Raw genomic sequence first — 72,089 nt, 5'->3', positions numbered from 1 at the left:
GGTCACACGCATTTATATCACTGATACCCAAAGAAGGAAGAGATCCAGAAAAAACATCTAATTACAGACCTATATCGCTCTTAAATGTGGATTACAAAATTTTTGCTTCGGTTTTGGCATGTAGGATAAAGCAATTTATTAAGGATCTTATACATGAGGACCAAGCAGGTTTTATACCAGGAAGGCAAATAAAAGACAATGTAAGAATTTTACTAGATTCACTGGAATATTATGAACATAATATTCAACAAACTGCGGCTTTTGTATTTTTGGATGCAGAAAAAGCCTTTGATATGGTCTCTTGGAACTTTTTGAAACGGATTTTGGATAAATTGAATTTTGGAGATCGTTTTCAGAAAGGTATATCGGCTATTTATACCTCCCAACAAGCTAAAATTTTGGTTAATGAATCAATGTCAGATAACTGCCAAATCACGAAAGGGACTAGACAGGGATGTCCCTTGTCTCCACTTTTATTCTTGTTGGTGTTGGAACCGCTATGTGTGAAACTAAGAAGTATGGAGGACATCCGCGGGCTAAGAATTAAAAAACATGAATTTAAGTTGAGAGCATTCGCGGATGACCTACTGGAACCTTCGCTTCCATTCCTACAAACACAGGAGGGAATCTGGGCTAGGATATTGTGATTCCCATCATTTCTAGCATCACAACTCCCTCAAATGTCCTGAATCTCATGCCAATTTTGAGGCTCCTAGGTTTTATTTTATTATAATTGATACGAATGTTCCCCCCAACACACACATTACTCATTTTTCTTCAAGATGTTTATCTTTGCCGCACACCATTGCTTTTATGTGAAATCCAAAATCTGTTAGTTGATGCAGCAGGTTGCTTGCAGTTGAAGGGTGTGTGTTGTACCAGCTGCATCCATTCCACAATCCACAGGTGTCTGGAAAGATCTCTGAGGCTGCAGGTTGGTGCTGGGTGTTTTGTGTCCTGCATCTCTCAGCCACTGAGCCACAAGGATCACACGGCCTAGGGTGAACAGGTCTTGGGTCCATTAGGAAAAAATAGAACAAAAGCCACATTGGCCTGAATTAGGCCAGTTTATGTTTAGAGAGTTGGAGGCAAGCTTTAGAGTAACACAGAATGCTTCTGCAGACAAAAATGTTCAAAGCAGAAACCTTCTCTGGAAACATACTTTCTGTGTAGTCCTGGGGTTAAATGTGCAAAATGGTATAGTAGACAATGGTTGACCGACAATAGGGGAACCTTTTTAAACATTTGATGGGACTCAACCAAGAGAAGAATAGTTCTCTGCAATTTTCTGAATATGTATTTCTTAGAGACATTTAGTATATTATACATGTCAGAGACTCAAAAAAGAATGCAATTTTCCTTGCTGTTGGTTTAATGTATTGGATTATTTTAATCAGCTGACTGTCCGATGGGATCCTCCTTTCTTTCTCGAATGCTCGGGGACAGGAATCGCTGGTCAGCTAGGCCATATTTTCCTCTTTCAGAGATCCCCAGTGTCCTTCGAGGAGGTAGCTGTGCTTTTCACAGGGGAGGAATGGGTTCTGCTGGATCCGGGCCAACGGAAACTCTTCTGGGAAGTTATGAAAGAAAATTACGAGACGGTGGCCTCTCTGGGTAAGGATCTTTTCCTTTTTATTATAAATCAGGAAGAGAAGGGAGGAGGTGGCATTTTCCTTTGACCCTCTTGAATTTCAGAACACACTTTAATTCACCACAGGCGAAAGAACGGAACTCCCACAGATACAGATCTTACAGTGCCTGAAAATGAAAACATTAATTATTCCCATGCTGTTTAGAGAAATGTGTTGATGAAGAAGACTCTGATTGCGAGAGAGGGACAATATCTAGGGGGGTTAGAATGAAAAAATTAGAAAGGGCAATACAGGCTCAATGCAGGACCAGCCTAAAGCATCCCTGGCAAGTGTTTGTCCGGCTGCTGCTTGAAGACTGCCAGTGAGTTGGAGCTCAGCCGATTCTACTGCTGAACTACTCTGACTGTAAAAAAAAAATCCTACTATCCAGCCGGTACCTTTTCGTCCTTAGCTGTTATTGCAAGTCTTATCCTCTGCTCCCAACATTAAAAGCTCCCTGTCTTCTTCTAAGCTACAGGTTTTCACATAGAGAGCAATCGTGTCCCCCCTCAGACTGAGGATTCAAAAGTCCCTCCTCGTAGGGCTTGGTCTCCAGGTCTTTGATCACTGTAATTGCTTTCTTCTGCACCCACTCCATTCTGTCCACATCCCTATTGAAGCAAAGCCTCCAGAACTGCACTGGCCAATGCAGTGTACAGCAGGACTATTACAACTTGTGATTCGGATGTTGTACCTCTGTTGATAGACCCAAGACCGCATTAGCCTTTTTTGCCTCAGCATCACGCTGATTGCTCATATTTGGCTTACAGGCCACCCCGCCCCAAGATCTTGCTCAAACACACTGCTACCCAGAAGTGTGCTGCCCATCCAGTATGCGTGCTTCTTATTTTTGTTATCCAGATGTAGAACTCTGCCTATATGTTTGTTGAATTTCATCTTGTTCACATCTGCCCTCTTTTTTCAGCGTGTTCAGATATCATTGAATTCTGGCTCTATCTCCCCAAGTGTTTCCTACTCCTCCCAATTTGGTGTCATGTGCAAATTTCTGAAAATATTGGAAAGTACCAGGCCCAAAACTGAGCCCTGAGGCAACCACCTGGAACCCTCCCTCCAATCAAAATGCCACTGACAACTACTCTTTACGTGCAGTTCTCCAACCAGTTCTCTACCCACCTAACTATCCTAAGTCCAGTCCACAGTCCTCCAATTTACCCCTCAGAACATCATGCAGACCCCTGTCAAAATCTTTACTGAAACAACATCAACAGCATTCCCATGACCCATTAAGCTAGTCACTTGATCTAAAAAGCGTCGAGGTTGACCTGGCTGGACCTGTCGGGTACAAATCCATGCTGACTTCCCCAGATCACCAAGTTCTCTTTCAGATAACTGACAAGTGCCCGTAGCTCCTGTTTTCTACTTCAGCCTTTTCATTTTGAGGCAGAGTGGTTCTCCCACAGTCGGTTGTTTGAGTGATGGTGGCTGATGGGAGGAGAGGAGGAACGACATTGTTGATTTTACAAGGCCAGATGGTGAATTTCCCACCCTGGTGCTTACAACCCTGTCTTTGCCTCCTGATAATGGAGTTGCGGCAATTCAACAAGTAGCAACAGCCTCAGCAATCATCCTTTACTGAGAGACTGCAGGCCAAATTAGATTTATGTCAAATCACTCTACCCACTAAAACTAACGGCCTGGAAAAATTCAGGGTCATTCTTCAAACTCCTTTGTTTTGTACAGGAGGGAATATTTTCTGCCCTCCACCTCCCCGCCGTCTGTGCAGCTTCTCCCCATCTTCAAGAAGGGGAAAACGGAGGACCAGGGTAACTACCGACCCATCAGCTTGATGTCTATACCGGGAAAAGTTTTCGAACAAATCATCAAACAATCAGTCCTTGAGCATTTAGAAAGGATGGATCTGATCACTAAGAGCTCGAGAACAAGTCATGTCAGACTAATCTTATCACCTTTTTTGACAAAGTTACTACCTTGCTGGATCTGGGGAATGCAGCAGACATTGTTTATCTTGATTTCAGCAAGGCTTTTGATAAGGTTCTACATGAAATTCTTGTTGACAAATTGGGAAAATGTGGTTTAGATCCTATTACTGTTAGGTGAATCTGTAACTGGTTGACAGATCGTACCCAAAGAGTGCTTGTTAATGGTTCTTCATCCACTTGTAGAGGAGTGACTAGTGGAGTGCCTCGGGGATCTGTCCTGGGCCCTGTGTTGTTCAACAGCCAGTGTGGTGTAGTGGTTAAGAGTGGTTGTTTGGAGCGGTGGACTCTGATCTGGAGAACTGGGTTTGATTCCCCACTCCTCCACTTGAGTGGTGGAGGCTAATCTGGTGAACTGGATTTGTTTCCCCACTCCTACACGATGTCAGATAGGCTCTCCGCCGGCCCCGGAGAGAAACAAGATGGTTTCCCCCACGGACAAAATGGGGTCCTTTTGCACTCTGTCCCTCTCCGTTTGCACCTGGTCTCCTGCCCAAGATCTGCAGCTCAATGGAGACCCGCCCCGGTAATGGCTGTTCTGATACCAGGTTCCACTAAACAATACTGGGAGCCCGGGAAGATCAGCCACTTAACGCACACATTTTACTCTGAATACTTTTTGCTCAAGTCGTTACCGGTAGTTTGCTTCGGTATTGTGCCTTTGTTTCAGATAATCCAATCAACCCCATTGTATCCACCCTATATATGTCTCTGTATTCCCCATACCTGTATGCTAGCCTTAAGTCTTTGACCTGCTGAAATCGCTGTTATTCTGAAATAAACTTTTAACTCGCTGCTCCGGCTGGAGGAAAGTTATTGCCTGAAACGCATCGACTTGCTGAGGCCTGACACACATGAAGCCAGCTGGGTGACCTTGGGCTAGTCACCCTCTCTCAGCCCCACCTACCTCACAGGGTGTCTGTTGTGGGGAGGGAACTGGAAGGTGATTGTAAGGCAGTTTGGTTCTTCCTTAAGTGGTAGAGAAAGTTGGTATACAAAAATCAACTGTTCTTCTTTTAAATGATTTGGATGAAGGAATATAGGGGATGCTTATTAAATTTGCAGATGATATTAAATTGGGAGGGGTAGCAAATACGGTAGAAGACAGAGCCAGGATACAGGATATTCTTGAGAGGCTGAAGATTGGGCTAAAACTAATAAAATGCATTTCAACAGAGATAAATGTAAAGTTGTGCATTTAGGTAGGAACAATCAAATGCATATTACAGGATGGGGGAGAGTTGTCTTAGCAGTAGTTTGTGTGAAAAGGATCTTGGGGTTTTAGTAGACCCAACATTGACCATGAGTCAGCAGTGTGATGCGGTAGCTAAAAAGGCAAATGCGATCTTGGGCTGCATCAACAGAAGTATAGCGTCCAGATCACGTGAAGTGATGGTATCGCTTTACTCTGCTCTGGTTAGACCTCACCTAGAGTATTGTGTTTAGTTTTGGGCACCGCAATTTAAGAAGGATGTAAACAAGCTGGAACGTGTCAAGAGGAGGGCAACAAAGATGGTAAGGGGTCTGGAGACAAAGTCCTATGAGGAAAGGTTGAAGGAGCTGGGTATGTTTAGCCTGAAGGGGAGAAGACTGAGAGGTGATATAATAACCACCTTCAAGTACTTGCTGTCTTATAGAGGATGGTGCCGAATAGTTTTCTGTTGCCCCAGAAGGTCGGACCAGAACCAACGGGTTGAACTTAAATCAAAAGAGTTTCCATCTAGACATTAGGAAGAATTTTGTAACAGTTGGATTGGTTCCTCAGTGGAACAGGCTTTCTTGGGAGGTGGTATGCTCTCTTTCCCTGGAGATTTTTAAGCAGAGGCTAGATGACCATCTGTCAGCAATGCTGATTCTATGACCTTAGGCAGAACATGAGAGGGAGGACATCTTGGCCATCTTCTGCACATGGAGTAGGGGTCACTGGGGGTGTGTGGGGAGGTAGTTGTGAATTTCTTGCATTGTGCAGGGGTTGGACTAGATGATCCTGGTGGTCTCTTCCAACTCTCTGATTCTATGGGACACAAGGCAGTGTACGTTGTTCTCCTCTCTCCATTTAAACCTCACAACAATCCTGCCATGTAGGTCTGGCTGAGAGGGTGTGACTCTACAGAACACAACAGCACACTGGCTAATCTCTAATAGTTATAATGGTAGCAGATTCAAATAGGTTACAGAATAGAGAACTAATATTACATTAACATAAACAATAGCAAACCAGCTCAGTTGCCCTTTCATGGTAAGAGTGATTTCAAACTACTCTTACCATGAGTCAGCAAACACTCACAGTTATTACTTACCCCTGGCTGTGTTCTATTAAGATCAGTCCCCAAGACTCTTACCTCCAGAATATTCCTTACGCTAAGGCGATGTGTTAAACTTGCATTGCCCAGATGTAAGACTATTGGACACCATTGGTATGGACAAAATTTGTTGCTGTTGTTGTTGCATGTTAAGTCATTTAACTGCATGTGTATGTCGAATTGTTTATATTGTTGTTTACAATGTGGTTGACTCTTCCTGTAGACTGACAAAGCTTTATGCGCAAACGGAGGAAGTAATATCCAGAAATTCCGTCTCCTGATTCTTGATGTTTATACTTACCGGTGATCCAAAGCTGATCTCCCAGGATCATGTACTGTGGATGAAAAGAAGATGTTTTTCATCTGAAGAAGAGAGCATCTTCTCAGTGATTGACTTTATTCCCTGTCACTTATTTGGATTTTGGACTTGTGATATATTTTGCCCACTGAGGGCAACTGAGCTGGGGTACTGGCCAGGCAGGCGGGTGGGGCTGCTACTGCAGCACGGTGCAGAGGGAGCTGAGAGCGGCCGTGGAAGGAAGTGGTGGAGGGTACAGAAGCTGAGGCTTCTTCAGCCTGGGTGGCTGTACAGGAAACAGTGGGGGCAGCAGTGGTAAGGCAAAGTCTAGGAAACAGTCCAAGAAGTCAGGCCAGGATCTCTTACATATCACAGGGCTTGGCAGCAAGGGTTGTCGTTGAGCAGTCCAAGGTCTGGGTCACAGGCAAGGCAGCAGGCGTCATCTACCTAACTGTCCAAGGTCATTCTTAGGCAAGACAGCAAACAGAGTGGCGCTCAGCTGAAACCGCAATTCGGTACGTTGCTTCCACGCTTAGGCTGACTTTCGCCGTTCCTTAAATCTGGTCAGCTATCAGAGTGAGGTTGGTCCTGTCGTCACTCCCTGACATGCTCTACAGCTGGAATTCCTCTCCGGCTTTGCAGCCGGGCTGATTGTCTTCTTTCATGCGGCAGGGTCCGGAGTTTCTGTCTTCGGTCAACCGTGGGGGAGGACTGTTCTGAGTCTCTTGGGGACTGGAATTCCTCAGCTTGGCTAGATGTAGAAGCGTCTGATGGCCCCATTAATTCAGCATCGTGGGGGGGGGATGACAGCTGGTTTGTTATTGTTTATGTTAATGTTATATTGTGATTAGTTATCTATTCTGTGACCTATTTTAACTATTAGCGATTAGCCAGCATGCTGTTGTGTTCTGTAGAGGCTCTCACGTGGCAGCATAGGTTTTTCTTTCTGAGGGGGTGTGACTGTCACCAGGTCCCCGTGTCTTTTAGATCCTAGTCGGACGCTCCAACCCCCACACTGTGCTGGATCTGATAGGACAGGGAGTTGCTGGGTCCCATTTGTTTTGTAAAGGGGAGATATTTCCCACCCTCCGTGTCTGTTCTGTGTCAGTTTCCAGTCTTCTCACGAGCAAACCATTGCTCCCATTGCACGTAAGAGAGGGATGTCGAAGAGCTAATCTGTGCCCAGGATAGTCTGATCCCCTTCATTTTTGGCCCTGCAAGTCTTACTCGTTAACCTGAAGCCAGGGGCCAATATTGAAACACGTAGCTTTTATTACTGTTGTTGTTATTAACAACAACAATAATAATTCCACCATCAACCAGAGGTTTGAATGCAAAAATCACATGGCATGGGGGGATCTGGGGGTTTCTTGGTCCAGGCTTTTCCAATTCCTGGAAAGGTTGGCAAAGCTTCTGGGAGCGACTCATTTCCCACTACCATTTTCTCACCATTCATTTTGTTCATCTCCCCTTCCCACCCACCAAACTAACTCCTCTCCCATCTTCAGCTTTCCCTCCTTCCCTCCCCCTGGCAGCCTCTAGCTGGGAGAAATGTGACCCAGTTATGATGTGCCAGCCCAGTCACTAGGGTGTGCCCAGGTGTGTGGTGCTGGCTGGTCTAGGCCCCATTTGAAAGTGGGGAAATTGTAGGGACCTCTAAGGAGTTGCTTATTTTCCCCTTTATCTCCCACCCTGCACTGTCTCCTGCTGGCAGCCCTCAAATGCTCTTTTTCCCATGTTTCTTCTCTGCTCCCTTCCACCCACCAACCTGCCCCCCTTGCATCTATACTGAGAATATATTTGCTTTACACACCATCTTTCTTCTCAATAGTGATTCAAAGCAATTCTCTGCTCCTGCATTTCATCCTCACAACAACCCTGTGGAGTAGGTTAGGCTGTGTGTGTGTGTATGTGTGTGATTGGTTCAAAGTCTCCCAGTGAGCTTCTAGGGAAGAAGGGGGATTGCATCTGAGTCTCCCAGATGCTAATCTGAAACTGGCTTTGGCAGTGTGGCAGTGTCATGTTGCCTGGCTGCGATTGGTGCTGGCCCTGGCCCAGGGGAATCCTCCCTCAAAGGCCAAAGCAGCCCTCAACTGGGCACTGTTGCCTGACCTTTCCTCAAACATACAGAAACCAAGGCTTGAAGGCTGACAATACTGTGTTGTGGCCCAGCAATGGCCACTGAAGGCATTTGTTTCTTATGTTACAGGCACTACTTCTGTTATTGCGGGGTGTGATAACTGCCCAGTGTCCTTCCCCCCCAGATATTCTGCAAGCCTGGGCCAATTTCCAGGTTTTTAGACAACTCTGTCTTGCCTGTCCAAGTCTCCAATCTCTAGATTTGTTTCCATATTTTATTAATTTTATTTAAATAATTATTTCGATAACATTCAAGATTTAAAACACACACATAAAAAACAAGATTTAAAAAAACACATTTCTTTTCCTATTCTGTTTCTGTGTATTCTCTGAATAAACACCAAAAAACATATTAACTTTAATGTGGTCTCGGGCACCTATCTGCAACAGAAACAAGAACCCTCCTGTTGCTTTGGTTACCCATTTCTCCATTTCCAAGACATCCTGGTGTGTGGGTAAATATTGTTGAGTTTTTTCTAGGCCCCACACTTTCATTGTAGAAAAACCCATTAACCACTGACCATACCTGCTAACTGGTATTAGCATCTTTTCATTCTTATTTGATATCTGTCTCTCTTTTGCAGTTGCAGATGTGAGGAAGATGGTGCACGAGAAGGAATCTGGAAGGATAGTTGTGGAAAAATACGATGATTGGCAGGTGGATGGAAAATGTAGGGATCAAGCAGTTCCAAAGCGAGGCCACAGTAGGGAAAGGGAAGCAATACAGAAGCCATATAAACGCTTGGAGTGTGGAAAGTGCTTCGTTCAGCATTCCCCCCTTACTGAACATAAAAAAATTCACACAGGGGAGAAACCGTATAAATGCTTGGAGTGTGGAAAGTGCTTCTCTCGTAATAGCACCCTAACTACACATGAAAGGGTTCATACAGGGGAGAAGCCATATAAATGCTTGGAGTGTGGAAAGTGCTTCTCTAATAATAGCAACCTTACTGAACATCGAAAGATTCACACAGGGGAGAAGCCATATAAATGCTTGGAGTGTGGAAAGTGCTTCTCTCATAATAGCAGCCTAACTGCACATGAAAGGGTTCATACAGGGGAGAAGCCATATAAATGCTTGGAGTGTGCAAAGTGCTTCTCCCACATTCGCAGCCTTGCTTCACACCATAAGATTCACACAGGGGAGAAGCCATATAAATGCCTGGACTGTGGAAAGTGCTTCTCTTGGAATGCCGGCCTAAGTAAACATCAAAGGGTTCACACAGGGGAGAAGCCATATAAATGCTTGGCATGTGGAAAGTGCTTCTCTCGGAATGACAGCCTAACTACACATGAAAGGATTCATACAGGGGAGAAGCCATATAAATGCTTGGAGTGTGGAAAGTGCTTCTCCCACAATGGTGGCCTTGCTACACATCAAAAGATTCACACAGGGAAGAAGCCATATACATGCTTGGAGTGTGGAAAGTGTTTCTCTCATAATAGCAGCCTAACTGCACATCGAAAGGTTCACACAGGGGAGAAGCCATATAAATGCTTGGAGTGTGGAAAGTGCTTCTCTAAAAATAGCAACCTAACTGCACATCGAAAGGTTCACACAGGGGAGAAGCCATATAAATGCTTGGAGTGTGGAAAATGCTTCTCTCAGAATGGCAGTCTAACTACTCATCAAAATATTCACACAGGGGAGAAGCAATATAAATGCTTGGAGTGTGGAAAGTGTTTCTCTCAAAATGGCTACCTAACTCTACATCAAACAGTTCACAAAAGGGAGAAGCCATATAAATGCTTAGAGTGTGGTAAGTGCTTCTCTCACAATAGCCACCTTACTAGACATCAAAAGATTCATGCAGGGGAGAAGCCATATAAATGCTTGGAGTGTGGAAAGTGCTTCTCCCAAAGTGGCGGCCTTGCTACACATCAAAAGATTCACACAGGGAAGAAGCCATATACATGCTGGGAGTGTGGAAAGTGCTTCTCTCAAAATAGCGACCTAAGTAAACATCAAAGGATTCACACAGGGGAGAAGCCATATAAATGCCTGGAGTGTGGAAAGTGCTTCTCTCACAATAGCCACCTTACTAGACATCAAAAGATTCACACATAGAATCATAGAATGAAAGAGTTGGAAGGGGCCATACAGGCCCTCTAGTCCAACCCCCTTCTCAATGCAGGATCAGTCTAGAGCAGGGGTGGAGAACCTTTGTCCTGCCAAGGGCCATTTGCATATTTATAACATCATTCGGGGGCCATACCAGGCCGCCCCATAATAGCGGGCAATGATTCCCTTACTGACCATATTTCACAATTCCTGGAATATCACCTTCATGTCTTTTCCACACAAACACCATCCTTTATTAAAGACACCAAGGATTTCATTAAGATCATAGAAGGAGTAGCGATTCCAGAACAAGCGATATTGACGTCTTTGGATGTCTCGGCACTTTATACGAATGTGCCCTTAGATGAAATAAGATCTACTGTAGATCGATTACTCGCGAGTCGCACTTCTCAAGTACTACCGTCCCATTATTTGTTAGATTTGCTAGACTTGGTACTGGATAACAATCTTTTTAGATTTATGGACCAACTATACTTACAACAACATGGGGTCGCCATGGGTTGCGCCTGCGCCCCCTTACTGGCAAATATATTTATGTCCGATTTTGAAAATAATTACATTTTTCACAATAATCCTTTTGCCCATAACATTATATCTTGGAAACGTTTTATCGATGATGTATTTATGATTTTTTCTCCAGCTGATTAGTTAGAAGCCTTTGTAACATGGTTGAATGCACGTCACAACAACATACAGTTTACTAGTACTGCCGATCTTCATAAGGTTAATTTCTTCGATCTCTCCGTGTATAGAACATCAAGACAATGTCTTACAGTAAAACCTTATAGAAAAAGCACGGACAAGGGTGCTTTATTGCACTTCCAATCATATCATCCAACCCATCTTATTAAAAATCTCCCATATGGGCAATTCATTCGATTAAAAAGAAACGCCACTAATGCACGGGATTACAACATTGAAGCTGATAATTTGTGTCAAACCTTGATGACACGTGGTTTCCCTTCTAATATAATTTTACAGGCTCGTAATAGAGCGGATGGGATACAGAGAGAAAATTTATTACAAGATAAAAATCAAAATACAGCCAAACAAAGACAGCAGCGTTACAATTTTCCCCTCTCGTAGGACATATACAAAAAGCAATCAAAAAACACTGGCATCTAGTCAGTGGAATCCCAGGTTGTGAGCAACCTCCTTTGTTAGGACTTAAAAGAACTTGTTCCTTTAAGGATCGGCTTATCCATTCTGATGCTTACAAACCAACTCGGACTGCACAACCAGCCGGACACGTCCGGTGTGGGGATTGTATTGCTTGCGCGCAGGTGTTACCCGTAAAAGAGTTTGTGGATACACGCACAGGATTTAAATTCACTTTAAAACATTTTTCAAACCGCAACAGTAAGAATGTTATTTATCTTATCAGGTGCCCGTGCGGATTATTGTACACGGGTAAAACCAAACGCCAAATTAAGCTCAGGATTGGTGAGCACCGGTCACGTGTACGGAACAGGAATTTAGAAGCCCCGCTAACATCACATTACATCCAAGCCAAACACTCAGATCACGAAATGCAGTTTTTCGTGGTCTGGCAATACCAGGGCAAACCTTATCACCAGCAAAATATTGATAAATTGTTATCTCAGCAAGAAAGTAGATTTGTTTATTTATTTAATACATTAACCCCTAATGGATTAAATACTAGCTTTGATTTATCCAGTTTTCTGTAATTCTCTGTAATTTTATTAGCATAGACTTCCTTATAAATATTATGGAGCTATAATGTAATTTTTCATGGAATTGCAATGTAAATAATATATTTTTTTCTCTTTGAGTATATAACAACTCTTTTTGTCATGTATATGTACACTTTAAAAATAATTCTCCTCTGCATCTATTGTTACATTAGTAGATGGATTCAGCTGTGAACAATTCTGCAGGTTCCCTTTAAAACAGGGATGGTGATTAGTATGTTTAGATGATGTAATCTCGCCATCCGTCTGCTAAGGAAGGCTTTGTGCCTACGTTTTGGGTATGTAACTTTGCCTGATGATATTGCTTTATGATACTGTTTATGTTGTGCTTTGTACCTCCGTAAATTTTCTTTAGACACTCATAAGCACTTACGTTTTTACAGAACATATGTTCTGAAGGATTATAAAGTGGAATGCCAATGATGACAAAGCGAATGCGAAATAGGGGCTTACTGGAGACCTATTTTGGCTTTCACCATCCAGCTGCAAGGACCTGCTGAGTCTTTTGGCTTTTTTCATCTTGCTTCAAGGACCTTGAGTCACATGGACTATCGTTGCAAACTAATATAGGACCGTACGAGGTTCATTACTGTATTATTGACTTAAATGCTTGTTTACTTTACTGTTTGTGCTTATGCTTGTGAATAGATTACAGTTTGGATATACGCATGATTGCGTTTGCTTTTTGCCATAAGTGCCTGAGATTTTCCAGTAACCACCTGGAGGTTGGCAACTCTAGGAGAGGAAGGAAGGGGAGGGGGGAAATGGGGAAGAAAGAAAAATGAAGAAAGAAGGGGGAGGGATGAAGAGAAGAAGGAAGAAACTGGGAAAGAAAGGAAGAAACTGGGGGGGAAATAAAGAAGGGGAGGGATGGAAAAAAAGTGGGGGAGGGACAAAGAAAGAAAGGAAGGAAAGAACAGGAAGAAAGGATAAAAGGGAGAAAGGAAGGAAGAAAGGGGGAGGGACAAAGAAAGAAAGAAAGAAACGGAGGGAGGAGAGAAAGAAAGAAAAGAATTGAGGGAGACAGCAGGCCCTTTTCTGGCAGACATGCAGCTGCTGAGGGGTTGTCTGGCCCTCCGAGAGCGCCCTGAGGAGGAGGTGGTGGCGACGGCCTGAAGCTGGGCGAGGAGGAGCTGCTGCTGATGTGTGCGCATGTGGGGGAGAAGGTGTGTTTGCACTCTTCCCTGCCGCCCCCCTCGAAGGCCTCCGCGGCAGCAGCACCTCTCCACCGCCTGTGACGGAGACAACGTTGGAAGGAACTGTGTTTGCCTTGATCTTGCTTGAATCCTGCTTCAGTCACCCCAAATCCCAGGGCTGCTCTTGGAATCAGCCGTCTCGGGCCAATAAGCTGCTGGCCCACTTAGGTCTGAGCAACCATCATAAAACCAACAGAGACCTTCTCATCCCACTGACAAAATGTGGGGGCCATTTCAGTCCCCAGCTGGAGTTGCCAAGGTCCACCTGGAGCCTGGAGATCTGCTATTACAACTCATCTCTAGGCAACAGAGAGCAGTTCCCCTGGGGAAAATGGCTCTTTGGAAGGGGACTTCATGGCCTTACACCCCATTGAAGCCCCTCCACAAACCCCACCCCAGGCTGCACCCCCACCCCCAAATCTCCAGGAGTTTCCCACCCCGGAGCTGGCATCCTCGGCTCCCCACAGCTGAGTATTTTTTCTGATCCTGCTTTTCACAGCAGCTTCCTTGTGCAGAGGGTTAGCAGGCAAGGCCTTTCCAATATGTGCTTATTTACAAATATAAAACTTAGGAGAAGGTTGTGGTTGCCAACAGGCCTGGAAGAAAGCATCCTGTCCCTTTAGCAGAGGCTTCATGTGTAGAAATGGGACGCTGAAGCTTTCCTTAGGATGGAGAGAGATCACCTTGCCAGGTAAATGACAAGTGTTAAAGGGACACGACATTTTCCCTCCAGGCAATTGACAACCGCAAGGGAAGGGGGGCAGACAGGGCTTTAAATGCTGCCCACACACTTCAGTCATCTCTGCGAGAGGAGAACGAGAGGCTGAAACCTGCCCTGTGAACTCGAGCTTTGTGAGGGGAAGAGCAACCTTGCTGGGTGAGACCAAAGGACCCTCTGATCCAGCATCCGTTTTCCGACAGGGACCCGTCAGTTAGCCCCCCAGAAGACATGCAAGCAGGGCCACACAGGTCCAATTCTTCCCCTACTATTGGCCCTGAGCAAATGGTCTTCAAAGGTATGCTGCCCCCTAAGGAGGGATGGTGGCTGAGTGTTAGAGCAGCTGTTCGGCATGCGGAAGCTCCCAGCGTCAGTCCCTGGCATCTGCAACAGGTAGACCAAGGGACTACCCCAGGAAAAGGCAGGTTCGTTTAAGGGGGCAAAAAGCTGGTCTCCCTCATCTTGCTTGCATTCACTCACCTGAATCCCTGCAAAAAGAGAGGATGACTCTGGTTTTCCGTAAGGGCCGCCCCTGCCAAGTGTTGTACAGAGGCCTGGGTCAGGGGTGACGTGGTTGGGACAATCACGTTTCTTTTTTTGTGAGTCTGCCTTGCCATAAAGGACACGGTTGTAGAAGGGGGACTCGAACCTGCCTCCACAGAGCTCCCTGGTGGGTCTTTATCCTGCCCCCTCCCACTCATGCCTGCATCACCCTCTTGCTGTGTCCTTCCTGTGGGCAACAGTGTGCCGATCTGTGGCTGCATCAGGGCACCTTGGTTGGCCGCTTCCATCTCTGCCGGTCACAGGGATGTCTGTGCCATGATGGTTATGTATGCCGGTGGTATTGCTGATGGTTATGGATGCCGGTGGTATTGCTACACTCTCCACATGTTGGCACTGGACGTTTCATATCCTCTGCTAGGTAGGCACTGAATTCCAGCTTGGGTCCCCTCCTTAGCAACTTACCCACAACACAGCAAGGTTTTAGGTTTTAGCTAGGGCTGCCAACCTCTGGGTGAGGCTACCCCAAAATGGCTACTACAGGGGGCGGAGCCAGCCTCAAAGTGGCTGCTGCTGCAACTTATCTTCAGTCACAAAGCGAAGATCCTTGTGCTGTAGTCGCAGTCGGTGCCATAGCAATGTTTTTAAAAACTTGCACAAGCAATCAGCTCTTTTAGAGGCCAACCAGAAGCCTCGCTGTACCAAAGCCTCCTGCGGCCCTGCCCATTTCTCCAAAATACTTGGTGGGTGTGAAGAAATTTGTTGGCAGGCACCATGACCCCCACGAGCCCTGCATCAGGGACCCCTGGTGTGAGGCATAAAATACACAATTTATTGTACTGCATTTGTGTTGTCTATGGAGAGAAAGAGGGCATCCTTCCTGCCCTCCCTTGGGAAAAGTGTCAAGCCCTTGAATGGCGTTGCCAGCCTCCAGGTGGGGCCTGGAGAAATAGGAAGGTGGGCTCCATCATATATGACCAGTTTAAAATGTCAGGGTGTAACGCCTCGCGAAAGTAATGGATAAGAGTAGCTTCAGGCCAGTCCACAACCTTACTCGCGAGTCGTTGAAATTCGTCTGCAAACTCCCGAACCGGAGAGGAGCCTTGCCTGAGTTGTAACAGTTCCGCTTTGGCTCTCTCTCCCATAAATGGGTCTTTGAAGCGCCGTCACAAGGCGAACATAAAGTTATCGAGGGAGCGAATGGAGCGAGATCGTGTATCAAACTGGAGAATCATCCAGTCGGCTGCCTTATCAATTAACAGGGAGGCGACGAAGCGAACCCGGCTGTCTTCAGTCGGGAAAAAGTGTCTATGTTCCCTCATATAAGTATCCACATGATGTAGAAAACGGGGTAGAGTTTCCACTGAGCCGTCGTATGTCACCTTCAGTTTCGGGGGTTTCCATGGCAGTGGAGGTACCGGCGGGTATCCAGGGGCTGGGACTCCTGGAACGGCAGGCGCGCCTCCACTGGGAATTACAGGACCCCCTCCAGGCGCACCGGGCCCCCCGCCGGGAACTACAGGGCCTCCTGCAGGAGGGACCACTGGAACAGCTGGTTGCGGAGGCTGCTGCGGTGGCTGCGGCGGCGGCTGCTGCGGTAGCACGGGAGCGGGGGTAACGGGCACGGTTGAAGCCCGTTGCAACTGGTCGTTCTCTCTGAGTACTGAGGTTAGCTGGTCTTGTAAGCGTGCAACCTGTTCCAAAAGGTCCATATTTTGGATGCGTAGAAAAAACATCTTGTTGCTCGCATCGGTAGTCCGGCGGGACTGACTAGTTCGCAAACTAGTGGCCCAATGAGATTCTGCCGAATACAGGTCTTCTTCATCCGAATCATCCATTCGTTCAGATAGGGGGCCCGCCAACCTGCGGGTCCGTTGAGCACTGTGAGACAGAACAAAGGACGGATAGAATGAGGGTAGATTGTAGTCTCCGGTCCGTCGGGGGCGCATGCCACTCCGTTCCCGGGCCGAGCGTTCCCTCTCCTCCTGTTCCTCCCGAGCTTTCGTTGCGGCTTCAGCCGCCGCCCTTGCTTGCTCCTCTACTTTTTTGCTTTCAGCTAGCTGTAGGTCGGCTTCCAGTTGGGCAGTCAGAGCCGTGGTTACGAGCGGAAAAACTTCCTGCTCCAAAGTAAAAAGGAGCTCCGCGCGGTTATCCTGCAGATCCAGCATCGGCTGGACCTGTACAGCCAGGGCCGCTGCTCCTGCACCGAAATCAGGGGTGAGAAGTTTCGTAATGTCAGCCACAGAAATAGTAGCCGCAGTGTGTCCCTGGAAGAGGGCAACCACTCGCGCGGCCACTGCTTTCGCTTCAGCTTGGCAGAGCTCGGGAGCAGGGGTGACCAGAGTCGCCATGTTAGAAGGACGGATTGGGACCGCAGTCAGGGTTGGCCGTTCCTCACGAGCGATGAGGTTATCCAACAACCCAGTCAACAATTGTAAATCTTCAGCGGCTAACCGAGCATCTTCCACCAACTGGTCAAGGATCTGGAGATCGTGGCAGGCGCTGGTATCCGCAATGTCAGACATCCAAGGGACTGCCGCGGTTAAGGAACTCCACTGAGCCTGTACAAGCCCAATCAAGCGACAAAGATCTGTATTAGTCCTCAGCAGTTCAGCTGTAACATCCCGTACGAGGTCGGGGTCGTCAGTCACTGGTCCCACGAGACGAAATCGTGAACGGAGACCTTCCAGGGCCCCCAGCAGGAACCCACTACACGGGGATCAGATCCACCGGGTCCGGGGCGAACCGCACAGGGCTCCAGCCACTGTCAGATCACTCGGAGAGCTTAGCCTTAGCTCCCATCTGAGTGGCAGGCGAACCCTCCAGGGCTCTTTGGCGAGAAAATCCAAATTTGTTGTGTATGGCCCTCTCTGCCTGCTTCACTTACCAAAGCAATGCCAGAGAGTGCAATAGGAAACAAAAACCATGTTCTTAAGACAGCCTCAGACCACACGTTCATAGTAGTAGAGCATATAGGTTTATTAAAGGTTATAAGGCATAGAGAAGAATAACAATAACCCACAGAGATACACACAAACAAATAACATGTAGCAAAGTACTTTGGGTCGTTCCAAAGGAGAGAGAAAATGCTTCTCCCTGGGAAGGACAAAGAACTGGGGTTTTGGGTTGTTCCTTTATAGAGAGGAGGGGGTCCCATATGACCCCTCCCTGTCACATTCTTAGGAAATGAGTTTTCTGCAAATCATGACTTAATTGTTTAGAAATATCTTGTTCTTTTCACTGTCTGTTTTGATATCTGATTGTGCTTGTCCATCAGTCAGTGTTCCGAAAACAATTTCTCCCTTAGTGGACAAATGATTTGTTGTCTGTTTTTATAACCTTGCATAAATTTTGGGCATCAGATGTGCTTTGGGTGATTAATTGCTGGCAATGCAATTACTTATGACCCTTTTAGGTCAGAGTCCTGCTTGGAGCTGATGTCAGCTAAAGGCTGCTTTCTGAGAGTCAGGTCTATAGGTGATAATGTATGTGGTCAATTTCAACCCAAACTCATTTAATGTAGATTACTAATATTTTTAATATAAATTAATGATCAATACTGAAAATTCTCGCGACAGGCTCCAGCCTGACAGATGAAAAAGATTGCTGTCTTAATGTAAGCTCTTGGCCCAACGAGAACCAGAACCAAGACAAGAGATGAAATTGTCCAAAGAAACTGGCTTTACTGGTCACAAGGGTTAGCAGCGCACAGGAGAACTAAGACAGCAATGGAGGGGAACTGTCTAGCACTTGATAATATAAAAGCATGGAAACAGCCAGGGAAAAGCATTTCAGAGTACAGTGCAGGGTCAGAGATTATAAAATACAAACAGTCGCGGTTCACACGGATACTGTCTGCTTCAGAGAGTCAAAATAATCTAAACAGTCCTTGAAGGCAACTTGGTGGGAAAACGAAACCGGCTGAGACTCAGTCCTGACAACGGGGTGGTTTGCCAGTGCCTTCCCCAGTCGTCTTCCCTTTACAAGCTGGGAACTCATTTTACCGACCTCGGAAAGATGGAAGGCTGAGCCGACCTTGAGCCGGCGACCTGAAACCAACTTCCGTTGGGATCGAACTCAGGTCGTGAGCAGAGCTTGGACTGCGGTACTGCAGCTTACCAGTCTGTGCCACAGGGCTCCTCGGGCTGCAAGGTACCGGCTGGATATTAGGAAAAACATTTCACAGTCAGAGTTGTTCAGCAGTGGAAACAGCTACCTAAGAAGCTGGTGAGCTTCCCCCTCTCTGACCGTCTTTGAGCTGCCGTGGGACAAACCCTTGTCAGGGATGCTCTGTCTAGGCCAAAGCTTCTTAAACTGTGGGTCGCATGTGGGGGTCGTGAAAAGGTTATATGTACACCAAAGAACTGTTTTAAAGTAAATTTCTTTATGATTTATTATCAGTACATGTTTGATTTGTATACCTATTTTATATACCTCTATACCTGGGGTCGGGTAAAAATCTCTCAGGCGAAAAGGAGTCACGAGTGGGAAATGTGTAAGGAGCCCTGCTGCTCTGGGCTGGTCCTGCCTTGAGCCCCAGGGGGCTGGACTAGATGGCACCTGTATGGCCCCTTCCCACTCTCTGATTCTTTGACATGTGGTGTCGGAGGAGAGTTTGAGGCATGCTGCGGATTGCCAGAAAGACAAATCACTGGGTTCTGGATCAAGTCAAGCCTAGAAGCTCAATGGCTGAACTGAGGCCATCGTACTTTGGTCGCATCACGAGAAGACCAGAGTCACGGGAAAAGACAATAAGGCTAAGAAAAGTTGAAAGTGGCAGGAAAAGAGGAAGACCCAGCTTGACTTCATAAGGGAAGCTCCGGCCCTCAGTTTGCGAGGCCTGAGCAGCCTGGGCCTGGTCACCCTCCCTTTTAATACGTCCATGCCTGGAAAAGCGAAGCTTCCTGCGGGAGAACAAAGTGCTGCAACCAACCCTAAAGTTTTGGGCAGGAAAGTGTTTCTTCCCCGTTGCCCCCTGTCCCTTTGCCAGCCTCTCTCTAGCTGCTCCCCCCCCCCCGCCCAGAAGCGGAGCGAGGAAACCGCCTCTTTCCAAAGGCCTCTGTTCCTCCGCCTGGGTCCGGTGGTTGCAGGGAACTACGTTTCCCAGAAGGCGCTGCGAGCACCATCGAGGCCCCCTCTGCCTCCGCCAGGCTTTTCCCAGAGCGGCAGAAGGAAACCTGGCCCACATGGAGTCCCTGGGGGCCTCTCCCCTGTCTGGTCCCCCGACCCGGGTGGAGGGAGACCCGGGCTTCTGCACGTCTGCAGGGGAGGTGAGTCCGTGGAGGGTCTCCTGCAGCAGGTCTGGGGTTGGTGTTCCCACCCACGTGGGGGTTTGTTTGTTCCCTGCAACCAGCCTCAGCTCGTCTGGCTCTTGACGGACCCTTTTGATCTGACCCAGCGGGGCTCGGGGCCAGTTTCTGCCCCCCCCCCCCCCCCGTGGCTCGTTTGGCCACAGTTGGCTATTTGTATTTGCAGTGCCTGCTGTTGCTTCCTCTGCTGTAGGATCCCCAGGAGCCTCAGAAGGGCTCTGAACTGGTCCCTGGTCTGCAGGTTTGTCAGTGGAGGGGACCTAATTCACCCCCCCCCGCCTGTCCTGCCTCTTCCTTTTGGGCTCGTCTGCAGAGAACCGTCACTTCCATTGCCAAATATTGTGTGTGTGTTTTCTGTGCATGTGTGTTTGTGTGTTAAGTGCCCTCAAGTCGCTTCCGACTCATGGCGACCCTATGAATGAAAGTCCTCCAAAACGTCCAATCTTTCACAGCCTTGCTCAGGTCTTGGGAACTGAGTCAACCTTTGTTGAATCAACCCATCTCTTGTTGGATCTGCCTCTTTTCCTGCTGCCCTCGCTTTTTCCTAGCAAAATATTAGAGGGATTTTATGTTGTTCATCTGGGAAGAAAAGAAGGGGGCTGCAGCGAGGCAAAACAAAGGCAGTGAAACAAATCCTGCAGTCATTCTTGCAACCCCAATGCATTTCGTGTGCAGCATCAACAGGGGGAATCTAATAAAATGGAAAAGTAACATGAAATAATAATACAAGCGTCTTAGGTACATAATTAAAACATTTTTAATTATTAAAAAATATTATACATAGGACAATGAATCTGGACCAGAATGTTTCCATTCATACCCTGCATTTTTAGAATTGCAACTCCTGCAGTTATTCTGATGCTGGTGCCAATTTTGAGGTTTCCAGTTTTTATCTTGTTATTCTAGATATGAATAACCTCTTCCCCCGTTAAGTAAATCTTCTGCTGTATGTTAATCTCTGCCTCAAACATTTTCTATTGTATGAAATTCTACATACTCCTGAGACGATGCAGTAGCTTACTCACAGTTGAAAGTAATTCACAGTGGGTAGTAGTAGAAAAGGGCAAGAGTCCAGTAGCACCTTAAAGACTAACAAAAATATTTTCTGGTAGGGTATGAGCTTTCATGAGCCACAGCTCACTCCTTCAGATGCCTGTCGTCATACCCTACCAGAAGCTCATACCCTACCAGAAAATATTTTTGTTAGTCTTTAAGGTGCTACTGGACTCTTGCCCTTTTCTATTATCGCAGTTGAAAGTTGTGTTGTACAAACTGCAGCCATTCCACAGTGCGCAGTTATCTGAAAGTCTCTTAGGCAGAGGAGGCTGAAGTTGGTTCCTTATTCCCAGTTTGTTCCCTATTCCCAGTTCCTTATTCACATTTCCTAGTTCCTGAATGATTTTGAAGACAATGCACAAGCTCTGCACCCCAAAATATGGATTGGATCACCACATATCATACACCCCCACATTCAGGGGACTGTGCTCTTCGAGATGACGCATTCTGGGTCCTGGTCCAAAGTCCGGTTCTTGTGCCAGTGCCTCCCAAGAGGGGTGACCCAGGACAGATGCACATACAGACACTGCACCCCAAAATAATCTTTGGACCACCCCAAATGACACATCCCCACACTCCAGAGACTGTCCCCTCCAAGAAGACATACAGGGGTGCCCGGTCCAAACACTGCTTCTGGCATCCGAGAGGGCATATGCTGTGTCCTGGTCCAAAGCCATGGAAAATTTGAATAAGAAACTGTAAGGGACTTTTCCTGGGAGCCAACTTTGGAAGCTCCAAGGAGGCTACACCCTTATGTTTAAAGAACAAAAAAAAATATTTACATGCCCTTGGCCACTGGTGGCCAGGATGCCCAGGAAGCTGACAATACAGTTCACGGTGAGCCTAGTGTATATGGACCATAAAATAATAAATCATACAAAATTGGAACTGCATACTTATTTCAGATACTTTTTATTGACTGTCCCTGGAAATGGGAGTCTATTCTCCAGGTGAGGCAAGGAACATTAGGTGCATGACTGACATACAGCAACAATGTGGTTGGCAAATGGATATCGTTTGAGAATACTGCTGCAGACAGCTTCTGTAGCCTCTATGTTGCCATGTCCTGAGCTCTGTAGTTCCTTCAGCCCATCATATAGATGCCAGCGGCCCTTCATGCCAAATTTATGGACGCAAACAAAATGTTGTCCTGTGTTCTAAGTTATGCCAACAACTTTGTATCTGGAGAGGAGAAGACATAATTGTTTATTATATGTAGTTGTTCATGTGTTGCACTGTTGGGGTGGGGAGAAGGGAGGAATGCATTCTTATTCTTATTTTTTTCCCTGTTGACTTTATGAGCAAGTAGAAAGCACATTAGGAGCCCCGTGGCACAGAGGGTTAAGCTGCAGTACTGCAGTCCTGCTCAGTCTGCTCATTACCTGAGTTTGATCCTGACAGAAGTCGGGTCCAGGTAGCCGACTCAAGGTTGACTCAGCCATGCACCCTTCTGAGGTGGGTAAAATGAGGACCCAGTTTGCTGGTGGTAAAGTGTACATGACTGGTGAAGGCTATGGCATACCACCCCATATACAAAGTCTGCCTAGTAAATGTTGGGATGTGACATCACCCCATGGGTTAGTAATGACTCGGTGCTTGCACAGGGGGCTTCCTTACAATTTAAAGAAGACATCAGGATTTTTACTTCATAGATATTCAATTACAATAAAGCATAATAATGTGTTTAAAGTTGAAAATTGAGCTCGCGACATACGTAATGCTAAGCACTGAGATCTCAGCTGGGAAGTTCCGTGGGTCAAATTGGTCTGTATTTCTGTATGGAGTTTTGACTGCAACAGTAATAAGCAGCATCCATGGTGGTCCATTGGCAAATAAACGAGAACCCAATTGGCGTGTGCCTCCGCAGCTTTTTATAGTGATTCTGAAATGGACATTGAAAGGGTGCTTTGAGGATATCAGAATGATTTGAGTCATCAGATAATGTCCTTATCACAGTTTCATAACAAAGTTGAAATAATACATCCTTCGTTTTTAAAGTCACTTTCTACATTTTAACTCTTAAACAGACCTACTACTGCACACACACACACACCCTAATTTCAAGTTTGGGAAATGGGGTTTACTTGGCCTTGTCACATAGCCCCCCCTCCCCCCATCTCAAGAAAAAACATTACATAGACAAATGAAATAATTGGCCTGATTACATACCAACATCTAGAAAATCCATTTTTTCCATTTCGTTTGCAACCCAATTTAAATTGCAAAACCTGCCTTCCATAGTACCCTGAATGTATGATATGTGGAGTATGAGATGTGGTGCTCAAAACTTAATTTTAGGGTGCAGAAGGCTCACAAATGTCCCAAACATTTTTCACAATACAGGATTTTCAGGGGCCATCACAAATAGAAACAGGTGATACCAGAACCAGTGTGTGGACCGAGCACCACTGCATGTCCTCTTGCAGGGGACAGTAGTTCCCTATTCAAAACTTCTTTGCAATATAGGTTTCGGGGGGGGGGGGACGACCCAAAAAGAAGGCAGTGGTGCTAGAACCAGTGTTTGCACCAGGCACCGCTGTATGTCTTCTTGGAGGGTACAGTCTCTGGAGTGTGGGGATGTGTCATTTGGGGTGGTCCAAAGGTTATTTTGGGGTGCAGTGTCTGTATGTGCATCTGTCCTGGGTCACCCCACTTGGGAGCCGCTGGCACAAAAACCAGACTTTGGACCAGGACCCAGCATGCGCCATCTCGAAGAGCACAGTCCCCTGAATGTGGGGGTGTATAATATTTGGTGATCCAATCCATATTTTGGGGTGCAGAGCTTGTGCATTGTCCTCAAAATCATTCAGGAACTAGGAAATGTGAATAAGGAACTGGGAATAGGGAATGAACTGGGAATAAGGAACAAACTTCAGCCTCCTCTTAGGCAGCAGAGTGCTGAGTGTTCTTTACCCTGCATCTCTCACCCACCAAGCCCTGAGAATCACAGGGCCTGGGTTTGTTGGGGGGGGGGGGGGAAGAGAACCAAAGACAGGATGGCCTAAATTAGGCCAATTAACATTTGCTAAGATGGATGCAAATTTAAGAGTAGCACAGAAAGCTTCTGCAGAAAAAGATGTTTAAAGCAGAAACCTACGAAATTACGATTTCTGTGTATGTTTGCAGTTACACGTGAAAGGTCGTTCTGTTGTTGAATTTGACTGGTATACAGTCAAATTGGTCATTCCTCCCCCCCCCCCATTTAATTGGACTTGGCCAAAAGAAGCCCACTTCTGTGCATTTTTCTGAATTTGTCTTTCTTGGAAACTTTCAGTATATTCTACTTGTCAGAGGTTGGGAAAAAACAATGTATACAATTGTCATTGCTGTCGGTTTGATGTACATAATTCTTTTAGTCAGTTGACTGGTCAATGGGATTCTTCTTTGTTTCTTGAATGCTTGGGGACAGGAATAGATGATCAAATGGGCCATCTTTTCCTCTTTCAGAGATGCCTGCTGTCTCTTGAGGAGGTAGCCGTGTTCTTCACGGAGGAGGAATGGGCTCTGCTGGATCCAGGCCAAAGAAAACTCTTCTGGGAAGTTATGGAGGAAAATTCTGAGAATGTGGCCTCTCTGGGTAAGGATTTTTCCTTTTTATTGTGAATGCAGAAGAGAAGGGTGGGGGTGGCAGCTTTGTCATGGGCTAGGACAGTGATGGCGAACCTTTTAGAGACCGAGTGCCCAAACTGCAACCCAAAACCCACTTATTTATCGCCAAGTGCCAATGCGGCAATTTAACCTGAATACTGAGGTTTTAGTTTAGAACAGGGGTGGGGAACCTTTTTTCTGCCAAGGGCCATTTGCATATTTATAACATCGTTCGGGGGCCATACCGGGCGTAGATCTCCTGGTGTGTGTGTGTGGGGGGAAGCTAGGGTTGACAGGTCCTCTTCACCACTGGCGGGAGGTTTTGGGGGTGAAGCCTGAGGAGGGCGGGGTTTGGGGAGGAAGACTGCACAGCCATAGAGCCCAATGGCCAAAGTGGCCATTTTCTCCAGGGGAACTGATCTCTATTGGCTGGAGATCAGTTGTAATAGCAGGAGATCTCCAGCCACCACCTGGAGGTTGGCAACCTTAGGGGAGGGTATGCAGAGAAGGCTTGGAGGGTGTCTCAGCTCCCCCAGGTCTTCCCCCTCCTCCCAGGTGGGAAGGCAGCCAGCGGTGGGCCCAGGCAACCAAGGTGCCAGGGGGGCGCAGCTTGCAGCCTGCGGTCGATCTGCAAGGAAGGAAAGAAGGAAGGAAGGAAAGAAAGAAGGAAAGAAGGAAGGACAGAAAGAAGGAAAGAAGGAAGGACAGAAAGAAGTAAGGAAAGAAGGAAGGAAGGAATGAAGGACAGAAAGAAGGAAGGAAAGAAGGACGGAAAGGAAGAAGGAAGGGAAGAAAGGAGGACAGATAGAAGGAAGGAAGGAATGAAGGACAGAAAGAAGGAAGGAAGGAAAGAATGAAGGACAGAAAGAAGGCAGAAAGGAAGCATGGAAAGGAGAGAGGGGGGGAGGGGGAGGGAGAGGGGGGAGGGAGGGGGAGGGGGGAGGGAGGGGGAGGGAAAGGGAGGGAGAGAGAGGGAAAGAGAGGGAAAGAGAGAGAGAGAGAAGGGGAAAGAGAGAGAGAGAAGGGGAAAGAGAGGGAGAGAAGGGGAAAGAGAGAGAGAGAAGGGGAAAGAGAGAGAGAGAGAGAAGGGGAAAGAGAGAGAGAGAGAGAGGGAAAGAGAGAGAGAGAGAGAAGGGGAAAGAGAGAGAGAGAGAGAGAGAAGGGGAAAGAGAAAGGGAAGGGGAAGGGGAAGGAGAAAGAGAAGGGGAAGGGGAAAGAGAAAGAGAAGGGGAAAGAGAAAGAGAAGGGGAAAGAGAAAGAGAAGGGGAAAGAAAGAGAAGGGGAAAGAAAGAGAAGGGGAAGGGGAAAGAGAAAGAGAAGGGGAAAGAGAAAGAGAAGGGGAAGGGGAAGGAGAAAGAGAAGGGGAAAGAGAAAGAGAAGGGGAAAGAAAGAGAAGGGGAAAGAAAGAGAAAGAGAAGGGGAAAGAAAGAGAAAGAGAAGGGGAAAGAGAAAGAGAAGGGGAAGGAGAAAGAGAAGGGGAAAGAGAAAGAGAAGGGGAAAGAGAAAGAGAAGGGGAAAGAAAGAGAAGGGGAAGGGGAAAGAAAGAGAAAGAGAAGGGGAAAGAGAAAGAGAAGGGGAAAGAAAGAGAAGGGGAAAGAAAGAGAAAGAGAAGGGGAAAGAGAAAGAGAAGGGGAAAGAGAAAGAGAAGGGGAAAGAAAGAGAAGGGGAAAGAAAGAGAAAGAGAAGGGGAAAGAGAAAGAGAAGGGGAAAGAGAAAGAGAAGGGGAAGGAGAAAGAGAAGGGGAAAGAGAAAGAGAAGGGGAAAGAGAAAGAGAAGGAGAAAGAGACGGGGAAAGAGAAGGGGAAAGAGGAGAGAAAGAATAGGAGAGTGACTGAAAAAGGAAGAAAAGAGAGAAAAGCCTTCACACACAGCCGGCTCCCTGCGACCGGGCTTCAGCCTTCCCACCTCTCCCCCCCCCCACCCCCAAGTCCACAAAAGTCCTCCACCTGATCGGCGTGCAGGGATGCTTCTCCTTCCCGGCTTGGGGGAAGCGTCTTCCTCCCTCCCGCCTCCCGCCTCCTCTTGCCGATGGCGAGAGGGGGTTTAAAGGGGCCGCAGCGTTCCTGCACGCTGCGGCTTCAGAGAGGGCCGTGCTGCGCTGCGTTTCTCTGGCAGCTGCAGCGGAGCCCAGGCTGGGCCAGAGGCTCCGGGGGCTGCTTGGGCGCAAATCCCGCCGGCCGCCACCGCAGCACGCCCCCCCCCCCACACGGGCCGCTCCCGCTCCCCGGCTCCGCTTCACAGGCCGCTCGGCTGGGCAGAACCGGGGCGGCGGCGGCGGCTCCTCTTGGCCAAGCGGGGGAGGCGCCGCAGGTGGCGGCCCGGCCTTCAGGGGCCTTTTGCAGCGGGCGGGCCCTGAGGGCGACTGCTGCCGGCTCGCCCGCTGTCCCCGCCCCCAATCCGTAGTCGCTGCGGACCGCCCGTGGCGTGGGGCCAGGCAAAGCCGCGCCTCGGCCCTTCGCCTCCAGCCCGGGAAGGGAAGGGGAAGGAAGGCTGCTTCCCCGGGGGCTGAGTGGAGGCGGCCGGGCGCGTGCCAGCAGAGAGGGCTACGCGTGCCAGAGTCGGCACGCGTGCCATAGGTTCGCCAACACGGGGCTAGGATCAACATGAAGAATAATACGCTCATAGAATCCCATATCAAACTCTTAGATGTATAAAATGAAGCAGAATAATGCTGTGATATATTATTGTAATGATTATTCAGTGCTTGTTCTCAGTACTTCTCTGAGGAGGGCATGGTTTGCAGCTCTCTGTTACAAGGTCATGAGCTGGGTATAGTCGCCTGCCATGTGGATGTGTGAGACACCAGCACTACTTATCAGAGGCAAAGAGATTCACTTCGTTTTATGAGTTGAGCTGATAGTGCTGTCTTGGAGCAATGTCATGAACTAAAGGGTCTTGCTCCTCTAGGAGTAAGAGCTCCTTTCAAGGTCAGATAAGAAGTGAGGAGATGTTTAAATACCCTGTGAAAGTGCTCACTGTGAACTGTATGATGTAATGGTGTAGTAGGTTAGCTTTTCTCGCAGCTGCTAACCTAGAGAAATAGACTATTCTCCTTATTGTATCCTTGCCAAAGATGCAGTGCTAACGCATTGTCAAGGACAAACCTCCCATTCTACAGGTACCAGAAGCACCACAACCCTGTATTCCACAGGTGCAGGAGACAAGCATTCCAAGGATTCCCAGGTGCAAGAGCACCATAACCAGGGGTGTGGAAGCCCTGCCACATACTGCAGGAACATCTCCCCTTAGATAACCATTGATCTGGAGAGGATATAAGGGAGTGCCAAACACGCAGAAGGCAGAAGTGTGAGTGGAGGACAACAATGGTTGTCTGGCCATTTGCTTTCTCCGTCTCTTGCATGAGACGTAAGAACTGAGTTATCGGAGGGCAGCATGTCTGTCTGGCCATGGCTCATTCCATCATTCCATTTCTTGCGTGAGATGGAACTCTAACATTTCACGAGCTTCACTGTGAGAATGGGAAAGACTCCTCTTGAAGGAGACTCATTTCAAGATGACTGAAATGAATGCTTGCAGACTATTCCATAAGATGGAGGCTCTTAGAATTCCTACTAACCTTAATGTGGATCTAAGAGTATTGGATCATTCCATATTTGGAAACACTGACATCTCATTAATTCTAGCAAGGATTGATGGGTTCTCACTAAAAGATCTAAATGGTCTAGTTTGGCTTTCCTTGCAAAACATGGAAGTTGTGAAACCCAGGAGCTTCCTTAATACAGGTCCTTCACAGAGCTGAAGAGACTAAGAATATAATTCATGGAGATACTCTTGGAGATTCCTCTAATCAACCAGAGATATCTCTCAGGGCAAGAGCCAGACATTTTCCCAACAAAACAGGGGAAGCTTCTGCACTCAGTGACATGATAGTTCATACACAGAAACTCTTGCACAGAACTGTAGGTTCACATACAGATCTCTCTACAATTGGCATATAGAGAGACTTCAGAGTTTTAAGAACAACTCTTGAATAATAAAGCTACACATAGCTACAAAGCACTGACTGATTTCAGCTTTGCATACACATAAACCTGTCCCTAACATGGATCAGAGGCCTTTACATAGGCTGAGAATAATGTAAGAATTCTCCATGGTTTCCTAAAACTGACATGGACTACTTAAAGAGCTTTTTGACTACAGCTCTCATATAAACTAGGAACCAGAGATTCTCTGACCTTTGCATATCCCAAAGATGTATTGTAAGAACATGGAACTATTGGAATAATACTATGTCCTTACAGAAAAATGAATAAAGGTCCTAATTTATGTTTAAGCCTTTACAAAGCTCCCTAAACTAAGCATATGAGCTGGTGAGATTTATAAATAATATGAGATAGTACTTGGATTACTACAATTTATGTCTTACATTTCAGGTACTCTGAATTAAGATGCTTTTAACTATGACAGGTCTTTTTTCCCTTGGTACTAATCATATTTTACAGGATTTCTGTAACTGTTATATTCCTGAATGAATGTACATTACAAGTTTAGGGTTTCAACTCTTATATGGAGAAATATAAAGAAACATAGAAACTGCTTAAGGTTGTTTAAGATTGCTTGCATATATGACATGTAAAAGAATCATAATGTTTGTACTTTATGACATGTTTTGAGAGTGTGTAAATATTCACATGCATACATTTTATGTGAAATAAATGGTAAAATGAAACCCACTGTTTATAAATTTACTGTCACATTTCAGTAGAAAGCCTACTTTGGTAGGAATCTTTGAGTCCTGCTTATTGGGTAACTGGCTGAATAAGATAATATATCACTTCTCAGGAAGTGGTCCTTTCTAAGAGCCTAGTTACTTTAACAGCATGACCCGAGACAGCTTCCGTTGGCCCTCTTGAATTTCTGGACATAGTTGTATTTGCCACAGAGGAAAGGGTGGAGGTCCCACAACTGGAATCTTACAGCATCTGAAAAAGAGAGCATTCAACATTTCATGCTGTAAAGAGCAATCTGTTGATCAAGAGGGCTCTGATTGGGAGAGACGGACAATCTCCAGTAACACTGCAGCTAACAACAAATCCGTGCAGCTCCTATTTTCTTCTCTGTCCTTTCCATTTTGATGCAGAGTGGCTCTTCCACAGTCCTTTGTTTGAGTGACTGAGGCTGATAGAAGGAGAAGGTCTTATTTGATTTGACTAGGCCAGAGGAAGGCTCCTCCCTCAGTGGCAGAGCTCCTGTTCTGCATCTAGAAAGTCTGGAGTTCCATCCGTGGAGTTAGAAAAAGGGTTTAACCCGGAGGGTCTTTGTTTGCAAGGCTGGGAAAGGCCTGCGACCCTCCTGAGGCACCACCCCTTGGGGAGAATCAGCTGGAAAATGTACGGCTTTCAGTTTTGTTCTTGTGGTATAAGCCTTCCCTTCAGTGACAAGTTGTTCTGAGGGTAGGAAGCTGCACCAACTATCCAGGAATTTTCCAGCACGGTGTTTACAGTCCTATCTGTGCTTTCTGACGAAAGGTTTGCGGCAATACTGTACAAAGGAAAAGCCTCAGAGGTCAGTATTTCCAGGCAGACTATAGGCAAAATGAAACTTATAACAAACGTCCTACTGCCTTTCCTCCCTGTGGGGTCCCAAAGTCACTGCTGTGAGGTAAGTTTTGTATTAAGCCTGCAGGGGACAGAAATCACCCAAGCAGGTGGTTTCAGAAAACAGCAAAGATTGATATACATGTGAAGCTGCCCCACACAGTGACAAATAAACAATGAAACTTTATTTTCCACGTTCCCAAATACTTCAGGTTTTGTATTCTGTTTGGGTCTAGTTGCAGGTAACGACATTTCCCAGAGGACCTTGCAAGCACCAGAGAAGTCAACCCTGCCTTTCCTAGGTGTCCATGGGGTGGTTTTTCCAGAAGGCGGAGAAGGAAGTGCATGGAATGGGCAGTTCCACGGGGTCTCTCTTCTTTCTCGTTTCCCCCGGCCTGAGGGAGAATTTGGCTCTTGCAACTCTGCAGGAAAGGTGAGTTGAGGATTTCATCAACAGCATGAATGTGGGGGTGGGGGAGGAAGTCTGTGGAAGTGGAAGAGAAAGAGGAGGCGTTGAGAGAGTGGACCTTAAAGCCATTAAAAGCATCCTTGAAAAGGATCCAATGTTATTTACTTTGTTTGAAGGTTATTGGCGTTCAGCCCAAACTTTCGCTGCCGGTTGGCCACGACGTTATCGCAAAAGGTTTTTTCTACTTTCCAACTAACTGGTGTGGAAACTAGATTTTAATTAGCAAATGTTACATAAAAAACATCATTTTAAGTAAAAAAAATATTGAAAATACTGCTTGCTTGCTTCACACTGAGTGTCCAATGGGATCCTTTCTTCTTTCTTGAATACTGGAGGACAGGAATCGATGACCAACAGTGACATATTTTCCTCTTTCAGAGATCCCCAGTGTCCTTTGAGGAGGTAGCAGTCTTCTTCACTGGGGAGGAATGGGTTTTGCTGGATCCAGGCCAAAGGAAACTCTACTGGGAAGTGATGAAGGAAAGTTATGAGACAGTGGCCTCTTTGGGTAAGGGTCTTTTCCCTTTAATTATGAACATGGTAGAGAAGGGAGGGGGCGCTGTTGAATTTCAGAACATGCTTCAATTCATCACAGACAAAATAACAGAGCTCCCATGGGTATTGAAATTACAATGCCTGAAAATGAAAGCATTAATTATTTCCTTGTGGTAAAGAGAAATGTGTTGATGAAGAGGGCTCTGATGTGGAGAGAGGTACAATATCTGGTTAGGTTAGAATCATAGAGTTGGAAAGGGCCATACATGCCATCTATACCAACTGTGCTCAATGCAGGATCAATCTAGATCATACCAGACAAGTGTTCATCTGATCGTTGCTTTTAGACTTCCAGCAAGGGGGAGCTCATCACCCCCCCAGCCCATTCCAACGAGAAAGGCTGCACTACTCTTATTATCAAATAAAATTACTATTTAGCCTTTCCGTCCCTAATTGATACCCATTATTGGGTATGGGACAGACTTTCAAATACATCAAGAGAGCAATTGTGTCCCCACTCAATCTCTTCCTGACTGAACATTCCCAAGTTCCTCAGCCTATCCTCGTAGGGCTTGGCCTCCAGGGCCCTGATCCTCCTTGTCACTCTGCTCTTCACCCACTCCATTCTGTCCACATCCCTTTTGCAGTGAGACCTCCAGAACTGCACACAGTAGTCTGGGTGCAGCCTGATCTATTTGGAATACAGCAAGACTATGACATCTTTCAATTTACATGTTGTGCCTCTGTGGATAGACCATAAGACCGCATAAGCCTTTTTTGCAGCTGTTTTGTAGAGGGGAGATATTTCCCATCCTCTCTTTGCTGTGGCACTTTTCACCACCAACCATAGCTTTGAATGCTTGGTCCAGGATGGTCCAGTTCCTTGAATAGTTGGGATAGTTTCTGGGGGCAACTGATGTCCCACCATATCCCCTGTCCGACACTATTACCTGTTTCCTTCCTTGTGGCAATCCCCATTTCCTCACCATTCCGCTCATTCATCTCTCTTTCCCGCCTACTAGCCAACCTACCTTTATCCCCCCCCCCCTTCTTCAGCTTTCCTTCTACCTGGGAGAAATCTGGCCTAGTAATGTGCCTGCTCAGCTGCTAGGCTGGGCCCAGTTGTGTGGTGCTGGCTGGGCACGGTTGCCTGCCTGTGCCTCTAACTGACAGAAACCAAGGTTTGAAGGCTGACAGTACTGTGCGATGGCCTTGCAATAGCCACAAGGCATGTGTGTCTTATGTTACAGGCACTACTTCTATTATTTTGGGTTTTCTACGCCCCAATGTTTCTTTTCGCCTGATTTTTCTGCAAGCCTGGATCATTTTCCAGGTTTGTAGAAAGAACTACCTTATCTATCCATGTCTTCAATCTCTAGATTTGTTTATTTATTTTATTTAGATTTAGATTTGTATCTTGCCCTCTTTCCTGGCTTAAGCCAGGCTCAGGGCGACTAACATCAATTATATCATTAAAACATAATAAAACAATAAATTCAATACATAATTAATTTAAAAACAATAGTTTCAAATTGAAATATAACATCAGTGGTGCTCTGTTTCAATTATAGGACTTTGGCCAACCTGAAAAGGCGGTCAGGCTCCCCCACATAGATGGTAGGAAGAACGTCGGGGGAGATAGGGAGGCCAGCTTCATGTAAACCATTTCAGCCCTCAAGTATAGGCCAGGCAGAGCATCTCAGTTTTACAGGCCCTGCAGAACTGCGACAGGTCCCGTAGGGCCCTGATCTCCTCTGAGAGGGAGTCCCATCAGTCCTGGGCAAGGCCGAGAAAGCCCTGGCTAAGGACAGCCGGACAATTCTCAGGCCATCTTTCCATCTTTCATTCCTTTTGTCATGATTTAAAAAAAAAAACACATTTATTTCCCTATTCTCTTTCTGTTCGTTTCCTGAATAAGCACCAGAAAAAATACTAACCTGAATGTGGTCTCAAGAGCAGCTTTCTGCCCCTTCCTTTGGTCATCTTTTTTCTCTTTTTCCAAGTCATCCTAGTGTGTGGTTAAATTTTGCTGACATTTGTCCAGGACTGTGGGTTCCATTATAGGAAATGCCATTCACTACTGACTGGGGTCGGTTCATTCTTACTTAATTTCTATTCTCTCTTATGCAGCTGCAGATGTGAGGGAGATGCTGAGTGAAAAGGAATTAGAAAGGAGAGTTTTGAAAAAAGATAAAGATCAGCAGGTGGAAGTGAAATCTGGGGATCAAACAGTACCAAAGAAGGACTGCAGAAGGAAATGGAAAGTAAAAGAGAAGAAGAGGAAGGAATTGGTTGGCTGTCAGAGCACAAATAAGCCAGAGGTCTCGGCCCAAAATGAAACACAGAAAAGAAAGAGAAGGCGTAAGGGTTCAATGGAGAAGAATGGGTTGAGCTGCAATTTTGGAAATAGTGCACTAAAAATACATGAAAGGATACACTCAGGGGAGAAGCCATATAAATGCTTGGCATGTGGAAAGTGCTTCTCTCATACTCAGAGCCTAATTACACATGAAAGGATTCATACAGGGGAGAAGCCATATAGATGCTGGGAGTGTGGAAAGTGCTTCTCTAATAATAGCAGCCTGAATACGCATCAGAGTGTTCACACAGGGCAGAAGCCATATAAATGCTTGGAGTGCGGAAAATGCTTCTGTCTGAACGGCACCCTAACCAGACATCAAAATATTCACACAGGGAAGAAGCCATATAAATGCTTGGAGTGTGGAAAGTGCTTCTCTAATAATAGCAGCCTGACTACACATCAGAGGGTTCACACAGGGCAGAAGCCATATAAATGTTTGGAGTGTGGAAAATGCTTCTCTCTGAATGGCAACCTAACTAAACATCAAAAGATTCACACAGGGAAGAAGCCATATAAATGCTTGGCGTGTGGAAAGTGCTTCTCTAATAATAGCAGCCTGAATACGCATCAGAGTGTTCACACAGGGCAGAAGCCATATAAATGCTTGGAGTGTGGAAAATGCTTCTGTCTGAACGGCACCCTAACCAGACATCAAAATATTCACACAGGGAAGAAGCCATATAAATGCTTGGAGTGTGGAAAGTGCTTCTCTGAGAATGGCAATCTAACTGCTCATCAAAAGACTCACACTGGGGAGAAGCCATATAAATGCTTGGAGTGTGGAAAGTGCTTCTCTCACAATAGCACCCTAACCAGACATCAAAAGATTCATACAGGAGAGAAGCCGTATAAATGCTTGGAGTGTGAAAAGTGCTTCTCTCACAATAGCACCCTAACTACACATCAAAAGATTCACACAGGGAAGAAGCCATATAAATGCTTGGCGTGTGGAAAGTGCTTCTCTCACAATAGCACCCTAACTACACATCAAAAGATTCACACAGGGAAGAAGCCATATAAATGCTTGGCGTGTGGAAAGTGCTTCTCTCAGAATAGCCACCTTACTGCGCATCAGAAGATTCACACAGGGCAGAAGCCATATAAATGCTTGGAGTGTGGAAAATGTTTCTCTCGGAATGGCAGCCTTACTGCACATCAAAAGACTCACACAAGAGAGAAGCCATATAAATGCTTGGTGTGTGGAAAGTGCTTCTCTTATACTCAGAGCCTAACTACACATGAAAGGATTCATACAGGGGAGAAGCCATATAGATGCTGGGAGTGTGGAAAGTGCTTCTCTAATAATTGCAGCCTGACTAAACATCAGAGGGTTCACACAGGGCAGAAGCCATATAAATGCTTGGAGTGTGGAAAATGTTTCTCTCTGAATGGCAACCTTACTGCACATCAAAAGACTCACACAAGGGAGAAGCCATATAAATGCTTGGCGTGTGGAAAGTGCTTCTCTTATACTCAGAGCCTAACTACACATGAAAGGGTTCATACAGGGCAGAAGCCGTATAAATGCTGGGAGTGTGGAAAGTGCTTCTCTCATAATAGCAACCTAACTAAACATCAAAGGGTTCATACAGGGGAGAAGCCATATAAATGCTTGGAGTGTGGAAAGTGCTTCTCTTGTAGAAGCAACTTTACTGAACATCGAAAGATTCACAAAGCCATATAAATGTTTGGAGTGTGGAAAGTGCTTCTCTGATAATTGCAGCCTAACTAGACATCAAAAGATTCACATAGGAGAGAAGCCGTATAAATGCTTGGAGTGTGGAAAATGCTTCTCTAATAATAGCAAACTGACTACACATCAGAGGGTTCGCACAGGGCAGAAGCCATATAAATCTTGGAGTGTGGAAAATGCTTCTCTCTGAATAGCACCCTAACCAGACATCAAAATATTCACACAGGGAAGAAGCCATATAAATGCTTGGAGTGTGGAAAGTGCTTCTCTGAAAATGGCAATCTAACTGCTCATCAAAAGACTCACACTGGGGAGAAGCCATATAAATGCTTGGAGTGTGGAAAGTGCTTCTCTCACAATGGCACCCTAACCAGACATCAAAAGATTCATACAGGAGAGAAGCCGTATAAATGCTTGGCGTGTGGAAAGTTCTTCTCTAATAATAGCAACCTAACTAGACATCACAGGGTTCACACAGGGCAGAAGCCATATAAATGCTTGGAGTGTGGAAAATGCTTCTCTCTGAATCAACCTTACTGCACATCAAAAGACTCACACAGGGGAGAAGCCATATAGATGCTGGGAGTGTGGAAAGTTCTCTAAAAATAGCAACCTAACTAGACATCAAAAGATTCACACAGGGAAGAAGCCATATAAATGCTTGGCGTGTGGAAAGTGCTTCTCTGATAATGGCGTCCTTACTAGACATCAAAAGATTCACACAGGAGAGAAGCCATATAAATGCTTGGTGTGTGGAAAGTGCTTCTCTAATAATAGCAGCCTGACTAAACATCAGAGGGTTCACACAGGGCAGAAGCCATATAAATGCTTGGAGTGTGGGAAATGTTTCTCTCTGAATGGCAGCCTTACTGCACATCAAAAGACTCACACAAGGGAGAAGCCATATAAATGCTTGGTGTGTGGAAAGTGCTTCTCTTATACTCAGAGCCTAACTACACATGAAAGGATTCATACAGGGGAGAAGCCATATAGATGCTGGGAGTGTGGAAAGTGCTTCTCTAATAATAGCAGCCTGACTAAACATCAGAGGGTTCACACAGGGCAGAAGCCATATAAATGCTTGGAGTGTGGAAAATGTTTCTCTCTGAATGGCAACCTTACTGCACATCAAAAGACTCACACAAGGGAGAAGCCGTATAAATGCTTGGCATGTGGAAAGTGCTTCTCCTATACTCAGAGCCTAACTACACATGAAAGGGTTTATACAGGGCAGAAGCCGTATAAATGCTGGGAGTGTGGAAAGTGCTTCTCTCATAATAGCAACCTAACTAAACATCAAAGGGTTCATACAGGGGAGAAGCCATATAAATGCTTGGAGTGTGGAAAGTGCTTCTCTTGTAGAAGCAACTCTACTGAACATCGAAAGATTCACACAGCCATATAAATGCTTGGAGTGTGGAAAGTGCTTCTCTGAGAATGGCAATCTAACTGCTCATCAAAAGACTCACACTGGGGAGAAGCCATATAAATGCTTGGCGTGTGGAAAGTGCTTCTCTCACAATAGCACCCTAACCAGACATCAAAAGATTCATACAGGAGAGAAGCCGTATAAATGCTTCGAGTGTGGAAAGTGCTTCTCTCACAATAGCACCCTAACTACACATCAAAAGATTCACACAGGGAAGAAGCCATATAAATGCTTGGCGTGTGGAAAGTGCTTCTCTGATAATGGCGTCCTAACTAGACATCAAAAAATTCACACAGGAGAGAAACCATATAAATGCTTGGTGTGTGGAAAGTGCTTCTCTCATACTCAGAGCCTAACTACACATGAAAGGATTCATACAGGGGAGAAGCCATATAGATGCTGGGAGTGTGGAAAGTGCTTCTCTAATAATAGCAGCCTGACTAAATATTAGAGGGTTCACACAGGGCAGAAGCCATATAAATGCTTGGAGTGTGGAAAATGCTTCTTTCTGAATAGCAACCTTACTGCACATCAAAAGACTCACACAAGGGAGAAGCCATATAAATGCTTGGCGTGTGGAAAGTGCTTCTCTCATACTCAGAGCCTAACTACGCATGAAAGGGTTCATACAGGGCAGAAGCCGTATAAATGCTGGGAGTGTGGAAAGTGCTTCTCTCATAATAGCAACCTAACTAAACATCAAAGGGTTCATACAGGGGAGAAGCCATATAAATGCTTGGAGTGTGGAAAGTGCTTCTCTTGCAATAGCAACTTTACTGAACATCGAAAGATTCACACAGCCATATAAATGTTTGGAGTGTGGAAAGTGCTTCTCTGATAATTGCAGCCTAACTAGACATCAAAAGATTCACATAGGAGAGAAGCCGTATAAATGCTTGGAGTGTGGAAAATGCTTCTCAAATAATAGCAGCCTGACTACACATCAGAGGGTTCGCACAGGGCAGAAGCCATATAAATGCTTGGAGTGTGGAAAATGCTTCTCTCTGAATAGCACCCTAACCAGACATCAAAATATTCACACAGGGAAGAAGCCATATAAATGCTTGGAGTGTGGAAAGTGCTTCTCTGAGAATGGCAATCTAACTGCTCATCAAAAGACTCACACTGGGGAGAAGCCATATAAATGCTTGGAGTGTGGAAAGTGCTTCTCTAATAGTAGCAACCTAACAAGACATCAAAAGATTCACACAGGGAAGAAGCGATATAAATGCTTGGCGTGTGGAAAGTGCTTCTCTGATAATGGCGTCCTAACTAGACATCAAAAGATTCACACAGCAGAGAAGCCATATAAATGCTTGGAGTGTGGAAAGTGCTTCTATAGGAATAGCCACCTTACTCAACATCAAATGCTTCACACGGGAGAAGCCATATAAATGCTTAGAATGTGGAAAGTGCTTCTCTCACAATAGCCACCTTACCATACATCGAAAGATTCATACGGGGAGAAGCCATATAAGGGCGGTGTGTTTGCGGTCTTCCCTGCCTCCCCCCTCGAAGGCCTCCGCCAGCAGCACCGAGCCCAGCCCAGGGGGTGGCAGTGGCGGCGGAGAGGCCAGCAGCAATGAGTCCAGGCCTCCTCCTCCAGGCTCCAGCAGCACCAGCTCCTCCTTGCCGCCTTCCTGCTCCTCCTTGTCCCCCTCAGGCGGCTCCCAGCTCCAGGCTTCCGCCACTGTTGTCCCCCAGGCTGGGCTTGGTGCTGCTGCCACTGGTGGAGGCCTTTGAGGGGGGTGGCAGGAAAGAGCACCAGCACACTGCCTCCCCCCCACATGCGCACGCAGCCCAGCAGGGCTGAAGGCTTCCTGCCTCGCCCAACCGCATGCACATGGCTTCCTCTTCCCCCCTCCTGCCGCCGAACAGTTGACAGGCGGTGAGTGGAGGTTTAAAGGGTGCCTCAGCGTTCCTGCACGCTGCGACTTCTGGAAGAGTTTCGGGGAGCGCTGTGCTGTGCTGGGCTGCATTTCAACGGTAGGGCTCTGGAGCTCTCGGGGGTCACCGAAAATGTCCTCGCGGGCCTGACGTACCCCATCCCTGGTCTAGAGCATTTGTGACGTGCTTGACAAGCCTCTGCTTAAAGACTGCCAGTGATAGGGAGCTCACCACCTCTTTAGGTAGCTGATTCAAAAAAAAATTTCCCCTAATATCCAGCTGATACCTTTCCACCATCAATTTAAATGCATCATTCTATCCTCTGCTGCCAACAGGAACAGCTACTTGTCCTCCTCTTAAGTGGCAGCCTTTCAAATATTTAAAGAGAGCAATCGTGTTTCCCCTCAACCTCCTCTTCTCCACACTAAACATTCCCAACTCCCTCACTAGCTTAGAGTCTAGTCCACGGTCCTCTAGTTTACCAGTTAGAAGGTTACTGAAATCCAGGTAAACAGCGTTTACCACAATTTCTCAAACCAGTAAGCTCGTCACTCAATCAAATAAGAAAACGAGGTTGGTCTGGCAGGACCTGTTGGGGACAAATCCGTGCTGACTTCCCTGGATCTCCAGGTTGTCCTTCTGATGCTTGTAGATTGATCTCTTTAATATCTTCTGCAGTATCTTCCCTGGGATAGAGGTTAAACTGACTGGCCTGTAGTTTCCTGGGTAGTTCCTCTTTCCTTTTTTGAAAATAGGGATAACATTCGCCCTCCTCCAGTCTTGTGGCATGTCTCCCGTCCTCCAAGAGGTCTGGAAGATGATGGACAAAGGCTCTGCAAGCTCTCTAGAAAGTTCTTTGAGCACTCTTGGGTTTATACCGTCCGGCCCAGGAGATTTGTACTCATCCAATGCAGCCGGGTGCTTCTCAACTACCTCTTTGTTCATGTCAACCAGCAGCCCTGACTTCTTGTCTTGCCTACTATTATCTCTAGATGAGCCTGTTCTCTTTTTCAGGGAAAAACTGAGGCAAAATAGGCATTGAGCCTTTCTGCTTTCTTTCTGTCCTCATTTCTCCATTTTCACCCAACTGTGTGCCTATAGCCTCTTTTCCCTTGCGTTTCCTCCTCACATATCTAAAGAAAGTTTTCTTGTTGTAGCGAGCCTCCCTGGCCAGCCTCCGCTCACTTTGAGCGTTGGCCTCTCTGATGGCTGACCTACGGTGCCTAGCAACCCGCAGATACTCTTCCTTAGAGGTATGTCCTTGCCTCCATTTCCTCTTTTCTCCCTTCGCTCATCATGGAGTTCTCTGTTCATCCACACTGGCTTCTTTGATCCCCTACCGTGTTTCCTTGTTGGAATAGTGAAGGCTTGAGCTTGCAAGAGCTCATATTTTAGGAGAGCCCACCCTTCCCTTGCTCCTTTCCTTTCTAGCAGTCTTGCCCATGGAATGATTCTCATCAGGCCTCTGAGTTTATTAAAATCTGCCCTACCAAAATCGAACAGGCGTGTGTGGCTATTAACTTCCTTGGTCCCCCACAACAAAACGAATTCTAGGAGGACATGATCACTTCTCCCTAAGGTCCCCACCACCTTCAGCTTCACCTTCACAAGATGACATCTCTTGTCTGTGGGTCAATATTAAGTCAAGTACGGCTGAGCCCCTCGTAGCTACAGCCACCATTTGATGAAGGAAGTTGTCCGCCAGGCAGGTGAGGAACTTGCAGGATTGTGGTCGCTTTGCAGAGTTGGTCTCCCAGCACACATCAGGGAAGTTGAAATCATCCATAGCTACCAGCTCTTGTTGTTTGGACACCCTGTCAAGCTGCTCAAGGAGGGCAGCATCCACCTCCTCACCCTAGTATTTCTCGGCAAGCAATCCCTCTCCTCACATACATCGCCACTCCACCACCTCTTTGACCTTTTCAGTTCTTCTAGAACAACTCATATCCATCCAGTACTACATTCCAGTCATGGGAATCTTCCCACCAAGTTTCTGTAATCCCTACTAAATGATATCTCTCTGACTGCATTAGAAGCTCAAGCTCTAACGTCTTATTGCCAAGGCTTTGGCCATTGGTACATTGACGCCTGAAGCCCTGAACCTTTGTCTCCTTTAGACCCGTCCCTCCCAGGTGGGCTTCTGCTGTTTGCTCTCCCTCATTTAAATCCCTATATTGATCATCTCCTTTCTCTTGCGTTATTGGTTTAAAGCCCTCTTGATGAATCTCCCAGGTTTCTTCCCCAAACATTCTCCCCTGACCTTGAAAGGTGAATTCCATTGCATGCAAGTAGGTTGTCGTCCAGAAAACCCAGCCCATGGTCCCAGAAGCCAAATCGCTCCTGCCTGCACCACCAACGCAGCCAGTGGTTCACCTTCATTATCTTATGTTCCTGTCATATTCCCCTTCCTCTGACAGGAAGGATCGACCATTTGTGCCCCCGTTCCCTTCTGCTTCCTCCTGAGAGCTTCATAGTCAGCCTTAATGTTTTCTATTGTGTTCATGGCTGTATTGTTGGTTCCCACATGGACCATCACAAATGGGTAATGAAGTTGAGGTGTGGCCAGTTTTGGTATCTGCTCTACAATATCTTTAATTTTCGCCCCTGGCAAGCAACATACCTCTTGGGGCCATGGGGTCAGGCCTGGACACATGACATTCTATACCTCTCAACAGGGAGTCACCAACACCTTTCCCTTCCGGTGCTATTTATTCATGTCTCCCTATTCTCCTCCCTCTGTCTTCCTTGTGCTTGTGATTCTTCTGCTGGCAGTGTTTACAGCTCTGCCACCCCCACAAGGACCTGGAATCTATCCCTGAGTTCTAATGGCGCTGAGTACCATCTTGCTCAACGCCTTTGGGGACATCCTGAAACCCTCTGTTACATGCTTCAATATATTAGAACATATGAACTGTTGTATTCGTGTTGTACATTTGCAGAATTCTTCAACGTAAAACCATATTTTCCATGAAAAGCCATTAGAGGCTTGTCTTTCATTTAAAATTGGACAAGCCTAGACATGCCTAGCGAAAAGACTGTCTTCTAAGCATAAGGACGTATTTAAACGATCTTTTGGTTATTTACGCTGTCGTATTTAGCAAGCCGTATTTAGCTGATCTGTTAACTAATAATGACTGCAAAGAGTGACTGGGTCAGCTGCAGCTGTCTGAAACATTACCTAACGGTGTTGTATAAATACGGGGTTTTAAGGTTTAAATATGAAGGAGTTGTAGAATATTGAAAATATATTCATTTTTATCATGTTCTTTAGGAGATGATGTTGGTAACATTAATAATTATAGAGTTATAACAAAACTAAATACTGACTGTCTAGGAAATAGCTGTGACCAGCAAATAACATGCTAGAAGAGGAAATCCTTCTATGGTAGTTTGCAGGAAGCTTGCAGCTACAGAGGATGTGTGGTAAAATACATATCAAGCCGTAAAAAACATACAAAGTCGTAAATAGGTAATTTTTGACAGTATAAATAAAAGAAAGGCTAGAATATTAGCTGTCTCTAAGTCTTTGGACTAAGAGTATCCCAGAAAGGATTGGCATGTATGAATTTACTTATATACTAGTCTAGATAGTGTGAATCAGATTCTTTTAACTAAATCAGACTTCTTTAACTGTTATATTTTAAGTATTGGATTTTAAAACTAAATCGTATGTAGAACTTGCTTGCATTTTTGTATACATTATTACTGCTTTTAAGACTTTGTAATACTTGCATATACACATATATTACATTGAAGCTATTCAATAAAAAGACTTGTTTTTGTGAGTAAATTGAGTCCTGCTTAGTTGGTGACTAACTGAATCAGATAACATACCACTTCTCAGGAAGGGGTCAATTCTAAGAGCATAGGCACTGAAAGGCACTGACCCGCTTCAGCTCTGAGGAGTCTCATTAGGGCAGGCAACCCCACTGTTGACCCTCTGAATAGTCTCTCCTTCCTTATGCATGGCCTCCGGGCTTCTGTTAACAAAATCCTCCCTTTTTTGATACCATGGAGAGTAGCAATCCTCTCCTCCAGACTCCGAACTTTCTAAGAGTTCCAATTTATACTTGTGGCAGGTGAAGTCCATTTTGTCCTCAGGGAGAAAAAAAAACATGGCACACTCCTTCAGGTGACTGGAAATGGTCTGTGAGCCTCCATCATCACCCTCATAGTGAATCTTTTCACACCAGAAATACCTTGATGTGTTGATCTAACCTGAAACCAACAAACCTTGCCAGCAGCTCTGACTTCTGCCTCAACTCTGACCCCACTCTGCCTCCGGCAAGGAGGAGCCTTGCAATTTAAAGGATCGCAGCCCCACCTCTCAACAGCTGACAGGAGAGGGTGGGGCCTGCAATCAACCCCAGGCAAACAAGTCCTTTTCATTCAGCCACTGTGTCTCCTGCTCTGACTCCCAGCTCAGCTGCCTCAGCTCTGATCCAACTCACGAGGCAAAAGAGTGTTGTTGTTTTTTTAGTGGACATACCCCTCCTGTTTTTGCTTCTACCTAAATATAAGGCTCCATCTGTCCATCCATCTGTCTGTGGCAGGCATAACTCTTCCAAAGGGGTCTCTCACCTCTGAATGATGACAGGAATTTGCAAGTTGATACAGAACCATCCTATTCAAGGTTATTTCCAGAGCGTCCCCTCCCCCTGCATGTGCACTGGAAGCTATGGTTGTCTGTGGCTGGCATAACTCATCCCGAACTAAAGCTAGGAGCCTCAAAATTGGCCACCTGCTTCAGGGTGATGGTGGGCCATGCAGTGCCAAAAATGAAGGGAATCACACACTTCTGGCACAGATTAGCTGCACAACATCACTCTGGTGTTTGTGATGGAAACAAAGGTCTACTCACGTGAAGCCAGGGAAGTGCCAGCAGCAAAGACAGGGAGGGTGGAAAACTAGCTCATGAAAAAACACCAGGTGGTGGTGGTGGAAAACCTGATTCTTAGTGTCATCATGAAGAGAAGAACAAGAACCGTCTTGCCAGAATCGTCTTCCTGATGCTTCACTCATGCCGATTTATCTATCTTCATGTATGTCAGTGTATGCTAGGAACTTACATGTTTCTGTTTTATTGCACCTACTCCTTTGCCTTATGTATGTAAATGAACCTTTTAATATTCCTTTTAAGAAAATGCTTTTATTGGTGTGATTTACTGCATATGCAAGAATCCTAACCAGTCTCAGTTGAGCTACCTCAAAGGGGATTAATCCCAGGGCTCCAGGGAAAGCGATTCAGAGAAATATCCCAGAGAAACAAAAAGTGTTAAGTGAAGCAAAAAAAAAGAGCTTTATAAAAGATAGAGAAAAGACAGAGGATGGGATTGGAATAGGGGTGGGGAAAGGGCAGCAGGAAATACAGGGGAAATAACACCCAAGAACACAGCACACAGAATTCCGAACTAAAAATCAATACAGCTTACGTGGCGCAGAGTGGTAAGCTGCAGTACTGCAGTCCAAGCTCTGCTCATGACCTGAGTTCGATCCCAGAGGGAGTCAGTTTCAGGTAGCCGGCTCAAGGTTGACTCAGCCTTCTAACCTTCCAAGGTCGGTAAAATGAGTACCCAGCTTGCTGGGGGTAAAGGGAAGATGACTGGGGAAGGCACTGGCAAACCCGTAAACACAGTCTGCCTAGTAAATGTCGGGATTTGACGTCACCCCATGGGTCAGGAATGACCCAGTGCTTGCACAGGGGACCTTTCCCTTTAATTCAACTATGTACATTTTATCTAGGCTGTAACAGGTTGTACAGAGCATGTATCGAGTTCTTTGCAGGAATAAGCTGTTGGAGGAGTACTTAACTCCTACCTGACTACCTGTCGCATGGACCCCTTGAAGCAGCTCCATTCTGAAAAGAGAAGGTGAGGGCAGAGGGCGCCCCCCAATCTCTCCAACCTAGACCAGAGGGGCATCAGCCATTTTCATTCTTCTGCAAAGACCGTGGCTCAGCAACACCTCTCCACCGCCTGTGACGGAGACAACGTTGGAAGGAACCGTGTTTGCCTTGATCTTGCTTGAATCTTGCTTCAGTCACCCCAAATCCCAGGGCTGCTCTTGGGGTCAGCTGGTCTCGGGCCAATAAGCTGTGGCCCACTTAGCTCTGAGCAACCAGCATTAAGCCAACAGAAACCTTCTCATCCCACTGACAAAATGTGGGGGCCATTTCAGTCCCCAGCTGGAGTTGCCAAGGTCCACCTGGGGCCTGGAGATCTTCTATTACAACTCATCTCTCGGCAACAGAGAGCTGTTCCCCTGGAGAAAAGGGCTCTTTGGAGGGGGACTTCATGGCCTTACACCCCATTGAAGCCCCTTCCCAAACCCCACTCTCCCCAGGCTGCACCCCCCCCCCCAATCTCCAGGAGTTCCCCCTCCCCGGAGCTGGCACTCCCAGCTCCCCACAGCTGAATATTTTTTTCTGATCCTGCTTTTCACAGCAGCTTCCTTGTGCAGAGGGTTAGCAGGAAAGGCCTCTCCAATATTTGCTTATTTACAAATATAAAACTTGGGTGAAGGATGTGGTTGACAACAGGCCTGGAAGAAAACATCCTGTCCCTTTAGCAGAGGCTTCATGTGTAGAAATGGGACGCTGAAGCTTTCCCTAGGATGGAGACAGATCACCCTGCCAGGTAAAGGAGAGGTGTGAAAAGGTCAGGACATTTTCTCTCCAGGCAGTTGGCAATCGCAGGGGAAGGGGGGGCAGGCAGGGCTTTAAATGCAGCCCACCCACTTCAGTCATCTCTGTGAGTGGAACGAGAGGCTGAAACCTGCCCTGTGAACTCCAGAGCTTTGTGAGGGGAAGAGCAACCGTGCTGGGTGAGACCAAAGGACCCTCTGATCCAGCATCCGTTTTCTGACAGGTCCGTCAGATAGCCCCCCAGAAGACAGGCAAGCAGGGTCACACGGGCCCACTTCTTCCCCTACCATTGGCCCTGAACAAATGGTCTTCAAAGGTATGCTGCCCCCAAAGGAGGGATGGTGGCTGAGCAGCTGTTCGGCATGCTGAAGCTTCCAGCGTCAGTCCCTGGCATCTGCAACAGGTAGTCCAAGGTACTACCCCAGGGAAAGGCAGGTTCATTTAAGGGGGCAAAAAGCTGGTCTCCCTCATCTTGCTCGCGTTCACTTACCTGAATCCCTGCAAAAAGAGAGGATGACTCTGGTTTTCCGTCAGGGCCGCCCTGCCAAGTGTTCTACAGAGGCCTGGGCCAGGGGTAACGTGGTTGGGACCACCACATTTCTTTCTTTGTGAGTCTGCCTTGCCATAAAGGTCACGGTTTGTGAGTCTGCCTTGCCATAAAGGAGGGGGACTCGAACCTGCCTCCACAGAGCTCCCTGGTGGGTCTTTCTCCTGCCCCCTCCCACTCATGCCTGTATTACCCTTTTGCTGTGTCCTTCCTGTGGGCAACAGTGTGCTGATCTGTGGCTGCATCAGGGCACCCTGGTTGGCCGCTTCCATCTCTGCCGGTCACAGGGATGTCTGTGCCGTGACGGGTGGATGCTGATGGTTATGGATGCCGGTGGTATTGCTACGCTCTCCACATCTTGGCATTGGACGTTTCATATCCCCTACTAGGTATGCACTGAATTCCAGCTTGGGTCCCCTCCCTAGCAACTGACCAACAACGCAGCAAGGTTTTAGGTTTAAACTAGGGTTGCCAATCTCCGGGTGGGGCTACCCCAAAATGGCTACTACAAGTGGCGGAGCCAGCCTCAAAGTGGCTGCTGCAACTTATCTTCAGTTACTCCGCAAAGATCCTTGTGCTGTAGTCGCAGTCGGTGCCATAGCAATGCTTTTTAAAACTTGCACAAGCAACCAGCGCTTTCAAAGGCCAACCAGCAGCCTCATACGGCCCTGCTTCTGAAGGTGGGCTCCATCATAGCACTATAGCCCACTGATGTCCTCCCCAGGCGCCGCTCCCAAATCTCTGTCCAGAGCTGCCAACCCTACCCATCAGTATGTCAATGCCTGGGAAAGTGTCTTTCCCAGCAGGAGATCAAAGTGCTGTGACAAACTTTACAGTTGTGGGCAGAAGAGGTTTCTCCTTCCCCTTCGCCTTCTGTCACTTTTCCAGCATCTCTCCAGCTGGTCTCTCCTCATGCAGTGGTGTTGGGTCTTAGGTAGCGAGTTTCATTGTATTTCAGACAGTCAAGGGTTCAATTGTTTGTAACCAAGCTGACTAGATCAAAAGGTGATGTGACCTACAGGATGTGTCAACTAGCTATTGGTTAAACAGGACAGTTGTAAAAGTATTCGCATATTAAGAGCTTCTTCTTTGTTTAGCAAGAAGAAGCCACCGCCATTGTATTTTAGATCTTACCATGTGAAGATGTGGCTACTTATAATATCATATAAGCCACGTGTTTCTTAAGCTGCAGAACTCCCAGCTATGAATCTGGGAAGTGATAGGAAAGTTAGAATGTAGTAAGGAATTTGTTATTTTAAACTCAAGTTACCCTTCCCTGATGTTAGTAAGTAAAGTTGATTTTTGCTAAGAGAAAAGACTCCGAGTCTTTATTGTGTACGTGCAACCTTAATTAGCTTCTACCGCTCATACCATTAATATTCAACGATCCATTTCCTCTGACAAGGGTTTTTAATTCCCATCAAGTGGGGCGGTCAGAGGAAGCCACACCGACCCAGGAGAAACCTCCTCTTCCCAAAGACCTCTGTTCTGGGTCTGGTTGTTGCAGGGAACTATGTTTCCCAGAAGGCCTTGCAAGAAGGATTGATCTCAACCCTGCCTTTCCCACGTGTTGGATGGGGCGGCTCTTCTTAGATAGGGAGAAGGACAATTGTGGGCAATGGAGCCCCTCGGGGTCTCTGTGCTTTCTGGCTCCCCCCGGCTGGAGGGAGGATCTGGCTTTTGCACGTCTGTAGGGGAGGGGAGGATTTCATGCAGCAGATCTTGGGCAAGAAGAAGGGGAGAGAAGACACGTGTGAAGCGGGGGGGAAGGAGGAAGAGGGGAGACAGAGGGAGAGGGGGGAGCTTCCCCGGGCAGGTTCGAGGGGGGAGGGGGGTGGGGGATTTTCTCTCTGCATCCAGCCTGGGTTTATTTTATTCTTAAAAGCCCAAAGGACCCCTGATCGGATCCAGCAGGGCTCTTGGCCTATTAGTGGCCCCCGTGGCTCGATGCACATGGAGTTTGGCCACCTGTTGCTAGCTGCATTTTCTGTGCCTGCGGTTGCTTTTTCTGGTGTCTGATCCCAGTGAGCAGCATCCTCAAGAAGATCTCTCTGAACCGGCCACTGGTCTTCAGTTTAAAAACAGAACTCAAGCAAAGCGTTAGACATTAAATGGTGCAAAAATTACATAGCAGGATCCTACTTACAGTAAACTATACCCACAGGTAGAGGCCATAGTCCCTAACAGATTATCCAGGTAACCTTGTGAAGCATTCTGTACGGCGCCACCCTAGTGGTACTCTCTCTGTGGCTCATGGGAAGCTACACTGGCAATTGCCATCCATCCCAAGACTACTGTGCCTTTTGCTCCAAGTTATTCAGTAGGACTGATTGGCAGATGCTATACCGCAGGGATACCCAACATAGTGCCTGCTAACACCTTTCCTGGTGCCCACCAAGTGGTTTTATAAAGTGGGTGGGGCCAGGTGGGACTATTGCCCAGCCAGGGCTTCTGATTGGCCATTGGAGATTCGATTGGGTGTTCAGATTTTTAAAAACATTGCTTTGGCAGCAGCTGCCGCCCCAGGACGAGAAGCATCACTGTGTGATGGAAGGTGAGCTGTGCCAGCCATTATGTGGCGCTCTCTGCCTCCTGCAGCAGCCCATTTTCTGGCAGCCGCTTTGTGGCTCTGTGCCCAGGGACTCCATGTGAAGAAGAAGAGTTGGTTTTTGTATGCCGACTTTCTCTACCACTTAAGGAAGAATCAAACCGGCTTACAGTCACCTTCCCCTCCCCACAGCAGACACCTTGTGAGGTAGGTGGGGCTGAGAGAGCTCCAAGAGAGCTGTGACGGGCCCAAGGTCACCCATCTGGCTTCCTGTGTAGGAGTGGGGAATCAAACCCAGTTCTCCAGATTAGAGTCCACCGATCTTTCACCAGCGCTCTTAACCGCTACGCCACCCTGGCTCTCTTGTGGTGTAGTGGTTTAGAGCAGGGGACTTTAATCTGGAGAACTGGGCTTGGTTCCCTGCTCCTTCACATGAGCAGCGGACTCTAATCTGGTGAGCTGGGTTTGATTCCCCGCTCCTCCCCATGAAGCCTGCTGGGTGATCTTGGGCCAGTCACAGTTCTCTCAGAACTCTCTCAGCCCCACCTGCCTCACAAGGTGTCTGTTGTGGGGAAAGGAAGGGAAAGTGATTGTAAGCCAGTTTGAGACTGCTTAAAGGTAGAGAAAAAGTGGGATATAAAAACCAACTCTTCTTCATAAAGGCTGGGAACCCCTGCCCCACTGAATATCAGAAAGGGTTGTCCCTTTAATGTTACTTATGTACTTTAAGCCCCGACCTGATTGGCCTATCTTGTCAGACCTTGGAAGCTAAGCTGAGTTGCCCCAGTTAGTACTTGGATGGGAGACCGCCAAGGAAGTTCTGGGTTGCTATGCAGAGGCAGGCGATGGCAAACCACCTCTGAATTTCAACCACCTTAGAAACCTTACAGGGTCACCGTAAGTCAGCTTTCCACCACCATGTACTTCAAAACGTGGCCTCCTCACAAGCCATGCTTCGTTTCCCCCCTGTCCACCAGCTTTGAGCAACAAGGTACATCGTAATCCAACGGAACAAAGTACAACAACATTAATTTAAGAGGAAAGAAAATTTTAAAAAAGCCCCCGCCGAGACTGTGCATATCATTCCTGGCAGCAAGGACAGAACCAAACCGTTTGCCATTCTGAACACATGATTCGAGATGGGGACAGATCCCTCTGTCATGGTCAAAGGTTCCTGAGGAGCATATGTCTCAGATCATGGACTTTGTCAATGGCACTCATCTAAATATTAGCCTTGCAAACATTCAAGTTTGTCTGCAATGGTGGGGGGGTGACCTCCATGTATAGCAATGGATCACAAAGTGTGCAGACATAAGGACATTTTCCTAGGAGTAAGCTCCATTAAGTAAAATGGGACTCCCTTCCATGTAGACCTGCTTAGAATTGCTCTGGGAAAATCCTAGATATATTGGGTGGTCAAGGCTGTCTGGAAACATATACTCTGCTTTCTTTGCCGGGAGCTTTCTTTCACCTAGGTTTGCCAACTCCAGGCTGGGGAATTCCTGGAGATACATTCAAGTTCCAGGAGATCTCCAGGCCCCACCTGGACATTGGCTATCCTACCATGAACATGCCCTTCGAAGAAAGGCTGAGGGGGTACATGATTTCTCTCTTTAAGTATTTCAAGGGCTGTCACTTAGAGGAAGGCAGGGGCCTGTTCCTTTTGGAAGTGGAAGATGGGACTCGCAATAATGGGTTTCAATTATGGGCTGCAAGGTAAGTAAAAAGGTAAAGGTCCCCCTGTGCAAGCACCGGCTCATTCCTGACCCATGGGGTGGCGTCACATCCCGACGTTTACTAGGCAGACTTTGTTTTCAGGGTGGTTTGCCAGTGCCTTCCCCAGTCATCTTCCCTTTACAAGCTGGGTACTCATTTTACCGACCTCGGAAAGATGGAAGGCTGAGCCGACCTTGAGCCGGCGACCTGAAACCAACTTCTGTTGGGATCGAACTCAGGTCATGAGCAGAGCTTGGACTGCGGTACTGCAGGTTACCACTCTGTGCCACGGGGCTCCTCGGGCTGCAAGGTACCGGCTGGATATTAGGAAAAACATTTCACAGTCAGAGTTGTTCAGCAGTGGAAACAGCTACCTAAGAAGCTGGTGAGCTTCCCCCCCTCTGACCGTCTCTGAGCTGCCGTGGGACAAACCCTTGTCAGGGATGCTCTGTCTAGGCCAAAGCTTCTTAAACTGTGGGTCGCATGTGGGGGTCATGAAAAAGTTATATGTACACCAAAGAATTGTTTTAAAGAAAATTTCTTTATGATTTATTATCAGTACATGTTTGGTTTGTATACCTATTTTATATACCTCTATACCCGGGGTCGTGTAAAAAATTTTCAGGAGAAAAGGAGTCACGAGTGGGAAATGTGTAAGGAGCCCTGCTGCTCTGGGCTGATCCTGCCTTGAGCCCCAGGGGGCTGGACTAGATGGCACCTGTATGGCCCCTTCCCACTCGCTGATTCTTTGACATGTGGTGTCGGAGGAGAGTTTGAGGCCTGCTGCGGATTGCGGGAAAGACAAATCACTGGGTTCTGGATCAAGTCAAGCCTAGAAGCTCAATGGCTGAACTGAGGCCATCGTACTTTGGTCGCATCACGAGAAGACCAGAGTTACGGGAAAAGACAATAAGGCTAAGAAAAGTGGAAGGCGGCAGGAAAAGAGGAAGACCTAACTTGACTTCATAAGGGAAGCTCCGGCCCTCAGTTTGCAAGGCCTGAGCAGCCTGGGCCTGGTCACCCTCCCTTTTCATAGGTCGATGCCTGGAAAAGCGAAGCTTCCTGTGGGAGAACAAAGTGCTGCAACCAACCCTACAGTTTTGGGCAGGAAAGTGTTTCTTCCCCGTTGCCCTCTGTCCCTTTGTCAGCCTCTCTCCAGCTGGTCTCCCCTGCAGGGGGGGCCGTCAGAGGAGGCAGCTGCTCCCCCCAGGCCCAGAAGCCGAGCGAGGAAACCGCCTCTTTCCAACGGCCTCTGTTCTTCCTTCCGGGTCTGGTTGTTGCAGGGAACTACATTTCCCAGAAGGCGCTGCGAGCACCATCGAGGCCCCCTCTGCCTCCGCCAGGCTTTTCCCAGAGCGGCAGAAGGAAACCTGGCCCACATGGAGTCCCTCGGGGCCTCTCCCCTGTCTGGCCCCCCAACCCGGGGGGAGGGAGACCCGGGCTTCTGCACGTCTGCAGGGGAGGTGAGTCCGTGGAGGGTCTCGTGCAGCAGGTCTGGGGTTGGTGTTCCCACCCACTTTGTTCCCTGCAACCAGCCTGAGCTCGTCTGGCTCTTGACTGCTGGGCGGACCCTTTTGATCTGGCCCAGCGGGGCTCGGGGCCAGTTTCTGCCCCCCCCCCCCCGTGGCTCGTTTGGCCACAGTTGGCTAGTTGTATTTCCAGTGCCTGCTGTTGTTTTCTCTGCTGTAGGATCCCCAGGAGCCTCAGAAGGGCTCTGAACTGGCTGCTGGTCTGCAGGTTTGTCAATGGAGGGGACCTAATTCACCCCCCCCCCCGCCTGTCCTGCCTCTTCCTTTTGGGCTCGTCTGCAGAGAACCGGCACTTCCATTGCCAAATATTGTGTGTGTTAAGTCGCTTCCGACTCATGGCGACCCTATGCATCAATGCCCTCCAAAACATCCTATCTTTAACAGCCTTGCTCAGATCTTGCCAACCGAGGGCTGTGGCTTCCTTTGTTGAGTCAACCCATCTCTTGTTGGGTCTTTGTCTTTTCCTGCTGGCCTCACTTTTTCCTAGCAAAATACTAAGAGGGATTTAGGAGGCTGAAGTTGGTTCCTTATTCCCAGTTCGTTCCCTATTCCCAGTTCCTTATTCAGATTTCCAAGTTCCTGAATGATTTTGAGGACATTTCAAAAGCTCTGGACCCCAAGATATGGATTGGACCACCACATGTCATCCACCCCCACATTCAGGGGACTGTGCCCTTCGAGATGGTGCACGCTGGGTCCTGGTCCACAGTCCGATTCTTGTACCAGCAGCTCCCAAGTGGGGTGACCCAGGACAGATGCCCATACAGACCCTGCACCCCAAAATAATCTTTGGATCACCCCAAATGACACATCCCCACACTCCAGAGACTGTTCCCGCCAAGAAGACATACAGCAGTGCCCGGTCCAAACACTGGTTCTGGTGTCATTGGCATCTTTTTGGGTCCCCCCCCCCGAAACCTGTATAGCAAAGAGGTTTTGAATAAGGAACTGGAGCTCTGCACCCCAAAATATGGACTGGACCACCACATATCATACACCCCCACATTCAGGGGACCGTGCCCTTCAATATGGCACATGCTGGGTCCTGGTCCAAAGTTCGGTTCTTGTGCCAGCGGCTCCCAAGTGGGGTGACCCGGGACAGATGCCCATACAGGCACTGCAACCCAAAATAATCTTTGGACCACCCCAAATGACATATCCCCACACTCCAGACACTGTCCCCTCCAAGAAGACATACAGCGGTGCCCGGACCAAACACCGGTTCTGGTGCCATTGGCATCATTTTGGGTCCCCCCCCAGAAACCTGTATTTCAAAGAGGTTTTGAATAAGGAACTGGAGCTTTGCACCCCGAAATATGGATTGGACCACCACATATCATACACCTCCACATTCAGGGGACTGTGCCCTTCGAGATGGCACATGCTGGGTCCTGGTCCACAGTCCGGTTCTTGTGCCAGCGGCTCCCAAGTGAGGTGCCCCCAGGACCAAGGCACATGCAGACACGGGGGCTCAGTTGCAGCGAAAATAATCTTTGGACCACCCCAAATGACACATCCCCACACTCCAGACACTGTCCCCTCCAAGAAGACATACAGCGGTGCCCGGTCCAAACACCGGTTCTGGTGCCATTGGCTTCTTTTTGGGTGTCCCCCCCAGAAACCTGTATTGCAAAGAGGTTTTGAATAAGGAACTGGAGCTCTGCACCCCAAAATATGGATTGGACCACCACATATCATACAACTCCACATTCAGGGGACTGTGCCCTTTGAGATGGCATTTTAACAAACCGCATACAATGACAGTGTTACACCAGTTAGATGGGTCTTCTCTTAATTTGGGGGAATCAGCAATATGTTCTAACACAACCTTCACTGGCAAGGAAACATTGCCAGGGACAATAAACTGATTGCTTTTATATTACCTTTGAACATTTAGTTAGAAAGGACAGGTGATAGAAATAGAGAGGCACAATACCCAGATTATTCGGGAAAAGTACTGTTAAGTATTCGCTATACATTTCCAGATGAGTGAAATGGTTTTGAGGAGAGTTTTCCCAGGAAGAAGGAATGATTCCAAGATTCCTGAATAGAATTTTAATTACTTAGGTAACTGCTGTCAGTTATTAAGTGACCTGCAAGTGGGCTTTTAACACAAATGCTAAGGGAGCTGATAACTTCTCATTTGTCCTGGAGCCGCCACACTTAGGAGCAGCTGGCAGAACAATTGGCCTTTGAACCAGGACCCAGCACAAACCCCCTTGAAGAGCACAGTACCCTGAATGTATGATATGTGGTGTATGATATGTGATGCTCAAAACTTAATTTTGGGGTGCAGAAGGCTCAAATGTCCCAAACATTTCTTCACAATACAGGATTTTCAGGGGCCACCACAAATTGAAACAGGTGATACCAGAACCAGTGTGTGGACCAAGCACCACTTGTAGTGGAAACTGCGGAAGACCATTGTACTACGAGGAGGTAGATGGTGGTCAATGCAGCCCTTCCCCATGTGAGAGCAATCTCAGGTCATTAGGGAGTTAACTTTCACACAGCACTGTAAATGATGAGCACCTGGTGATGGGGGAAAAGGTTAGTTTTCACTCTGTTAAAAGAAGGGGAGGGCTTCAGATAAGCCAGCCAGCCAGGAGGAGGGCGTCTGGACGGCTGCCAGAGAAGAAGCGGCTTGCTTGCCTCCCAGGAGACAACTTCCCATCCTTATTTCGGATTCAGCCTGGATAAAGGGTAAAAGATTACTTAGCCTGGGTAAAAGGGTGTATTTTTTGTTTAATAAAACTGCATACTTTGTTTCCCCCAACACTTGCCTATTGGAATCATTTCCTTACCTAACCATGGGTAATACACCACTGTATGTCCTTTTGCAGGGGACAGTAGTTCCCTGTACAAAACTTCTTTGCAACACAGGTTTCGGGGGGGGGGACCCAAAAAGAAGGCAGTGGTGTCAGAACCGGTGTTTGCACCGAGCACCGCTGTATGTCGTCTTGGAGGGGACAGTGTCTGGAGTGTGGGGATGTGTCATTTGGGGTGGTCCAAAGATTATTTTGGGGTGCAGTGCCTGTATGGGCATCTGTCCTGGGGGCACCCCACTTGGGAGCCACTGGCACAAGAACCAGACTTTGGACCAGGACCCAGCATGCACCATCTCGAGGGGCACGGTCCCCTGAATGAGGGGGTGTATGATATGTGGTGGTCCAATCCATATTTTGGGGTGCAGAGCTCCAGTTCCTTATTCAAAACCTCTTTGCTATACAGGTTTCTGGGGGGGGGGGAAACAAAAAGAAGCCAATGGCACCAGAACCAGTGTTTGGACCGGGCACCGCTGTATGTTTTCTTGGGGGGGACAGTGTCTGGAGTGTGGGGATACGTCATTTGGGGTGGTCCAAAGATTATTTTGGGGTGCAGTGCCTGTATGGGCATCTGTCCCGGGTCACCCCACTTGGGAGCTGCTGGCACAAGAACCGGACTTTGGACCAGGACCCAGCATGTGCCATCTCGAAGGGCACAGTCCCCTGAATGTGGGGGTGTATGACATGTGGTGGTCCAATCCATATCTTGGGGTCCAGAGCTTTTGAAATGTCCTCAAAATCATTCAGGAACTAGGAGGCTGAAGTTGGTTCCTTATTCCCAGTTTGTTCCCTATTCCCAGTTCCTTATTCACATTTCCTAGTTCCTGAATGATTTTGAGGACAATGCACAAGCTCTGCACCCCAAAATATGGATTGGACCACCACATATCATACACCCCCACATTTAGGGGACTGTGCTCTTCGAGATGACGCATTCTGGATCCTGGTCCACAGTCCGGTTCTTGTACCAGTGCCTCCCAAGTGGGGTGACCCAGGACAGATGCACATACAGACACTGCACCCCAAAATAACCTTTGGACCACCCCAAATGACACATCCCCACACTCCAGAGACTGTCCCCTCCAAGAAGACAAACAGGGGTGCCCGGTCCAGACACCGCTTCTGGCATCCAAGAGGGCATATGCTGTGTCCTGGTCCAAAGCCATGGAAAATTTGAATAAGAAACTGTAAAGGACTTTTCCTGGGAGCCAACTTTGAAAGCCCCAAGGAGGCTATACCCTTATGTTTAAAGAACAAAAAAATATATTTACATCCCCTTGGCCACTGGTGGCCATGATGCCCAGGAAGCTGACAATACAGTTAACTGTGAGCCTAGTGTATATGGACCATAAAATAATAAATCATACAAAATTGGAACTGCATACTTATTTCAGATACTTTTTATTGACTGTCCCTGGAAATGGGAGTCTATTCTCCAGGTGAGGCAAGGAACATTAGGTGCATGACTGACATACAGCAACAATGTGGTTGGGAAATGGATGTCGTTTGAGAATACTGCTGAAGCCAGCTTCTGTAGCCTCTATGTTGCCATGTCCTGAGCTCTGTAGTTCCTGCAGTCCATCATATAGATGCCAGCGGCCCTTCATGCCAAATTTATGGACGCAAACAAAATGTTGTCCTGTGTTATAAGTTATGCCAACAATTTTGTATCTGGAGAGGAGAAGACATAATTGTTTATTATATGTAGTTGTTCATGTGTTGCACTGTTGGGGTGGGGAGAAGGGAGGAATGGATTCTTATTCTTATTTTTTTTCCTGTTGACTTTATGAGCAAGTAGAAAGCACATTAGGAGCCCCGTGGCACAGAGGATTAAGCTGCAGTACTGCAGTCCTAGCTCTGCTCATTACCTGACTTTGATCCTGACAGAAGTCGGGTCCAGGTAGCCGACTCAAGGTTGACTCAGCCATGCACCCTTCTGAGGTGGGTAAAATGAGGACCCAGTTTGCTGGTGGTAAAGTGTACATGACTGGTGAAGGCTATGGCATACCACCCCATATACAAAGTCTGCCTAGTAAATGTTGGGATGTGACATCACCCCATGGGTTAGTAATGACCCGGTGCTTGCACAGGGGACTTCCTTACAATTTAAAGAAGACATCAGGATTTTTACTTCATAGATATTCAATTACAATAAAGCATAATAATGTGTTTAAAGTTGAAAATTGAGCTCGCGACATACGTAATGCTAAGCACTGAGATCTCAGCTGGGAAGTTCCGTGGGTCAAATTGGTCTGTATTTCTGTATGGAGTTTTGACTGCAACAGTAATAAGCAGCATCCATGGTGGTCCATTGGCAAATAAACGAGAACCCAATTGGCGTGTGCCTCCGCAGCTTTTTATAGTGATTCTGAAATGGACATTGAAAGGGTGCTTTGAGGATATCAGAATGATTTGAGTCATCAGATAATGTCCTTATCACAGTTTCATAACAAAGTTGAAATAATACATCCTTCGTTTTTAAAGTCACTTTCTACATTTTAACTGTTAAATAGACCTACTACTGCACACACACACCCTAATTTCAAGTTTGGGAAATGGGGTTTACTTGGCCTTGTCACATAGCCCCCCCTCCCCCCATCTCAAGAAAAGACATTACATAGACAAATGAAATAATTGGCCTGGTTACATACCAACATCTAGAAAATCCATTTTTTCCATTTCGTTTGCAACCCAATTTAAATTGCAAAACCTGCTCTCCATAGTACCCTGAATGTATGATATGTGGTGTATGAGATGTAGTGCTCAAAACTTAATTTTAGGGTGCAGAAGGCTCACAAATGTCCCAAACATTTCTTCACAATACAGGATTTTCAGGGGCCACCACAAATAGAAACAGGTGATACCAGAACCAGTGTATGGACCGAGCACCACTGCATGTCCTCTTGCAGGGGACAGTAGTTCCCTATTCAAAACTTCTTTGCAATATAGGTTTCTGGGGTGGGGGGACGACCCAAAAAGAAGGCAGTAGTGCCAGAACCAGTGTTTGCACCAGGCACCGCTGTATGCCTTCTTGGAGGGAACAGTCTCTGGAGTGTGGGGATGTGTCATTTGGGGTGGTCCAAAGATTATTTTGGGGTGCCGTGTCTGTATGTGCATCCGTCCTGGGTCACCCCACTTGGGAGCCGCTGGCACAAGAACCAGACTTTGGACCAGGACCCAGCATGCGCCATCTCAAAGAGCACAGTCCCCTGAATGTGGGGGTGTATAATATTTGGTGATCCAATCCATATTTTGGGGTGCAGAGCTTAGGAATTGTCATCAAAATCATTCAGCAACTAGGAAATGTGAATAAGGAACTGGGAATAGGGAACGAACTGGGAATAAGGAACCAACTACAGCCTCCTCTTCGGCAGCAGAGTGCTGAGTGTTCTTTATCCTGCATCTCTCACCCGCCAAGCCCTGAGGTTCATAGGGCCTGGGTTTGTTGGGGGGGGGGGAAGAGAACCAAAGACAAGATGGCCTAAATTAGGCCAATTAACATTTGCTAAGATGGATGCAAACTTAAGAGTAGCACAGAAAGCTTCTGCAGAAAAAGATGTTTAAAGCAGAAACCTACGAAATTACGATTTCTGTGTATGTTTGCAGTTACACGTGAAAGGTCATTCTGTTGTTGAATTTGACTGGTATACAGTCAAATTGGTCATTCCTCCCCCCCCCCACCCATTTAATTGGACTTGGCCAAAAGAAGCCCACTTCTGTGCATTTTTCTGAATTTGTATTTCTTGGAAACTTTCAGTATATTCTACTTGTCAGAGATTGGGAAAAAACAACGTATACAATTGTCATTGCTGTTGGTTTGATGTACATAATTCTTTTAGTCGGTTGACTGGTCAATGGGATTCTTCTTTGTTTCTTGAATGCTTGGGGACAGGAATAGATGATCAAATGGGCCATCATTTCCTCTTTCAGAGATCTCTGCTGTCTCTTGAGGAGGTAGCCGTGTTCTTCACGGAGGAGGAATGGGCTCTGCTGGATCCAGGCCAAAGAAAACTCTTCTGGGAAGTTATGGAGGAAAATTCTGAGAATGTGGCCTCTCTGGGTAAGGATTTTTCCTTTTTATTGTGAATGCAGAAGAGAAGGGTGGGGGTGGCAGCTTTGTCATGGGCTAGGATCAACATGAAGAATAATATGCTCATAGAATCTCATATCAAACTCTTAGATGTATAAAATGAAGCAGAATAATGCTGTGATATATTATTGTAATGATTATTCAGTGCTTGTTCTCAGTACTTCTCTGAGGAGGGCATGGTTTGCAGCTCTCTGTTACAAGGTCATGAGCTGGGTATAGTCGCCTGCCATGTGGACGTGTGAAACACCAGCACTACTTATCAGAGGCAAAGAGATTCACTTAGTTTTATGAGTTGAGCTGATAGTGCTGTCTTGGAGCAATGTCATGAACTAAAGGGTCTTGCTCCTCTAGGAGTAAGAGCTCCTTTCAAGGTCAGATAAGAAGTGAGGAGATGTTTAAATACCCTGTGAAAGTGCTGACTGTGAACTGTATGATGTAATGGTGTGGTAGGTTAGCCTTTCTCGCAGCTGCTAACCTAGAGAAATAGATTATTCTCCTTATTGTATCCTTGCCAAAGATGCAGTGCTAACGCATTGTCAAGGACAAACCTCCCATTCTACAGGTACAGAAGCACCACAACCCTATATTCCACAGGTGCAGGAGACAAGCTTTCCAAGGATTCCCAGGTGCAAGAGCACCATAACCAGGGGTATGGAAGCCCTGCCACATACTGCAGGAACATCTCCCCTTAGATAACCATAGATCTGGAGAGGATATAAGGGAGAGCCAAACACACAGAAGGCAGAAGTGTGAGTGGAGGACAACAATGGTTGTCTGTCCATTTGCTTTCTCCGTCTCTTGCATGAGACGTAAGAACTGAGTTATCGGAGGGCAGCATGTCTGTCTGGCCATGGCTCATTCCATCATTCAATTCCTTGCGTGAGATGGAACTCTAACATTTCACAAGCTTCATTGTGAGAATGGGAAAGACTCCTCTTGAAGGAGACTCATTTCAAGATGACTGAGATGAATGCTTGCAGACTATTCCATAAGATGGAGGCTCTTAGAATTCCTACTAACCTTAATGTGGATCTAAGAGTATTGGATCATTCCATATTTGGAAACACTATCATCTCATTAATTCTAGCAAGGATTGATGGGTTCTCACTAAAAGATCTAAATGGTCTAGCTTGGCTTTCCTTGCAAAACATGGAAGTTGTGAAACCCAGAGCTTCCTTAATACAGGTCCTTCACAGAGCTGAAGAGACTAAGAATATAATTCATGGAGATACTCTTGGAGATTCCTCTAACCAACCAGAGATATCTCTCAGGGCAAGAGCCAGACGTTTTCCCAACAAAACAGGGGAAGCTTCTGCACTCAGTGACATGATAGTGCATACACAGAAACTCTTGCACAGAACTGTAGGTTCACATACAGATCTCTCTACAATTGGCATATAGGGAGACTTCAGAGGTTTCAGAACAACTCTTGAATAATAAAGCTACACATAGCTACAAAGCACTGACTGATTTCAGCTTTGCATACACATAAACCTGTTCCTAACATGGATCAGAGGCCTTTACATAGGCTGAGAATAATGTAAGAATTCTCCATGGTTTCCTAAAACTGACATGGACTATTTAAAGAGCTTTTTGACTACAGCTCTCATATAAACTAGGAACCAGAGATTCTCTGACCTTTGCATATCCCAAAGATGAACTATTGGAATAATACTATGTCCTTACAGAAAAAGGTTTGCATATCCTGAAAATGAATAAAGGTCCTAATTTATGTTTAAGCCTTTACAAAGCTCCCTAAACTAAGCATATGAGCTGGTGAGATTTAGAAATAATATGAGATAATACTTGGATTACTACAATTTATGCCTTACATTTCAGGTACTCTGAATTAAGATGCTTTTAACTATGACAGGTCTTTTTTCCCTTGGTACTAATCATATTTTACAGGATTTCTGTAACTGTTATATTCCTGAATGAAAGTACATTACAAGTTTAGGGTTTGAACTCTTATATAGAGAAATATAAAGAAATATAGAAACTGCTTAAGGTTGTTTAAGATTGCTTGCGTATATGACATGTAAAAGAATCATAATGTTTGTACTTTATGACATGTTTTGAAAGTGTGTAAATATTCACATGCATACATTTTATGTGAAATAAATGGTAAAATGAAACCCACTGTTTATAAATTTACTGTCACCTTTCCGTAGAAAGCCTACTTTGGTAGGAATCTTTGAGTCCTGCTTATTGGGTAACTGGCTGAATAAGATAATATATCACTTCTCAGGAAGAGCCTACTTTACTTTAACAGCATGACCCGAGACAGCTTCCGTTGGCCCTCTTGAATTTCTGGACATAGTTATATTTGCCACAAAGGAAAGGGTGGAGGTCCCACAACTGGAATCTTACAGCATCTGAAAAAGAGAGCATTCAACATTTCATGCTGTAAAGAGCAATCTGTTGATCAAGAGGGCTCTGATTGGGATAGATGGACAATCTCCAGTAACATTGCAGCTAACAAGAAATCCATGCAGCTCCTATTTTCTTCTCTGTCCTTTCCATTTTGATGCAGAGTGGCTCTTCCACAGTCCTTTGTTTGAGTGACTGAGGCTGATAGAAGGAGAAGGTCTTCTTGATTTGACTAGGCCAGAGGAAGGCTCCTCTCTCAGTGGCAGAGCTCCTGTTCTGCATCTAGAAAGTCTGGAGTTCCATCCGTGGAGTTAGAAAAAGGGTTTAACCCGGAGGGTCTTTGTTTGCAAGGCTGGGAAAGGCCTGCAACCCTCCTGAGGCACCACACCTTGGGGAGAATCAGCTGGAAAATTTACGGCTTTCAGTTTTGTTTTTGTGGTATAAGCCTTCCCTTCAGTGACAAGATGTTCTGAGGGTAGGAAGCTGCACCAACTCTCCAGGAATTTTCCAGCACGGTGTTTACAGTCCTATCTCTGCTTTCTGATGAAAGGTTTGCGGCAATACTGTACAAAGGAACAGCCTCAGAGGTCAGTATTTCCAGGCAGACTATAGGCAAAATGAAACGTATAACAAACGTCCTACTGCCTTTCCTCCCTGTGGGGTCCCAAAGTCACTGCTGTGAGGTAAGTTTTGTATTAAGCCTGAAGGGGACAGAAATCACCCAAGCAGGTGGTTTCAGAAAACAGCAAAGATTGATATACATGTGAAGCTGCCCCACACAGTGACAAATAAACAATGAAACTTTATTTTCCCAAATACTTCAGGTTTTGTATTCTGTTTGGGTCTAGTTGCAGGGAACTACATTTTCCAGACGACCTTGCGAGCACCAGAGAAGTCAACCCTGCCTTTCCTAGGTGTCCATGGGGTGGTTTTTCCGGAAGGCGGAGAAGGAAGTGCATGGAATGGGCAGTTCCACGGGTTCTCTCTTCTTTCTCGTTTCCCCCAGCCTGAGGGAGAATTCTGCTCTCGCACCTCTGCTGGAAAGGTGACTTCATCAACAGCATGAATGGGGGGCGGGGAATTCTGTGGAAGTGGAAGAGATAGAGGAGGCATTGAGAGAGTGGACCTTAAAGCCATTAAAAGCATCCTTGAAAAGGATCCAATGTTATTTACTTTTTTCGAAGATTATTGGCGTTCAGCCCAGACTTTTACTGCCGGTTGGCCACGACGTTTTCGCAAAAGGTTTTTCTACTTCCCAACTAACTGATGTGGAAACTAGATTTTAATTAGCAAATGTTACATAAAAAACATCATTTTAAGTTAAAAATATATTGAAAATACTGCTTGCCTGCTTCACACTGAGTGTCCAAACGGATCCTTTCTTCTTTCTTGAATACTGGAGGACAGGAATCGATGACGAACATTGACATATTTTCTTCTTTCAGAGATCCCCAGTGTCCTTTGAGGATGTAGCAGTCTTCTTCACTGGGGAGGAATGGGTTTTGCTGGATCCAGACCAAAGGAAACTCTACTGGGAAGTGATGAAGGAAAGTTATGAGACAATGGCCTCTTTGGGTAAGGATCTTTTCCCTTTAATTATGAACATGGAAGAGAGGGGGCGGCATCTTCCCTTTTCTTTGTTGAATTTCAGAGCACACTTCAATCCATCACAGACAAAATATTGGAGCTCCCATGGGTATGGAAATTACAATGCCTGAAAATGAAAGCATTAATTATTCCCTTGTGGTAAAGAGATTTGTGTTGATGAAGAGGGCTCTGATGTGGAGAGAGGTACAATATCTGGTTAGGTTAGAATCCTAGAGTTGGAAAGGGCCATACATGCCATCTACTCCAACTGTGCTCAATGCACGATCATTCTAGATCATCCCAGACAAGTGTTCATCTGACTGTTGCATTTAGACTGCCAGCAAGGGGGAGCTCATCACCCCCCAGCCCATTCCAACGAGAAAGGCTGCACTAGTCTTATTATCAAATAAAATTACTATTTAGCCTTTCCGTCCCTAATTGATACTCATTATTGGGTATGGGACAGACTTTCAAATACATCAAGAGAGCAATTGTGTCCCCACTCAATCTGTTCCTGACTGAACATTCCCAAGTTCCTCAGCCTATCCTCGTAGGGCTTGGCCTCCAGGGCCCTGATCCTCCTTGTCACTCTGCTCTTCACCCACTCCATTCTGTCCACATCCCTTTTGCATTGAGGCCTCCAGAACTGCACACAGTAGTCTGGGTGCAGCCTGACCTATTTAGAATACAGCAAGACTATGACATCTTTCAATTTACATGTTGTGCCTCTGTGGATAGACCATAAGACCGCATAAGCCTTTTTTGCAGCTGTTTTGTAGAGGGGAGATATTTCCCATCCCCTCTTTGCTGTGGCACTTTTCACCACCAACCATAGCTTTGAATACTAAAAGCACATGGCACTGGGCTGGAGCGGGGAGTCGGGGTTCCTTGGTCCAGGATGGTCCAGTTCCTTGAATAGTTGGCATAGTTTCTGGGGGCAACTGATGTCCCACCATATCCCCTGTCCAACACTATTACCTGTTTCCTTCCTTGTGGCAATCCCCATTTCCTCATCATTCTGTTCATTCGTCTCTCTTTCCTACCTACCAGCCAACCTACCTTTATTCCCCCCCCCCCACTTCAGCTTTCCTTCTACCTGGAAGAAATCTGGCCTAGTAATGTGCCTGCTCAGCTGCCAGGATGGGCCCAGTTGTGTGGTGCTGGCTGGGCACTGTTGCCTGCCTGTGCCTCTAACTGACAGAAACCAAGGCTTGAAGGCTGACAGTACTGTGTGATGGCCTTGCAATGGCCACTGAAGGCATGTGTGTCTTATGTTACAGGCACTACTTCTATTATTTTGGGTGTTCTACGCCCCAATGTTTCTTTTCGCCAGATTTTTCTGCAAGCCTAGATCATTTTGCAGGTTTGTAGAAAGAGCTACCTTGTCTGTCCATGTCTTCAATCTCTAGATTTGTTTATTTGTTTTATTTAGATTTAGATTTGTATCTTGCCCTCTATCCTGGCTTAAGCCAGGCTCAGGGCGACTAACATCAATGATATGATTAAAACATAATAAAACAATCAATTCAATACATAATTAATTTAAAAACAATAGTTCCAGATTGAAATATAACATCAGTGGTGCTCTGTTTCAATTATAGGACTTTGGCCAACCTGAAAAGGCAGTCAGGCTCCCCCACATAGATGGTAGGAAGAACGTCGGGGGAGATAGGGAGGCAGGCTTTGTGTAAACCATTTCAGCCCTCAAGCATAGGCCTGGCAGAGCATCTCAGTTTTACAGGCCCTGCAGAACTGTGACAGGTCCTGTAGGGCCCTGATCTCCTCTGAGAGGGAGTCCCATCAGTCCTGGGCAAGGCCGAGAAAGTCCTGGTTGAGGACAGCCGGACAATTCTCAGGCCATCTTTCCATCTTTCATTCCTTTTGTCATGATTTAAAAACAAACAAACAAACAAACAAAAACATTTCTTTCCCTATTCTCTTTCTGTAATTTTCCTGAATAAGCACCAGAAAAAATACTAACCTGAATGTGGTCTCAAGAGCAGCTTTCTGCCCCTTCCTTTGGTCATCTTTTTCTCTTTTTCCAAGTCATCCTAGTGTGTGGTTAAATTTTGCTGACATTTGTCCAGGACTGTGGCTTCCATTATAGGAAATGCCATTCACTACTGACTTTACCTGATTACTGGTATTTGGGGTCGGTTCATTCTTACTTAATTTCTGTTCTCTCTTATGCAGTTGCAGATGTGAGGGAGATGCTGAGTGAAAAGGAATTAGGAAGGAGAGTTTTGAAAAAAGATAAAGATCAGCAGGTGGAAGTGAAATCTGGGGATCAAACAGTACCAAAGAAGGATTGCAGAAGGAAATGGAAAGTAAAAGAGAAGAAGAGGAAGGAATTGGTTGGCTGTCAGAGCACAAATAAGCCAGAGGTCTCGGCCCAAAATGAAACACAGAAAAGAAAGAGAAGGCGTAAGGGTTCAATGGAGAAGAAAGGGTTGAGCTGCAATTTTGGAAGTAGTGCACTAAAAACACATGAAAGGATACAGTCAGGGGAGAAGCCATATAAATGCTTGGCGTGTGGAAAGTGCTTCTCTCATACTCAGAGCCTAATTACACATGAAAGGATTCATACAAGGGAGAAGCCATATAGATGCTGGGAGTGTGGAAAGTGCTTCTCTCATAATAGCAGCCTGACTACACATCAGAGGGTTCACACAGGGCAGAAGCCATATAAATGCTTGGAGTGTGGAAAATGCTTCTCTCTGAATGGCAACCTTACTGCACATCAAAAGACTCACGCAGGGGAGAAGCCATATAAATGCTTGGTGTGTGGAATGTGCTTCTCTCAGAATGGTAGTCTAACTGCACATGAAAGGATTCATACAGGGCAGAAGCCATATAAATGCTTGAAGTGTGGAAAGTGCTTCTCTCATAATGGTAGTCTAACTGCACATGAAAGGGTTCATACAGGGCAGAAGCCATATAAATGCTGCGAGTGTGGAAAGTGCTTCTCTCATAATAGCAACCTAACTTTACATAAAAGGGTTCATACAGGGGCGAAGCCATATAAATGCTTGGAGTGTGGAAAGTGCTTCTCTTACAGTAGCTACCTTACTGAACATCGAAAGATTCACACAGGGGAGAAGCCATATAAATGTTTGGAGTGTGGAAAGTGCTTCTCTCACAGTAGCACCCTAACCAGACATCAAAAGATTCATACAGGAGAGAAGCTGTATAAATGCTTGGAGTGTGGAAAATGCTTCTCTTTGAATAGCACCCTAACCAAACATCAAAATATTCACACAGGGAAGAAGCCATATGATTGCTTGGAGTGTGGAAAGTGCTTCTCTCAGAATATCAATCTAACTACTCATCAAAAGACTCACACTGGGGAGAAGCCATATAAATGCTTGGAGTGTGGAAAGTGCTTCTCTGTGAATGCCACCCTAACCATACATCAAAATATTCACACAGGGAAGAAGCCATATAAATGCTTGGAGTGTGGAAAGTGCTTCTCTAACAATGGCACCCTAACCAGACATCAAAAGATTCATACAGGAGAGAAGCCGTATAAATGCTTGGAGTGTGGAAAGGGCTTCTCTCAGAATAGCAACCTAACTAGACATCAAAAGATTCACACAGGGAAGAAGCCATATAAATGTTTGGAGTGTGGAAAGTGCTTCTCTGATAATGGCAGCCTAACTAGACATCAAAAGATTCACACAGGAGAGAAGCCGTATAAATGCTTGGAGTGTGGAAAGTGCTTCTATAGGAAAAGCCACCTTACTCAACATCAAATGATTCACACAGGGGAGAAGCCATATAAATGCTTAGAATGTGGAAAGTGCTTCTCTCACAATAGCCTCCTTACTGTACATCGAAAGATTCATACAGGGGAGAAGCCATCTAAGGGCGGTGTGTTCGCGGTCTTCCCTGCCGCCCCCCTCGAAGGCCTCCGCCAGCAGCATCGAGCCCAGCCCGGGGGGCGGCAGCGGCGACGGGGAGGCCAGCAGCGATGAGTCCAGGCCTCCTCCTCCAGGCTCCAGCAGCAGCAGCTCCTCCTTGCCGCCTGCCTCCTCCTTGTCCCCCTCAGCCAGCTCCCAAAAGTCCAGCTCCAGGCTGCTGCCGCCGTTGTCTCCCGGGCTGGGCTTGGTGCTGCTGCGGCTGGCCTTCGAGGGGGGTGGCAGGAAAGAGCACCAGCATACCGCCTCCTTCCCCCACATGCGCACGCAGCCCAGCAGGGCTGAAGGCTTCCTGCCTCGCCCAACCGCATGCACGCGGATGGCTTCCTCTTTCCCTCCCTCCTGCCGCCCGACAGCTGACAGGTGAGTGGAGGTTTAAAGGGCGCCTCAGCGTTCCTGCACGCTGCGGCTTCTGGAACAGTTTCGGGGAGGGCTGTGCTGGGCTGCGTTTCATTGGCAGGGCCCTGGAGCTCCCAGGGGCCACGGAAATGTCCTCGCCGGCCTGACGTTCTCCATCCCTGGTCTAGAGCATCCGTGACGTGCTTGTCCAGCCTCTGCTTAAAGACTGCCAGTGATGGGGAGCTCACCACCTTCCTAGGTAGCTGATTTAAAAAATTTTCCCCTAATATCCAGCTGGTACCTTTCCACTCTCAATTTAAACGCATAATTCTATCTTCTGCTGCCAACAGGAACAGCTACTTGTCCTCCTCTTAAGTGGCAGCCTTTCAAATATTTAAAGAGAGCAATTATGTTTCCCCTCAACCTCCTCTTCTCCAGACTAAACATTCCCAACTCCCTCACTATCCTAGAGTCAAGCCCACAGTCCTCTAGTTTACCAGTTAGTCTGTTAGAACATTACTGAAATCCAGGTAAGTCGCATTTACCACAATTTCTCAATCCAGTAAGCTCGTCACTCAATCAAATAAGAAAACGAGGTTGGTCTGGCAGGACCTGTTGGGGACAAATCCGTGCTGACTTCCCTGGATCTCCAAGTTTTCCTTCTGATGCTTGTAGATTGATCTCTTTAATATCTTCTGCAGTATCTTCCCTGGGATAGACTGACCTGTAGTTTCCTGGGTCGTCCCTCTTTCCTCTTTTGAAAATAGGGCTAACATTTGCCCTCCTCCAGTCTTGTGGCATGTCTCCTGTCCTCCAAGACAAAGCCTCTGCAGGATCTCTAGAAAGTTCTTTGAGCACTCTCGGGGGCCCAGGAGATTTGTACTCATACAATGCAGCCGGGTGCTTCTCTTTGTTCATGTCCACCAGCAGCCCTGACGTCTTGCCTTGCTTACTATTATCACTAGATGAGCCTGTTCTCTTTTTCAGGGGAAAACTGAGGCAAAGTAGGCACTGAGCCTTTCTGCTTTCTTTCTGTCCTCTGTCACAATTTCTCCATTTTCACCCAACTGTGTGCCTATAGCCTCTTTTCCCTTGCGTTTCCTCCTCACAAATCTAAAGAAAGTTTTCTTGTAGCGAGCCTCCCTGGCCAGCCTCAGCTCACTTTGAGCGTTCGCTCAATGAGCGTTCGCCTCTCTGATGGCTGACCTACGGTGCCTAGCAACCCACAGATACTCTTCTTTAGAGGTATGTCCTTGCCTCCATTTCTTGAACATTTCCTCTTTTCTCCATTAGCTCATCATGGAGTTCTCTGATCATCCACACTGGCTTTTTTGATCCCCTACCGTGTTTCCTTCTTGTTGGAATAGTGAAGGCTTGAGCTTGCAAGAGCTCATATTTTGGGAGAGCCCACCCTTCCCTTGCTCCTTCCCCTTCTAGCAGTCTTGCCCATGGAATGATTCTCATTAGGCCTCTGAGTTTATTAAAATCTGCCCTACCAAAATCAAACAAGTGTGGGTGGCTATGAACCTCCTTGGTCCCCCACAACAAAACGAATTCTAGGAGAACATGATCGCTTCTCCCTAAGGTCCCCACCGCCTTCACCTCATCTACCATCTCTTGCCTGTGGGTCAATATTAAGTCAAGTATGGCTGAGCCCCTCATAGCTACAGCCACCATTTGATGAAGGAAGTCCACCAGGCAGGTGAGGAACTTGCATGACTGTGGTTGCTTTGCAGAGTTGGTCTCCCAGCACACATCGGAGAAGTTGAAATCATCCATAGCTACCAGCTCTTGTTGTTTGGATACCCTGTCAAGCTGCTCAAGGAGGGCACCATCCACCTCCTCACCCTAGTATTTCTCGGCGAGCAATCCCTCTCCTTACATACATCACCACTCCACCACCTCTTTGACCTGTTCAGTTCTTCTAGAACAACTCGTATCCATCCGGTACTACATTCCAGTCATGGGAATCCTCCCACCAAGTTTCTGTAATCCCTACTAAATCATATCTCTGACTGCATTAGAAGTTCAAGCTCTTCCGTCTTATTGCCGAAGCTTTAACCAATGGTGCATAGACACCTGAAGCCCTGCACCTTTGTCTCCTTTAGACCCGTCCCTCCCAGGTGGGCCTCTGCTGTTTGCTCTCCCTCATTTAAATCCCTATGTTGATCATCTCCGTTCCCTTGCGGTATTGGTTTAAAGCCCTCTTGATGAATCTCCCCAGGTTTCTTCCCAAAATATTCTTCCCTGACCGTGAAAGGTGAATTCCATCGCATGCGAGTAGGTTGTCGTCCAGAGAACCCAACCCATGGTCCCCGAATCCAAATCGCTCCTGCCTGCACCACCAACGCAGACAGTCATTCACCTTCGTTATCTTACGTTCCTGTCATATTCCCCTTACTCAGACAGGAAGGACTGAAGAGAACACCACTTGCGCCACCGTTCCCTTCTGCTTCCTCCCGAGAGCTTCATAGTCAGCCTTAATGTTTTCTGTTGTGTTCATGGCTGTGTCGTTGGTTCCCACATGGACCATCACAAATGGGTAATGAACTTGAGGTGTGGCCAGTGTTGGTATCTGCTCTACAATATCTTTAATTTTCGCCCCTGGAAAGCAACATACCTCCCGGGCCATGGGGTCAGGTCTGGACACCTGACATTCTATACCCCTCAATAGGGAGTCACCAACAACCAACACCTTTCTTTCCCTTCCAGTGCTATTTCTTCATGTCTCTCTATTCTCCTCCCTCTGGCTTCCTTGTGCTTGTGATTCTTCTGCTGGCAGCGTTTCCAGCTCTGCCACCCCCACAAGGACCTGGAATCTATTCCTGAGTTCAAATGGCACAGAGTACCATCTTGCTAAACGCCTTTGGGGACATCCTGAAACGCTCTGTTATAGGCTTTGACATATTAGAAAATATGAACTGTTGTATTCGTGTTGTACATTTGCAGAATTGTTCAACGTAAAACCGTATTTTTCATGAAAAGGCTTGTCTTTCATTTTAAATTGGACAAGCCTAAACTTGCCTGGCCAAAAGACTCTTTTTGTCTTCTAAGCATAAGGACGTATTTAAACGATCTTTTGGTTATTTATGCTGTCATATTTAGCAAGCCGTATTTAGCTGATCTGTTAACTAATAACTAACTAATAATAATGGTGTATAAATGCTATACTGGGTTTTAAGGTTTAAATACGAAGGAGTTGTAGTAGAATATTGAAAATATATTCATTTTTATCGTGTTCTTTAGGAGATGAAGATGTTGGTAAAATTAATCATTATAGAGATATAACACATCTAAAAACTGACTGTCTAGGAAATAGCTATGACCAGCAAATCATCTGCTGGAAGAGGAAATCCTTCTATGGTAGTCTGCAGGAAGCTTGCAGCTACAGAGGGTGTGTCGTAAAAAACATACCAAGTCGTAAATAGGTGACTTTTGACAGTATAAATAAAGGAAAGGCTAGAAAATTAGATCTCTCTAAGTCTTTGGACTAAGAGACTCTCAGAAGGGATTGGCTTTTGGTATGTATGGATTTACTTATCTACTATTCTAGATAGTGTGAATCAGATTCTTTTAACTAAATCAGACTTCTTTAACTGTTATATTTTAAGTATTGGATTTTAAAACTAAATCGTATGTAGAACTTGCTTGCATTTTTGTATGCTTTTAAGACTTGGTAATACTTGCTTATACACGTATATTACATTGAAGCTATTCAATAAAAAGACTTGCTTTTGTGAGTAAATTGAGTCCTGCTTAGTAGGTGACTAACTGAAGAAGATAACATACCCCTTCTCAGGAAGGGGTCAATTCTAAGAGCATAGGCACTGACCCGCTTCAGCTCTGAGGAGTCTCATTAGGGCAGGCAACCCCACCGTTGACCTTCTGAATAGTCTCCCCTTCCTTATGCATGGCCTCCAGGCTTTTGCTAACAGAATCCTCCCCTTCTTTGATGCCATGGAGAGTAGCAATCCTCTCCTCCAGACTCCGAACCTTCTAGGAGACCTACCAATTTATACTTGTGGCAGGGGAAGTCCATCTTGTCCTCAGGGAGAAAAACAAACATGGCACATCCTTCAGGTGACTGGAAATGGTTTGTGAGCATCCATCATCACCCTCGTGGTGAATCTTTTCACACCAGAAATACCTTGATGTGTTGATCTAACCTGAAACCAACAAACCTCGCCAGCAGCTCTGACTTCTGCCTCAACTCTGACCCCACTCTGCCTCTGGCAAGGAGGAGCCTTGCAATGTAAAGGATCGCAGCCTCACCTCTCAACAGCTGACAGGAGAGGGTGGGGCCTGCAATCAACCCCAGGCAAACAAGTCCTTTTCACTCAGCAACGACTCGACAGCCACTGTGTCTCCTGCTCTGACTCCCAGCTCAGCAGCCTCAGCTCTGATCCAACTCATGAGGCAAAAGAGTGTTGTTGCTTTTTTAGTGGACATACCCCTCCTGTTTTTGCTTCTACTTAAATATAAGGCTCCAGCTGTCCGTGGCACGCATAACTCTTCCAAAGGGGTCTCTCACCTCTGAATGATGACAGGAATTTCCAAGTTGATACAGAACCATCCTGTTCAAGGTTATTTCCAGAGCATCCCCCCCCCCCCCGCATGTGTACTGGAAGCTATGGTTGTCTGTGGCTGACATAACTCATCCAGAACTAAAGGTAGGAGCCTCAAAATTGGCCACCTGCTTCAGGGTGATGGTGGGCCATGCAGTGCCAAAAATGAAGGGAATCACACCCTCCTGGCACAGATTAGCTGCACAACATCACTATGGTGCTGGAAGCCAGGTAAGTGCCAGCAGCAATGTCAGGGAGGGTGGAAAAAAGTAGCTCGTGAAAAAACACTGGGTGGTGGTGGGGGATAACCTGATTCTTAGAATCATCATGAAGAGAAAAACTAAAGGATCATCTTCCTGATGCTTCGCTCATGCCGATCTATCTTCATGTATGTCAGCGTATGCTAAGAAGTTACATGTTTCTGTTTTTATTCCACCTACTAAATTGCCTTATGTATGTACATGAACCTTTCAATATTCCTTTTAAGAAAATGCTTTTATTGGTGTGCTTTACTGCATATGCAAGAGTCCTAACCAGTCTCACGGGTTAATGCTTTTGGAAGTGGAAGATAGGACTTGCAATAATGGGTTTCAATTATGGGCTGCAAGGTAAGCTTGCTGGGGGTAAAGGGAAGATGACTGGGGAAGGCACTGGCAAACCATCCCGTAAACACAGTCTGCCTAGTAAATGTAGGGATGTGACGTCACCCCATGGGTCAGGAATGGCCCAGTACTTGCACAGGGGACCTTTACCTTTAATTCAACTATGTACACTTTATCTAGGCTGTAACAGGTTCTACAGAGCATGTATTGAGTTCTTTGCAGGAATAAGCTGTTGGAGGAGTATTTAACTCCTACCTGACTACCTTTCACATGGACCCCTACTACTGGCCCCCAGCAAATGGTCTTCAAAGGTATGCTGCCCCCAAAGGAGGGGCAGTGGCTGAGAGTTAGAGCAGCTGTTTGGCATGCGGAAGCGCCCAGCATCAGTCCCTGGCATCTGCAACAGGTAGACCAAGGGACTACCCC

The 72,089-nt window shown here is 46.5% G+C and overlaps 1 pseudogene; it reads left to right on the top strand.

Moving 5' to 3' along the window:
* The first annotated feature begins 30,993 nt into the window (after nt 1-30,993).
* LOC130487802 (zinc finger protein 208-like) lies at nt 30,994-66,214 on the top strand (annotated as a pseudogene).
* The last annotated feature ends 5,875 nt before the right edge of the window (nt 66,215-72,089 follow it).

The sequence above is a fragment of the Euleptes europaea genome, chromosome 1 (assembly GCF_029931775.1).
Source record: "Euleptes europaea isolate rEulEur1 chromosome 1, rEulEur1.hap1, whole genome shotgun sequence".
In the NCBI taxonomy this organism is placed as follows: Eukaryota; Metazoa; Chordata; class Lepidosauria; order Squamata; family Sphaerodactylidae; genus Euleptes; species Euleptes europaea.
The sequence above is the reverse complement of the archived record's forward strand: the minus strand, read 5'-3'. Positions and strand labels throughout refer to the sequence as shown.